Source organism: Myodes glareolus, chromosome 12, assembly GCF_982192425.1.
Source record: "Myodes glareolus chromosome 12, mMyoGla1.1, whole genome shotgun sequence".
Lineage (NCBI taxonomy): Eukaryota > Metazoa > Chordata > Mammalia > Rodentia > Cricetidae > Myodes > Myodes glareolus.
Window position 1 is genome coordinate 34112307 of NC_142037.1, and position 72089 is coordinate 34184395.

General features: G+C 39.3%; 2 protein-coding genes across 3 annotated transcripts in view; both read right to left on the minus strand.

Moving 5' to 3' along the window:
* Positions 1-10774: 10774 nt before the first annotated feature.
* Adam7 (ADAM metallopeptidase domain 7) lies at positions 10775-46464 on the minus strand. Of its 2 annotated transcripts, none has more exons than XM_048422142.3 (23): positions 46413-46464; positions 45346-45449; positions 41465-41541; positions 40142-40220; positions 38823-38899; positions 37625-37814; positions 36391-36444; positions 33675-33746; positions 32125-32294; positions 27464-27548; positions 25591-25721; positions 23705-23879; positions 22270-22359; positions 20931-21126; positions 20429-20531; positions 19291-19477; positions 17544-17624; positions 16853-16931; positions 16291-16396; positions 15825-15924; positions 13485-13547; positions 11802-11858; positions 10775-10819 (listed from the first exon to the last, which is right to left on the minus strand). In XM_048422142.3, the coding sequence occupies exons 1-23, from the start codon at positions 46462-46464 to the stop codon at positions 10775-10777; spliced, it is 2373 nt and encodes a 790-aa protein (XP_048278099.3). The 2 variants fall into 2 exon arrangements, with proteins under 2 accessions (XP_048278099.3, XP_085554229.2); XM_085698103.2 differs by having other exon boundaries at positions 45346-45445; positions 46409-46464.
* Positions 46465-69612: 23148 nt separating this feature from the next.
* Positions 69613-72089, minus strand: part of Adamdec1 (ADAM like decysin 1) — a 17819-nt gene continuing 15342 nt past the window's right edge. The window contains exons 13-14 of the mRNA XM_048422184.3: positions 71750-71835; positions 69613-70544 (exon numbers count right to left, since the gene is read on the minus strand). Of these exons, the coding sequence (XP_048278141.3) occupies positions 70538-70544; positions 71750-71835 (93 nt within the window). The 3' untranslated portion in view covers positions 69613-70537. The remainder of the gene's footprint in view (positions 70545-71749; positions 71836-72089) is intronic.

Genomic DNA, 72089 nt, shown 5'->3' on the forward strand with positions numbered 1-72089 from the left:
TCCGCCTCCTTTCTCCCAGCAATCGGTTTTGTTTTCCCTGCCTAGCTCTGTTCTACCCTATCAGGCCAAGCCAGTTTCTTTACTAACCAATGGTATTCACAGCATACAAAGGGGACTCCCACATCATCTATCCTTCTTTTTCTGGCCCCGTTAAACACCTTTTCTCTCCCCCCTCACCCCACACACCCAAAAGCTTTCGCTACTTCCCTTTCTAATAGCTTGTCAAACGCAGCCGCATTAAGAAATAATTTTATAGCTTTTGTAACCAAGGATAAAAAGTAACACATGTAGCATATTATTCTTGAGAAATTAGATTATGAACAAAGAGATTTTTAAGCAAATGAGAGCAAGAGTTAGATGTCATTAGCTTAGACTGTTTCCTACTTTGCATTTTAACATAATCATTCTAAAAAAAGCCTGACTTCTCTTATACATAACCACATCCTTAGAATCCACTAAAAATATTAAGGTATCAGCAAACAATGCAAAACTGCACAGTCATTGTCTAGTACTACGATGTAGTCCAAGATAAAAGACTAAGAACTGTGTCTAATTAAAAGAGTAACTCACATCGGAGAATCCTTGGGTTATCGTGGAAGCCTTGGCTCTGTTAGCTGATCAGTGCCCTCAATAGATTGAAGCTCTCCTGGACCCCATGTTCTAAAACTGGGTGGACTTACACTTGCAAATAAATATACAAGCAAGCAGACTTGGTGGCCACTGGCTCCTACCTCTGGGTCTACTCATTCCATCTGCTTTCGCTGATTCTTACCACGTCACCTACATGCCCAGTTCAAACTGGTTTCAGCTTTTGGGTCTTGATGCTCCCTAGTCACAGTTCTAAGGCATTATGCTGCCCTAGCTTCTCCCACTCAACCTCTGCTTTGTTTCTGTCACAATTTTCGATGGGCCTCTGGCACCACATAGTGTTGATCAAATCTGAGGGCCAGCAGGGACATCAGGGACACAGCCCCTCTCCTGCGTTCTCCACTAGGGAAAGTCAACTTTAAATAATGGGGAAACAATTTTTTTTTATTGATGAATAGAAATATTGCCTCTTTTGGTGTTTCAATCAGGAAGTAAAGACATCAAGTTTATATCAAATTTATCATTACTTACTCATTTGTGTGAACGAGGACTGTAATTCCTTAAATAACTTATTGGGTCTCATTACTTACCCCCTTCAAAATGTTTGATATAATTACACATAATTTCACATAGCAAATAATGGTAAAGCATGTCTAAGGAAACACAGAAACCTCTGCCCTTGATGTTCCCAGTCCTGATTCCCTTTGTTACATTGTGCACAAAATAACACAAAACTGTTAAGTTTTTTTTCTCTTTCATCTGAGCCCATATGTACTTTTTGTGGGCTTGTTGCTGCTGCCTGTTGTGCGGTTAGGGTTAGGGTTAGGGCTAGGAATTTACACAGAGACATGGAAGAGTTACACGCTATTCAGGCTTTGCATTAGATCAGTGACTCCAGACTGAGGACAAGGAAAACTTTGTTGGACAGAGATAGATGGGAGTGCCATTGCCTCTTAAAATAAAACATCTTTGTCCCTTCAGTGACATTTATGGGGCTCAGAGTAAGAGTTATAGTGGGGCCTAATGGAGGAGAGAAACTGGCTCGGGAACATTGCTGGAACGACATTGTTAGTCTGCTCTGTTCTGGCAGTTCTTTGAGGATGAGCAGGGAACGTGCACTGTCTGAGAAGTCGGGAACTAGACCCTGTTTCCAAGATTATGAATATTTAGCCATTTTCTACTTATTTATTCTCATTGTGCTTTGTTTTCATTGCTTATCAAAGCAACACATTTTTATTTACATCTAAATCAATATTAATACACCTACTCTGTGTTCCTGGAATAAGATTTTGGGTTGTCAGCTATTAACATAGCATATGAGTAAAACTACATACATACATATATATATATATATATATATTCACACACATATATAATGTGTATTTGTATACATTAGATTTTAAGAAATGTAACATATACTTTTTCTTAACAAATATGCATATGTATATGTACTAAATTTTCCTTTTATTTTTAATTATGTTTGCCTGTGTGTCTGAGACAGGGAGAGAGGGGATTGTTCCTATGTGTGCAGTGCCCAAGGTGGCCAGAACAGAGGTGGGTGACAGATTTCCTGGACCTGGAGGTCCAGTTGCCTTCTGGTACCTGAAGCAGAGCTCTCTGTCAGAGAAGTAGAAGCTATTTACTGCTGAGCTGTATCCCAGCTCTTGAGTTAATATTTAAAGCAATATTATTTTTACATGAAATGTTTGGTGATGTATATTTATTATCAGTTATCATATTGGTTCACTACAATTATGTAAAGACTTGTTTTAAATACCTCAGACTTAATCTGCATTTTCACCACTATTTCAACTTGCTTGTCATTCAACATTTTTTTTCTCAGTGAAGTGACTTGTGAAGCTGCAGGGATGCTTGTCAGTTTAAAAGGCAGGTGAGCTTCCCACTCTCCCTCTCCCCTCTCCACCCTCTTCTCTCTGTTTCTGTCATTTTTGACTCTGTAAAGCCTGGCACCTTTTTACTAGAGTGGTCATTCCCCCCAACACTGTCCCTTTTTTTCTCAAATACGAATTAAGCCATGTTTTCATTTGCCTGTGAGACAACCACAAAAAATATCCCACAAAAGCCACCTTCAGTCTGCCGCGGTATCTACTCTCCTATAAGCAGTGTTTCATACATCAGTGCATCTTCGTGTCCTTGAAATAAAAGGTCAAATACAATAGCAGGCGCAGCAGGAACACAGGTGCAACCTCACAAGTTTACAATGAGTATGGGCTGAATGGTGAGAACTAATGTAAATGGAAACCAGCTGGAGATAGTGCATTTCATCACGCATTTTAATTACTTTTAATCTCATATTTTCTTACAGAAATCTACATTCACTCTGGAACTGTGACTCCCTTTTTGTTTGGCTGTTTTAGAAGAGAAGCAGCCTTTGGTGGCCTGGTAAAGAAGATGGTAATTTTGGCTATTGAGATGCGGGAAAGGGCTCCATGTAACTTTAGCACATTACCATCTCTCTGAGTGCATGTGTTCTCCTACTTGTTGGGTTAGGTTTCAAGACAGGTGACTTCCGGAGCAGAGCCCTCCTGCTAGCATTTGGTTAAGTCTTGGTGTTAGTGGAAGCGTTATGGTTAGGGTTAAAAGCAAGGACAAGGTTAGGGTTAGTTTTAGGGTTAGGGTTGGAGTTAAGGTTGAGGTTCAGTTATTTCCAGAATTTGTCAATGTCTTCTTCATAATAAACACCAGAGACATTTCAGAAGATTGTATTAATCTCCAGTACCTTTTTCTGTTGAACCTGACGTTCTCAGACCTGAGTCAGGACATCCAAGGGGAAGCAACACCAAACTCAGGATGTAACCTGCATGTTTCTTTCTCATCCTTAGCGTTGACATCAGGATGCTGGTGCTGATGATGCAAGGAAAGTTCTCTAAATACAGATGACAGCAGAACTCATCTCAGTTCATTGATGATTTTTTTTTTCAAGAGGTGAATAATGACTTTTTTTTTTCTGTATCCCTGCCAGAATGACAATTGACCTTTGAAGTTTATCTTCCTTCTAGGCTTGACTAGTGGAAATTTGAAGATGAAATTAATACCTTGCTGCTTTGTGGAGAGACCAGGAAGGGGAAGGGAAAGCTGTTGTCTGATGTCTTCCCAATGGCTCCTGAAGGATCAAGTCTCTTCCCAAGGCGCTGCTCCTAGGGCATTTCATTGCCTGGATGAATCTATGGTCACACCAATCAGCTCAGGACTGGGGCGGGAAATGGTTGCAATCATGACTTTGGCTTGAGTTCTGTTCGGATTCTTGCTTTCCCACTTGTCAGCTGTGAGCTGGCATTTCACACCTGGAATCTCGGTGGTGGGAAAGTTTCACAAAGGCCTGCCCCCCCCCCCCCCCCGCACCCCTGAGAGGCCAGGCAGACTCCCTCTTTTGTCTGTCTTATCCAAGTGATCCTTCATCTGGCACATTTTTGTTTTACTAAAGTAAGGCAGACTCTATCAGAAGCCTCTGTCTTTTTGCTGAGCACTGTCACCCTGAAGTCACCGGCCTCTACTGCAGCATCAATTCTGTCGCCCTTTTTCTTTGCGTAGTGACAGTGGCAGCAGCCATGGAGGACTTTCCAGGCACGCAATGCTGAACTAAGAGACCACACAGGGAGGGTCCGTTCTGTGGGAAAACATGTTCCAGAATGTGAGTTCTTTGAAGATAGAAGGGTCTTCAGAATCACAAAAGATCTGCTAAGGAGTGACCCTAGAAAATAGTAAAAACTATTATGGTTACAGATGGAGTGCTACCTTGAACATGAGCATCTCAGCTAGGGTCTGCTGCTTAACTCTGCTCTTTCCTTCTCCAGACGTGAACCCACATATCCTCACTGATGTGGTTCCGAGAGCTGGCGAGTTTGGTGGATGGAAAATAAGTTTGAGAATGATACATATTAATTTCATTTGCACAAGTCTGAATGTGTGTGTGTGTGTGTGTGTGTGTGTGTGTTTGCACACTGTGGTTTTCTGGTTTTTGTTTTTATTTTTGTTTTTTGCTCTTTTGAGACAGGGTTTCTCTGAAGCTTTGGAGCCTGTCCTGGAAGTAGCTTGGAGAACAAGCTGGCCTCGAGCTCACATTGATCCCCCTGCCTCTGCCTCCCAAGTGCTGGGATTCAAGGCACCATCACGGCCCAACACGCACTGTGAGATCAAAATTGTATCTCACCATGATAGGATGGAGAAAAAGCATGCTCCTTAGAATTAGAGAAACTAAGAGAGCAAAGCATGCTGTCTGAATTTGAGACGTCATTTGGCCTGTTTAGATGTCAATTTTCTTAAGGTATCACTTGAAATTAATAGTTAACTCATAGAGTTGTTTTATATCACACAAAATAATGCAAATGAAGTGTTTAGAGCAATATTCCTCACATTGCATGTGCTCAATAAAAGTGTTTGTTCTCAAGGCAAATATCTGATATCCTTCAGTAGGCAGCCCTGCCTCTGAATTCACTTGTTTACGAGTCTCTGAGACAGTTCTTCCACCATTTCTTCCTAGCTAGCATCCCTGTGTTCCCCTTCTATACCATTTGTCCCCGAAGACCCCTGAAGCCTGCAAGCTATCTCTATCTTCTTTTCTTAGCAATCAATACCCATTACACATAGCCTGGGATTATAGACGTCCTGGTGAAAGACGTTAATGGAGCCTGTCAAGCCACAGCACCACCACTTCCTTATAGAGAGGCACTTGAGTCTTCTAAAAGCCTGACCTTCAGTTAGAAAGTGATCAGGAAGCTTCAAATAAGCCCGAGAATCTGATCGATATTTTTCACTCTTTGGCTGTGATTAGCAGAAGGACATCAGTTGTCACCAATCGTCTACCGCAAAGCCAGATACATCAACCAAGTGTCCAGCATTTCTTCACATTGACCATCCATTGCATATCCTTGGGATGAGGGACAAGGGCTCTTCAGGTTTCCGTGGCAGCAGAGGGCCTCTTGCTGACCTTCACAGAAACAAATGACTGGACAGTACATACTGAAAACAAATAAAGTCCACCCCCCTTTAGCTTTCAGAAGTCTGGATTATTGCTGTGTTAGTGTCAAGAACATCAGAGCTGAAAGTAAAGCCATGTGTTTTTCTGGCTGGAAGTCTCCAATCAAAGGTGTCAGATTGCCGTTCATCTCCCATTCTGTTTTATTTCGGTGTATGTCTTCCCTTTGACCCATAATCTTGGCAGAGTGAGAAATGAGAGCAGGAAAATTTCACACCAATTTCCATTTCTGAGAATTGAGAATGAAGATAGTAAATTTCTTAGTAAGTTTATTTCAAGTCATCTCTTTGAAAAATCCAGGATCTCTGGGTAGACTCATTCACCTGAAATATAGCTAGCTATGTCGCCACCTTGTGCTCCTTCTGTGAACTGCATTGCCTGGAAACAGTTTTCCTATTGAGAACGCTGGGATGGGAGCACTCCAGTTTCAGCACTTTGAAAGTTGAGTTTTCAATTCTGCAGTCATTGACAGAATAGATCGCTTGAGAAAACGGAAGCGAAGTCCATAAAGACAGATATGTTTAATATGTGTGTGGGATCCTGGCGGGGACCATAAAAAGTGAGTTTTTGTTGTGCTTTGAGTCATCGAGACTGTCTTGCGGAGCATTTCTATAGCTCATTTTGCGGCACCATAGCTTCATTCCTGACAAAACCGACCTGAAAATATATCGAGATTCCTTGGCATCACAACCTTTGGAAAATATCGCAAATGTCGATTCTGTCTTATATGTTGAGTGTTGAAAGGTGACTCCACTCCTCACAAACCTCTCTGTGACCACATGGCCCTTCAGTGTGCAGTCACTGATGCGTCTGATCGTGTTTCAACCACCATATTCTAGGTGTTTCTATGAGTTGCTTATGTCTGCATAGTTTAGAGTTCAGCGACTTGGGTAGTAGTTTCACCTAAACCCTAGGAACCAAAGATCTGTGTGTAGGCTGCAGAGCATGGTCACTGGTCAGCTGGTCTTCAATCATTCTCTATGTTCTGGCTCTGGTTCCTAACCCCACACTGAGGGATACATGGGTGGACGATGGAGACATGGACGCTTGGGCTCATTCTTAAAGCTCCTCTCCATCCAGTGATCAGGTTGGTCCTCTCCCAGTCTCAGCTGCCACTAGCTGGCTCAGTTTCATCAAAGTACATCTCCGTTCTGTTTTCCTACTACAGGCTTTGACAGTTGTGCACATGAAGATCTTGCTTTTCTCCTACAGTCCATTGAAGGCCAATTAAAAGCCGCAGGGCTAGCGGTGAAGCTTGATAATAGGATGTGTGTTTTGTGTGCCCCAAGACCTGCGTTTGATGCCCAGTTGAGAGGAAAAGATAGCAATAAACATAGAGGCAAAATGAGCTGAAAGATACTGGGACATTACAAGAAGTTGTGCTTATGAAATGTAACATGACGGCCGGCTTGTTGGGGTATCTGTTCCACCCGGTACCCCACAATCGGCAACTCCCAAGGAAAATCACACACATTACTCCATAAGATTATAAACTGATTGGTCCATTAGGTCAGGCTACTTATTAGCTCTTATAACTTATGTTACCCCATTATCCTTATCTACGTTAGCCACATGGCTCAGTACCTTTCTCAGCTGGGCAGGTTACATCCTGCCTTTTCAGTGGTCTGCGCAGGAGTCGCGGAGGGAGCGTCCTGCTTTCCAGACTATTCCTGTTCTCATCGCCCCGCCTCTACTTCCTGTCTGGTTGACCCACCTATACTTCCTGCCTGGCCAATCAGCGTTTTGTTAAAATACATGATTGACAGAATACAGATAATTCTCCCGCACCAATGAAAGATCCAGAAGTTTCAGCTTCCTCTACTTCCTGATACATATGCCTCATCTAAGGACAAATGGGATATGATTTATCAGCAGATTAGCTTGGGCAAGCTTGGAGAACTCTAGGTAACACCTAAGGGACTAGCCTGTGAGAAGGCTCTGGAATTACCTGAAGAAAGCATAAGCAGGTTAGAACTCTAGAGAGATTGCCTAGTGGGGAGTCAGGAGGATGGAGCTTGGGGAAAGGCCAGACATAGTTATGGTGAGAGAAAGAAGATGTTTGGAGAACAATAACCAGAAGTTAGCAGTCAACTGAATGTGGAGACCAAGACGAGATAAGAAACAATTGGGCTAAACTTTTTTTTTTAAAGAGATGTTGGATAGACACCATTGAAAAATAGAAAAAGTCAAGAGGGCGATCCTTTAATAAGGGATTTGAATGACACCACAATGTGTGTGTTCTTCACCAACACATGACATATTCAGGAGATTCTGGAAGTGAGGCTTTCCCTTACGTTTGTGTACTATGTTATTGTCGGTTCAGCGGGACTGAGGAGAACAAGCTTGGCGTATCCTGAGTTTCTGTGTGCTGTGTGAGATATCAGCTCACACATCCTTGGTTGTGCCCAGGCTGAATTACTCGATTTTATAAACCCACAGTCTTTACCAGAGTTAACCCAGTTTTAGTGTAAGAAAGAGCCAAGAAAGTGAGTCTACATTTTGCTTTTAGATGTAATAACCACACTAGAAGACACAGACTGATCATTTGTAGCAAGTATTAAGAACACCTAAAAATGTCTGATATTATGATAAACACTGGACCATGCACTGACCAATCACACCAGATTGAAGTCCTCCCCCTTATCTCATAACATTAACAGAGGACCCCAAGACCGAAGCACAGAAGCCAAGTTGACTGCTTACCCTGTTGCTTGTCCTCATCCTCATTCAGGTGAAACCAAAGAGGACCCTTGCCTCAGCCCCAAAGCTTGAGTTCAGCTTCTTCTGTCCATTTGGACCATTTCAAGCTGACCCTTGTCACCTTCTGTCAGCACCTGCATTTGACTTCTGACCTGAACAGCTCTGCACCTGGGCTTGGTAAGACTTCTCATTTGGTCTCTAAAGACAGTTTTTAGACCCCTGCATCAGCTCTCCCCTATGAACCGTCCCAGATACCTGCATCATCTCTTACCTATGAACCATTCCTGGACACCTCATTAGCTCTCCCCTATGGACCATTCCTGGACCCCTGCATCAGCTCTCTCCCTCTGTTAGGACAGCACCTCTCTCCTCGGCAACCTCATTATTTCATTCTTTCTTAGTCATTCTGCAAAATACATGGCAGTATATTATTGTGTATAAACTATAAGTTAGTATTAGTAGTTAAGATAGAATGATAGAACCCGTGACTGTCGATGGCCAGGCCAGCTATCAAGCAAAATCACAGCCAGTGGAATTAAAGCATCACCTGAAGTTGCCATTGATTGATGCATTCTGACCTTGTAGGAAGACACAAATATGTTTATACTTCTCACACAGCACGTTCAAAGAAGGACTTCTCACTGAATAATGGAATTTCTTTTTTAGTCCTCATAGATTTACATAGAATATTTTAGTGTCTTCAGGCATAAAAATGTTACCCATGTACCATTCTTTTCTCTTTTGGTGCAGAGATTGACCTAGAAGTTTTAGCTGTGAACTCTACCACTGAGCTATATCAACAGGGCACAGTTTTTCAATACAAAGTCTTGCTGTGTAGCTGAGACTGCCTTGAGCTCACTACACAGCCTAGGCTAGCTTCAAACTTTGTAGTTCTTTGCCTATTTCTTTCAGGTACTAGAATCTCCTCTTCCTCTTTTCCCTTCTCCTCTTTTTCCCCCTCTTCTTTCTCCTCTCCTCTTTTCCCTCCTTCTTTTACTCCTCTTCCTCCTCCTTTCTCCTCTTTTCCTTCTCCTCCCCTACCACCTCCTCCCCCTCTCTTCTTCCCTGCCCCTCCTCTTATTCTCCCTGACCTGACCTGACTCTCCCTCATCTAGCCCCCCCCCGCCCAACCATAAGCTATATTTCTAGCCCAATAATTTTTCTTAAAGAAGCAACTTCGGTTAAATCAATTGATGAGACGCTGTGGGAAACTGATGTGTGTGATGTGCTGAGTCACCAGGGCTCTCAGGGATGCTTCCAGGAGGATAAACTGTAAGGGCGCAGCAACAGAAACAAAACCAAGGACAGTACACTCCGTTCTTCTCTTGTTTTTATTTCATTGAATCACAAACATTTCGTTCAGCGTTTGAGATCTTTATTTCAGTATAGGGGAAAAATAGCAATAGCTTCAGCAGGCTTAGCGGTCCCCAACAAGAAAACAGACACTGTGCGAGCCAGAGTGCTCCCACCCACAGACATCTGTATAAGGAAACCACCCCACACAAGGCAGCAAGCTCACAGGCCTGCAGGGACCTGCAGGACAGGCACTGAACACTGCTTACTCATCCAGGTATCCTGGGACTTCAGGGGTCTAGCAGGCACATAAGGAGGTGGAGGGAACTTTAAAAGTCCCTGACATCTACAGAGCTTCTTACAGAACTCTAGAAAGGCGGACCTAGGAAACCAGAGTTTCTAGTAGCCCTGTGCTTTCTGGCTATTCTGTAATCAATGAGGATGTTCTGTAGTTCTCTGCACTTTTAGTCTACTGGTGTAAGTCACTACCCTGCACTTACCTCCCTGACGTGTCTAAGGGAGACAATTAAACCAGATTTCAATGATGTAACTTGAAAATCAAAATAGGCACTCTGTTTGTTTTGATCTTTCTGGGGTTTTGTTTTGCTTTGGTTTGGTTTGGTTTTAGTTCTGGGGGTTGAAACTAGGGTATCTCCCACCATGCTATACCACTGAGCTCATTTCTAATGTCCCCAGTCCATTTTCAAATGTTATGCTTTTGTTAAAAAGTTCTCATCAATTCTTGACCTGATCTCTCTTTGCAGCCCACACAGACCCTGAACCTGAGATCATCCAGCCTCAACCTCCATGGATCACAGGCCTGGGTCATACACCAGGCCTGAAAGTAAGTGCTATTATGACTTTAACAGAATAATCATTCAATCAATAGCCTTGTTAATTCCTTTTATGTGAGGGTCTTAAATGATCATTGTCCAATTTAGTTCTTAGAAAAGCAACAAGACTAACATCATGTAGGAGATTACTAGAGGAGAGAGACTTCCTATTTGGACATTCAATTAAAGTCCATTGGAAAATTCATACATAATTAGTCTGGAGCTTACAATCTGTGCTCATATGGCTAAATATTAAAGAAACTGTTTCTTTTGAGAATTTTCTAGCCAGTTAGAGACTATTTGGAAAAACAGCCAAGATCTGTTTAGCAGACATCAAGGCTGGGGCGAGCTGCACGGAGGTTCTTCATCCCAGTCTTGCGCAGTCATTCTGGATATCCAGTTTCAAGCTCTGAACAGAAGCAGATGGTTAAGAATGAGTTGTTTTCTGTAAAATCTATAAACATGTATTTCAGTCCTTCCTTCATGGATTCTGCTTTACTAACTTAAAATTATTTACTTTTGTGTGTGTGTGTGAAAGAGAGAGAGAGGGAGGGAGGGGGAAGAGGGAGAGGGGGAAGGGAAGAGGGAGAGGGAGAGCGGGGAAGAAGGAGAGGGGGAGGGGGAGAGCACCACACTATAGGTGCGGAAACTAGAGGACAACTTTAGGGAGCTGGCTTCCTCCTTCCACCATGGGGTCCTGAGATGGAACTCAGGTGGTCGGGCTTGCACCTGCTGGACCCTCTCACTGGCCTATTGATCTGCTTTTATTCACACCCCTGAGATAGTGAGATTGTAGTCATGGTGACTTGTGTTCTAAAATGAATGGGCCAATCACAACAGAAAGACGGTGAAAGAGAAAAGGCAGAAGTTCAGAAATACAGACTGGCAATAGTCGTTCTGTTTCTTTGACCAAACTAATTTTTCAATAATTGTTTCCAATAGAGATACAGTGATTCAAATGGGACAGCGCCGCTCACCCACAGTCGTCGGTTGACTCGGTAAGAAAAATCTTTAGTCGTGGAGCAGTTTAGTAAACAGTGTTCCCCTGCCATGGTAACCAGTCCATCATGCCTCTAAAGTATATCAAGGAACCCCAGCTTGTGGGGATGGCCAATACACTCTGAGAGAAAATTCTCATTTTTGTTATTTCTAGCACATCTTGTGAGTCTGACACTGTTAAATTTTAGCTTGCTCCTTCCACAAAGCTTAAAAAAGCATTATAGTGTATTCCATAGAAATCTCCGAGTGTCTGTGAACACAATTTCAATTATCCTGTCATCCGGTAAGAGCGGACGATAGCTCAAGTTAGTGAATGGGTAGGTAAGGGACACTGAAGAATGCGAACATTTGAAAATTCGAATAGGGATGTGCTCAGTGTCACAGGAACCTACCATGTCGTCACTTTGCTTGGGATCTGCCATGCCTCTTGAGTCCTTGCTGACAGATTTCTATAACATATAACATATACTCTATCAGGCCCTGAACCAGCTACTGTGAGCAGGATACTTATATGCACACATGCACATGAGCCCCACCCCACCCCTCAGGACAGAGTACTTCTTGCTAAGAGCACACACATGCACACACATACTCATGAGCACAGACACAGGTCACACTGCTTTTTGTTCCATGAAAAAAAAACACATCTAAGGTAGTTCATAAATCATAAATGGACAGGGAAGCTGAGGAATTTCTGCTTAGGGAAGGTCCCATGAGAAATCATGCAGTTCTAGCAAAGTGTGTGAATCTCTAAGAATATGTTATATATAAAGAACTATTCAAACACATCTCCTGAAAGCCACTAGCGCCATCTTTGATATGGACCACACAGGTTCTGCAGGATATACAGTTGCAAAGCCACATGCACAGCTTCTGGTAAACACAATTCGAGATCCTTTCTGTGATACTGAAGGAGCCCAGACAGAAGTGCTCTGACCACGGACAGCTTCTTGCTCATCCATGTAGGGAGAACAGCTGATTTGAAGCTGCAGGATGGAGAATCTTGATGTACATACATCTCCTAGCTCCAAGTGTGAGGTGCCTTCCTGTGAGACTTTGAAGATGCGCAAGGATCTGGGTCATACTGGAGAATCTATAATAAGTTTCTATTTTCACCATCTTGGCAAACTGAGAGTCCAGAGCCCTGGAGCTAATCAGGGCACCAGTGAAAACTATCACTGTGTTTCTCCCCTCAAACCTGGGGCCAGAATTGGGGTGATGAATAAGGCATTCATTTAAAAAAAACCAGAATTTAAATAATAAAGGTAAACTCAGTAATTACAGTGACTCATACCAGCTAGACCACTTCTGGACATACACCCAGAGGACTCTAAACTCTGCCAGGGAGGTTCTCAGACTTTCATTGTAATGTTGTACTATTCACCATAAGAAAATGGAACCAGCCTATGTGTTCTTCAACAGATAAATGAGGTAAGATAAACATATCCACATACACAGCGGAACTGTACTGGCAGGAAGGCGGTTGGATCTGGAAATTACTCCAGTAAGTGAATTAACCCAGACTCAGAAGGACAAATATATCTCATGTGTCTCTCCTATGTGGCTTTTAACTTTGCATTTGCTTGTGGTTATAGATCACAAAACTAGAACGAGGGTTTGAGATGTGAAAAGTTGGCTTAAGGAAAGAGGTGGGAGGAGGTGGTAACAGAATACAAATGGCACAAAAGAAGAAAGGGGTGAAGGGGCGCAAGAGAAGTGGGGGGATGAGGGCAAGAAGCAGAGAAGGAAGACAAAACAAACTCTGTGTGGAAAATGCCATACTGTAACCTTAAAAAATAGTTTTTAAAAATCACAGAAAATCAACAAGAACTTATGGCCAATTATGAACATTTTAAACAAAGTGCGTCCCTGGGAGGGCAGGCTCATTTCCTCCTCTTCTGCTCAACCCCACCAGGATAAGCATGCTATGTATTAGAGTCAGTGAGTTAGTCATCTTTCAGCCCAAGATCTGGGTGTTGTTACTGGGTCTTTTCAAGGAACTAACGGCAGTTAAGTGACAACGAGGAGATGAGATGGACACAAATGGACACATCCCATCAAGGGAAGGGGCGTACCAGTGTGATGTAGTGAGGGCTTGAGAAGTTGGACGGAAGGCTCTCCAATGTCTCCGCAGCACTCTGTTGATGAAAAGACGCTATTAACCAGCGAGTAGTCCTCGAGAAAGGACCACTCTTTCCAAGACCACAGAATGTGTTTCCTGAGACACAGATCCAGAAAATGCACAAATAAGAATTGTGGAAACAGTAATCTTCCCTAGACTGCTGTCTTACATATAAGCATATCTAAGACCTGTTGTAAGCACCCATGGGAGAAAATGAGATCTTCTTAGTATGCTGTGGTGTGAGTAGCCTTGGAAGGGTCTACTAGTCTCCAGATCTCAAAAGTCCCGGTGGCATTGAGAGAGGTCACAGCCACTTACGTTGTTATGAACCTGGAAGCTCTTTGGGTGCACCCGAAACTGCCTATGAATATGTACGTGGCTGACGTGCCTTTCTATAATTTACTTTCTGTTAGCTCCTCAGGAAACAGTGAAATAATGGGAAAACATGAATCCACAGAAGCAAGACCTTGGAAGGAACTCCCAAAAAGAAAAAGTCTGGCATCATTATCAGGATCATACACACACACACACACACACACACACACACACACACGTGTGTGTGTGTGTGCGTGCGTGTACGTATATGTATGCATGCATGTATGTATTATGTATGTATAGCTGTATTCTCCATATCACCATGCATTTTCATGCCAGAAAATTCTCCATGTACATTTAGAAAATTATCACACAGTATTTTCTGTGTATAAAAACAATTAAGATTTGTATTTAACTATCTCAGCATTAAATATGACATAGTAAAAGGCACAAATTGATAAAGAAGATGATAAACTATCATATAGCAGGATTAATTATCTCTGCCTAATATTCCAGTGGAGTTCAGAAGAGTTTTGTTTGTTTATTTGTTTGTTTTGTCCCTCCATGGCCTCTGACATCATGAGGGTAGGGAGCTGATATTCTGCAACTATTAGACAAAGCCTAGAATTTCTAGAACTAAAGCATCTGGGCAAATGCTTCAAAATATCTAGAACTGTACCATCAGACTTGCACCGAAATCCTCAAAGTCCTGAATTTTGTAATACCTCAAAGGTAACATAGACTGAACAAGGACTCAGTGGTTAGACACACTTGCTGCTCTTGTGGGGACCTGTATTTGGTTCCTAGCAACCACATGGTCACCCACAACTGTATGTAACTCCAGTTTAAGGGATGTTAATACCTTCTTCTGACCTATGAGGCACCAGCACAGACATGAGACATATATATACCTGCAGGCAAAACACATTCACAAAACACAATCATCTTTAAGAAAGATCTATCCTATTTTTATTAGCAGTATGCCTAGAATCAGCTGACTGATAACAGAAACAGTTCGAGGCTCTCCATTCTTTGCTCAAGTCTTGGGTCCTAACAGGCACTTTACCATTTTGTTAGGGTAAACTTGTCAAGAATGGCATCGATTGCTTATATTAAAACACAGGATGCCTGGCAAGATGTAATGGTGGCACATGGGATAATTCCAGCACTCCGGAGCCTGAGGAAGGAGGACAGTCTTGCGTTTGAGTCTAGCCTGGGCTGTCTTTTATTTAATGGGGGAGTTTTTTTTAGAGTTTCTTACTAAAATTCCATTTGAGATTTTTTTCTAGTCTCTTTCTGCGTTTTATTACTAATAAAATACTATTTTGAGAGTAGAGTTTGTATGTGGTCTAAATTTTCCTGAATTTAATTCAATTTGTTTTATACCTTAGAATATGGTTTACAATTGTAAACTTTTCCACTAGTACAGAAGGTGATGTTTTATATAGTAAGTGCTTTCTGCTCGGAAATAAGTCTTGGTTATTGTATGATATCTGTTTGATTCTGCTGTCCTCCCTGCCCCCACTTAAACAGTGAAATCTTCACTTGTATAGCATGCCTCTAAGCATCTCCCACTTCACTTGGTTTAGGGTGAGTTCCACATTGAAAATATATACTTGCCAGAGAGACAGAGCCGGGAAGATGGCTCATCTTGCAAATCTTACACAGGCCTAAAGACTTAAGTTTGATCCCCAAAACCTACTTAAAGGTGGAAGGAAAGAATTGGCTCCATAAGGTTGTTCTCTGATCTCTGTCTACACAGACATATGACAGGCAGGCAGGCAGGCAGGTAGACAGGTAAACAGATAGACACACACACACAGCCAGGCAGACAGGTAGACACACACACACACATAGTCAGGCAGACAGGCAGACACACACACATATTATTAATAATAATAAATAGAACACTACAATAATAAAATATATGAACATACATGTGACAGTTCGTTAGCTGTCACAAGTAAAAATATCTCACATGTAGGGGGTGGATATCTGTCAGGACTGGGTCCCTCCTTGTAGGGTTCTCGTCTGGAAAGTATCCTTTATTCTCCACTCCCCGCATTTCTCTAGGAGAGCTGTGAAGAGAGAACATGGAACATTGACACAGGCTGCTGGAAAAGACAAGGAATTATAATTAAACCCCACAGGATATTTTTATGTCATGTGTAGCTTGTACCTTGTAAACCGCTCCACTGCAATAGCTCAGAAAGAAACCAACATTTGTATTGCATGAAAGAGCTAGAAAGGTTTTCAGCTTGTAAAGAAGTTTGGAAACCAAAAGGATAAGCATTTGGACATGAATAGGCATGGAAAAGGTTGATTTGGCATTCTTATCTGATCCTCAGTAGTAGACTCAGATCACCCCACACTGATACTTCTGTGGCCACGAAGTTAGCACGTATTTAGTGATGGCCTCTTTGACACAGAATATGTAGACATACTTTTGAACTGGATTCATCTTGATGCATTTCTGGTAGCGGACTAGTAAGATGACCAGTCCAACCCCAATGATGACCGTGACAAGCACAACGACCATGATAGAGACACCTACAACATAAAAACAGGGAAACCGAACTTCAGCGGGTCATCCACTTTAGGACAGTAGAATGTACAATCTCATTTCTTCCCAAAGGACTCTAGCTCCCTGTCCTCCAACATGACACAAATTATAGTCTCTACTCACAATTAGCAATCCACCCCAAGATTCCAGCATGCTTAAGCAAAGCCATAGTTAGCAAGAAAACTTTTGCTTGATAATTATTAACCAACTATAGAAAAGGCCCCATTGGATTTTGGGTTTCAGAAGTCACAAGTGACAGTTGGCTAGAAGATATATTAATTCTAAAAAGCAAATGTAGTAAATTTAGTTTGGGTCTCCAAATATGCAAAAATAGGAAGGCGGGGCCATAAAAACCCATGTGGAAACACAACAAATACATGGTAGATGAGACGAAACATTCATGGCAGAAGACTTTGAACATACATGAGAGTTATAGTCCTTACTGGTAAGGTTTAAAGTTTCTCCCCAGTCGGTAATTATTGCTCCATCCGCACACGGGCACTCATGCTCGCCGTCATCCACCTGGAAGAGCAGCCAATCATGTATTGCTACTGTTACTGAATGACTGAGAAAAGCTGTGCTTTGCAGCTCATTTCTGTTAATGTTAGTTTTACATCAGCCCCATCCATCTATCTATCTATAACTATAGATTTCTAGTACTTGAAAAAATATCTGATATATATCTTAATAGATTTTAAGTGATAGCTGGATTTCAGGATGATGTTCCATCCATATATAAACCATTAGCATTGAGCAGTGTTGAGCTAAAAACAAATTTAGAATGTGTGTTTTTACAAAATCAATCTTGATACTGGTGTAACTTAACCGTAAGTGACATTAGGAAAAATTAAAATTTAAACTTAATATTTAAGCTTTATATGTGCATACAAAAGTAGATTTCTAAATTATCAATATAGATAATAAATTATTTCCCTTTAACATTGGCAATTTCTGTGTTTAATAATATCCAGGCTGGCTCTTTGGACTGATCTTATTGATTATACATAAAATGTAAAGAAAATATATTGCTCTTTAAAAGAATAAGCTTACTTCCACACAGGCTCAAGAGTGAGGACTAAGGAAAGAGGAAACAAGGTTGGAAAGACACTGCTTTAAGAGGCAATGAAATCTTACAGCGTTTTTCTCACACTGGGAGGGGCAGCTGCTGGAGTTGTAGGCCTTTTCCATTTTAACACATTCACCATAGCTGCAGACCTAGAGAGGAAGCAGTCGGTAGGAATCACGCAACTTACGGGACACGTGATTTTACACACTGACAGATGAAATTGTGCATTCCTTTTTATGTGGCCTAGCTGCATGTTGGATGCAGCACCAGGGGAGGTTGCCTTCACACTTGTGACACCCATGTCAGTCTCCCTGAGGGGAATCACAAGCTCACTTGATATAATACTGAGAAATGTCTTGCTTTGGTTTACCAACTTTGGGTGTTTAGTCAAACAGATAACCCCAAAGACAGTTCGAATTCCTCTATGCCAATGGATAGCATCTCTTTCTCTCTCCCTCCCTCTCTCTTCATTTGATCTTCTTTCTTGTTCCTTTACTCTCCAATCTTTCGCTATTCTGCTCTTCCCTCCTCTTCCCTTGTGCCTCATTTTTTAGTACTGTACCCTAAACAAGCAGATGGGAGCCAAAGAGTCCCGTGTTGTGTCTATGCAGGAATTTCTTTCTAAAAAAGACTTTTCTGTACTCTCATGCTTTTTGAAGAATTATTCATGCTAAAGAAGATAGAGTCTCAACCTAAGCGTCCACCAATACATGGACATAAAAGTGTGCCAGACATGTAATGGAGTATAGCTTAGCTGCAGAATGAATAAAAAAACGTCATCGTGGCATCTTGAGTAAGTGTGGGAGGCAGATTACGTCATGTATGTCAGACACAGGTTGGGAATTTACACCTGAGACACATCAGGAATTCTCAATCGCACACAAAAGCTAAGAACATTGATCTTAAGAGCAGAGAACTGGATTGTGGTTTCCAGAGGCTGGTGGAGTGGCCAGGAAAAGGAAAAGGGAGACTCAAGATAATATGTTTTAATATTCAATTAACCAGGAATAATAATTTCTAGTGGATCTTATGGCAGAATGTTTGTAATTAATAAATCTCATTGTATGTTTTAACATAGTTAGAAGAGAGGGTTTCGGATGTTCACAACATGAGGAAAGGGTCAGCTGTTAAAGAGGTGTCTGTCCTAATTACTCAGATTTGGTTATTACTCATTCTACATATGTGCTGAAAGATGATACTGTACCCAACAGATATGCGTAATAATTAAGTATGGTCATAATAATTACTAAAGTCCAGAATATAGAGTAAAAAGTCTTCCTTGTTTTCTCTTTGTTAAAATTAACTGTAGTAAGTCAAGCTGAAACCTGAGTAGCCTCAATACTCTATGAGTAGCCAGCTCTCTTCCTTTAGATCCAGTATGCCCCGGTCTCCACAGCACCAGGAAAGCATTTCTGTGGCCAGGCTCTGTGTATGACCTTATCAAGTACACTGGTCTGCAGGCCATGGGAATCCAGCCTAATTACCGAAACCCTAGTACGTAGTTCGTCAATGTAGTGGAAGGAATAAAAGAAAGAGTGCTTGCTGGCATCAGTAACATTAATTGGAGTAAAAGTCATGCATAATTTCATTAAATGCCTATTTTAAGATACTAATTATGCATACTTATACCAATTGCATATAATTTAGTACAACTGCAATTATGCAAGAATAATATTACCATATTATCACTACCCTCTCCTTCAATAAGAAACGGGAAACGTGGCCATTGTTTTTCTCAATTTACCCACATAGAAACCCATCTGGAGTCAATCCCAGCAGCCATGATGTTTGTGAGCAGCTGTCCTCTCCTCTTACCATTCCGTCCCCACATTTCGTTCCAGAATTAACCAGGCCCATGTCTCTAGAATTGTGGTTTAGAAACATGGTCTTGCATTTGATGGTCACATTCTGCTTCTGATTAGTTAGGCTGTATACTTTATTCTCTCCGAGGAGTGACAAGCGCTGCCCTCCAGCACAGAAGATCTTTCCACATTTGAGATCTCTGGAGGAAAAGAAGTAGAATGTTCTCAGTCTCCGAACCAGCAACCAACGTTTCAGAGATGAGACAACCAGCCCAGCTGTTTTGCTCTAAACCCCATTGGTTGGCAGTTTCCGTGACCCAGGGTAGTCCGAGAAAGCTCTCAGACATTTAAAGCCTGAACTCTAAGAACTGACCTGAATAGATAAAGTGTGCGAAATAATCACTGAAAGAATTTTCAGTTCTTAAAACGCAATGTTTATTAAAACTCTCAAAGGATATTTGTTAGTGATTTTGATTAGCATAACTTTAATGGGAATGCTAAGAGCTGTTCTTCCTCTCTTGATATTAACTAATTCTAGCAAGCCTGGGGGCCGCTTCTCTTCAACACCGGATGTACAGAGGGTTCGCCACTGAAAGTAAGTGGCCAAGAGGGAAGTGAGGGGCACTCCATTTCCACATGGTGTATATAGAAGCCACAAGGAGCTTGATTGCAGGATTCTGGGATTGCTCCTTTCAGCCCAGTCCCTATTTTGTCACACATGAAAGGCCACACAGAACCACAGCCTACAGACCCGGAAGGAAGTTAAACTCATGGAGATCAGTCCCACTTCTAGCTTTTTTAGAGGCCTCTGCTGCTTTCCTTCACTCTTTTATTTACCCCCCTTAAAACATGGTTTCCATTCTCATTTTCCCTGCTTTGGTAGCATTCTTTTCCTCCCTTTCTTTCCACCTGCCTTACCCCTTCATTATTCTTTCTATTCCAGGACCCCAACTAGTAAGCTCGGAGAGCAAATTCAACTAATGAAGCCAGGGGTGTGGGCTCTCCATTCTCCTTCTAATTCTCAGCAATTAGAAGCTTTCATAGCTATAATTAGAAGAAGAATTATATTTTCAAAATAACAGCTTTCAAAATGGAGTCTTTATGAGTTCTCAATACACTTTCCTGTTCATCTATTTCCATGGGGCACTTACTTCTCTTCACAGGGAGCAAATGTGTTTTCCTTTTTCTTGCAGTATCCAAATCTGTTTCCTTTTTTATTTATCTTATAGCAAAGACCGTGACTCTCTTGTGCTCCTGGGGTTCAAAATTGCATGATGAAAAGAAAAAAAAATGAACACTGAGAATCCTAAAGCACTTCATTTCCTAATGCAATTAAGCTTGTCAAACCATGCCGCAGAATGGTACGGTGAAAGAAAGTCAATAAATCTTTGAGAAATATTCCATTGAGTCAGGAAAGGTTTTGAAGCAGGAATAGAGAGATGTGTAGCAGGGACAGGTGCAGAGCACCTCTGATGCAGAGCCAATCAATTGGGAAGTAAAGTCAGCAAGAGCGGTGGCAGCCAGCGTTGTGCTAGATGAGACCTTGAAACTATATCACAAATTATATCATCTCCAATTATATCCCAGATTCTTAAATAGTAACAGAAATGCAGACTATTGTTTTGATCATTCATCCCCGTGACTGTCTCTCACCATCGCTGAACAATTCTGAGCACTGATCATCGGGAGTGGGACACTGCCCCATGAAACAGTAGCCTTCGCCATTCTTGCAAGGAAACCCGTTGACCTGGAACTGGTCCTTAGGACACTCAGGGGAGTGGCCAGTACACATTTCAGGAAAGTCACATTCATTTTTCGCTGGCCTACATACGGTCCCTTCCTTCTTAATCTGTTGAAGAGAAACAGGTATTGGAATCTGTGATGTGTAAGTTCATGAAACTGAGTACAGGCAGAAAGTTGACGTCCTTAATTGATCAGTGAGAGAAAGGCTCACAGCTTCCTTCTTCTTGATGCTAAGGATTATTATCATTGGTAGAGATCATGCTTTTTATGTGATTTTAAGAATGAGAAGACAGGGAGGTATTTTTAAAGGCTTTGTTTTAAGCGTCTGAGTGTTTTGCCTGCATGAATTCATGTCTGGTGCCCGCAGAGGCCAGAAGAGAGCACCAGATCCCTGGATCTAGAGTTACACCTGCCATCTGGGTACTGGGAACCTAACCTGGGTCCTCTGCAAAAACAGTCAGAGCATTTAACTACTGAGCAAATTCTCCAGTCCAAGATGATTGTTTTGAAATTTGGTATTACAAAAGTCTAGCCTTAGGCAGAGCTGAGATAGACAAAAATGGTTAAATGGACAGATGTTTTCATTTACCTTATATTTTCTGCCTTCCTTGCTTGGTATATCACTCCAATGAATCCCTACCCATCTAGTGCATAGCACAGAATCTCTGTCACCAACAGATATTATTCTGCCACATAAACTGTAACAATACCCTGCCCCTCATTGTTCAGGGAAGTGCACAAAGGCATTCTCTTAAATGTGTGGGGCTCCTAGGAAGAGTTGATTATTTCCTTTGTGAGCTTACAATCGCTATTCAGTGGAGTCAAACAAGGGTAAGAAAATTCCTTGGAGCTATTTGAATTTCTGGCTATTTTTTTTTTCTAAATTCTATCCCTAGGCATCTAATGTCTACGTATACTCAGCTCTCCTTTAAATGAACTGTTGCTGGGATATCAATTTCCGTCCTACTTGAGTTTAGACTGATACTGATCTACACATGGGTAAGGATACTGTTGGTCACATGATATAACTCCTAAAAACACGAAGATGCTAACCATCTTCTCTATTACCCGGACCAGAGCACCATCTGTTCAGACATCAGACTCTTTCAGACTAAATACTCCTGGGTGTTCACAAGGGACACTCCATTCTGGAATTATAACTGCAGGGCCAGCCGGGGCCAGAGAGCACTTTGTTATTGCACACCCCTGAACTGAGAACACAGCAGTCCTGGGGAGCCCAGGGTCTCACCTGACATGATTTGCAGCACTCTCCTTCCACACAGGTGAACCCTGGCTTCAGGACACATTTGTGTGCATCGCAGCAAGGGTTGGTGCACTCCTGGTAAGAGGAAAACAGAGACACCATCGCAAATGGGTTCGTATGTTGGTTCCTATTTGATGATCTAATTACTTGCACCCCTTCGAGAGCTCCATAGAAATGCAGGACCCTTGACTTTGGGATGGGAATCAGATTACTGGTGCAGCTTGCGCTGGGGGCTTCCACTTTGCTGCCTTCTCTCATGTCCCTGCAGTAATTCCCAGTTTATGAACTTTCATTGGTGGGAAGAGTCCAAAGGCAGTGACCTCCCAGTTGCCGTTGTTTCCAGATGCTAAAGTCTGGTGTGAGATAATATAGTGTCTAAAGATCTTTCCTCTGGCTTGAGATGCCATGGATTTCAACCTGAACTCTCTCTCTCTTTTTCTCAATGCATTATTATATTATAACAATAAAATAGTCACACTTAGGTGTCCTGTCTTCTTGAACAAAACTGAAACTTCTGAGGCAGTTGTCTGTTTATGTCTGATCAGTTAAAGCCTCCAAACATTAAAACAGATCTCTGGGATATTCCCAAATATGCACGGGGCAAATGGATCCACGTCCAAAGCCAGCAACTTTTGTTTGGTTTCATCTGAGACATTGAAGATCAGTTTTCAAGTTCTCTGGGCAGGTCCGCCCCACCCTCATTATAGTGTTTCTTGTTTGCTGTCCTGTTATGGCACTTTGAACTGGGAAGTGCCTAGAACTAACACAGAAAACGTTGTCTTCAGAGTGCAGTCTCAGGAGATTGGTGAGGCCGTCAACTGAAGCTACACTGTAGGACTACTAGCTTGATATTTTAACACATCTCCAGAGGGTTGCACAGCCTTGTTCGTTTGAGGCAAAAGTAGTGGAGGACACACATTTATTGGGTGAGTTTCTAGAAGAAACAGATTCTAAAAGCAGACTAAGAATTACCTGGAAATAAATACATGATATATTTGGAGGCCTTTTGTCTTTCTACTAAAAGAGACTTTCCTATAATTACAACTGCCCAGCTATGATATAGACAAGCTATATCATAAGCTAGCATATATCCTAGGCTCTAAGTAAACCTTGACTGACTAGGCTGTTTTATAGAATGACCACCACCTACTATGCGAGCCTGAGAAATCTGGCTTAAGGGTACTTCCCACAGGACAAGGCAGTTAACAGGTAAGCTAGGCAAATGGAATGCTGCTGGTCTCCAGCAAGGTCATCACATATGACCTGAGATTTCCTAAGAAGGCTCGAAATGAGGCTGCGTCAACAGCCGGGCTCTAAGTGGACAAGAGGAACAGCTTCCTAAGGCTTTCACCGGGAACATTGTCTACCGAGATTCCAGCTGAGCCCCAACCTTATTAAAGATGACGTCATTTGCAAATACCTGAACTGATCCACAGTCACACTCTTCTCCTTCGTCCACTTTCTTGTTCCCGCAAAATGGATACTCAATTAAATCAGCAGGAAGTGGATTGTTAAGTATGCACGCTGGCTTCTGATCATTCAGATATTGTTGGTATTGGGTTTTGCTGCATTTACTGAATTTTATCGCAGGGATGCTAGAGACAAGGTAAAAGTGAAAGTTTATCACATGAAGGAAGCTGCAAAAAAATTACTGAGGGACTGGAAAAGAAATACAACAGCTACCTATGAGAGCAGAGTCACGTCACAGCTTCTTATTATTACTAGTTATGCTCCCGAAACACAACTATCAAATGCCATTTAAGTGAAAAACTCGGGTGATGTGTCTTCTGACAAACCCTTCCTGATGTCAATGGTTAGTTTATTATCTGCGCTCCCAGATCCTACATACCCTCTAATGTATCCCTCTTATTTAAAAAAAAAACCAAAACATTATTTTTCTTTTATGTCATGAGAGTTTATCATATATTTATATCTATGACTATGTGTATAGTACCTGCAGAGGTTAGGAAGGGGTGTTGGATCCCCTGGAACTAGAGCTAAGGATGGTTTTAAGTCTTCGTATAGATGGTGACAAATGAACCCCAATCCTCTGTAATAGCAGCAAGTAGTCTTAAAGACTGAGCTATCTCTCCAGCCTCTAATGTGCCCCTTGGAATACAACCACATAACAATATAAATCTGATTCACCATCTCTGAAAGATCACAAACTTCTCCACCAAGTCAAGGAGGGCATCAAGTTCATTTCCTTAAAAATAATCATAAGTTAACACGGTGCCTGGGATGGAGTAGTTCTCTATTATACTTGTGTACATAAACTACTTAATAATATTAGAAAGATTCTTATGACTTCTAAATGCCCCTCATTAGACAACACTTCACTCATTCTTTATTTGGTTTGATTACTTTCAGTGATTGAATACAGAAATACTTTTACAGACTTGAATCCATTAAATGGGGTTGCTATGACCTTGATAATATTATTAGTTTGATATCAGTTACTGAGGTCTACTCTGTGACAGCCACTGAATTTTGAGTTTTAACTATTTTTCATCATTTTAAAAATATTTATTTGTTTGAAAATTATATGTATTTGTGTGTCTGTCGATGTGGGGGTATGGGTACCCACCTCCACTGAGGCCAGAAGAGGGAAACAGAATCCCTGGAGCTGGAGTTACAGGTAGTGGTGAGCTTCCCAATGTGGATGCTACTAAAAGTAGGTCCTCTGCAAGAACAATATGTGCCCTGAATCACTGAGCCATCTCTCCATCCCCAACATTGTATCATTTAATCAATCATTTTTCTGCCTCAAGGGAGTCCCAAAATGCACAGGACCAAGGCCTGACAACAAGGTAAGTCACTCACTGTATATTGTAGAACAATCTCTTACTGACAACTACTTGAAAAAAAAAAAGAGTTTTCTCCAAAAGAGTCTCAAAGAGTACTTAAGGGTACCCTGCCCAGCAGTAAATGGCCATCAGAAAACAAACTAAATTGTAGTTTTGCAGACTCTTATTGTCTCATATGGCTTTGCTTGAACATTTGTTTTACTGGTCTTTTGTTTTATCCTATGGTTTTCAATTTTGTGTTTGTATGGGCTTGGGGATTTTGGTTTGTTTGTGTTTGTATTTCTTACGTTTTTGCTTGTTTTGTTAGTCTGTTTTATTTGGGTATTTTTTGGGTTTTGCCTGTTTATCTTTTAAAGAGGGGGTAAAGTTGAGAGGGTGGGGAGGAAGTGGGAGAAGTTGGGGTTTGAGGAAAGGAAAGTGTGATCAGAACATATTTTATGATTTTTTTTCAAAAATAAAATATAAGGTAAATTTATTATGTGCATTACTAGAGGCTCACCTTCCAGTACCGCCCATCACACATTTCCCCACAGGACAGGTACATGGAAACTCATCATGTTGCATGCCCAGGCTATGCCCCAGCTGATGCGCCATTCTGTTCCCGATTATATTTACATCTGGTAGAAGATCCTGATTGGAAAAAAAAGCCACAACCATAAGAGATGTCTGTAAGAGACCCCGAAGTAGTACATAGGTATCACTTTAAATTAGTGTTTGAAAGACTCAATTTCTAAATCTTAGTTAGTCAGTATGGATTTGGGAAGGGATGGGCCATAACTATAATTTATAATTGAAATTGGGCAAATGACCTTTTACATACTTCTAACTCGAACTTTTTGATGCACAGCATACTGCCATTTGTTGTGTTGGCAGAGACTCAGTTTTCCAAACAGCTAAAATCTATTAACTAATGCCCTGTCCTTCCCAAACTTACATTCTGAAACCTTAAGCTCGAAGTTCTGTAGTGTTTAAGGCCAAGACGGCAAGTTCCTCTACTGTGGTAATAATGTCCTAACCAAATAGGCTCTGGAGAAACATTTCTCTCTACTCTACCATGGGAGACATGATGAGAAGGCATCAACCTTCAGCCATGAGGTGGACCCTTGCCAGTTACAAAGGGATTAGATCCTTGCCTTGGACTTCTCAGACTTCAGAATTGTGAGAAACACATTTCCATGGCTTACAACCTACTCAGTTTCTGGTATTTTGTTACTGAAGCCCATGGGAACTTAAGACAAATGTCCTACACAATTTTATGGGTGATGTTGGTGTCTTTCTGTACTAGATATTCCAAGGTTTCAACTGAGATGTTTGGTGTTCTTGTCTTTGATCTGTCTTGATCTGTATTGAGCAACACATCTATAGAATCCTGTAAAGGGAGTTTCTGTTATGAGAAACCTCTGGGAGTCAGAACTTAAAATCCAAGGCAGAACTGATTGTTGCCTGGCCTCATAGACCTTGTTCATGCTCTAACCTATATATTCATTAAAAAAAATTCAAAGAGACATAGGCTATCCAGTTATGACAAAGTTAATAGGTCACCTTTAATTTGTTCATTTCATCTTTGCTCATGTGAAGTTTCAAAGGTTTCTTGGTTTGGCTAAAATAAGATAATTGAAAAAGTAATAGCTTCATTTGGGGTAAATTGACTTCATAGGTAGACCGTATCGCATTCAGATACTAAAGACAAATCTATACTCATGAAAGTGATTATAAAATAACCAGTGGGTGAGGTTGTTTGAATAAATACTAGTTATTTTAAGCTTGGCTCTCAGCAAGACTAAGCTGGAGAAATAAGTGCTGAAAAGGAAATAAATACAAACCTTCATGTTTTCAACTATGTCTCTAATAGAGCATATGGACACCAATTACTGGAAGCTTTGAGCCTTGGAAAAAGGTCACACAGGCAAGGAGAGATAATAGCTCATAGGTCCTCTACTTGCTGAACATGATTTTCAAGGTTGTCTTGATATGACAAATTAAGTGACCTTTGTACTTGTTTATTTCAGTTTAAAAGCAATTCTGATGATTTCATCACCCTAAGTGGCACGGACCTTACTTGTCCTTATAAGTATATAAGTAGTTACGTTTAATACATGGAAGAGTTTTGCAGTTATAGAATATGCTGTGCTGGTTTTCATACCTGTCTTTCTGAGCTTTGAACTGTGTTTTACCTTCATTCTTCTGCTACATTTTTTTTATAAGACATAGTTGTTATTCTCACTAAAGAGAAGATAGGTCTCTTCATGACATCCCTTGGAAAAGAGAGGTCAAATATAAATCGCACATAGCTTTCCAATGTGTTTCAGATATAGAAAATTCACTCAAATATTTGGGTAAATGGTACAATGTTAGAAGTGTTTTAGACCCACCTTAACAATGCTGCAGGAACGCAAGGTTTGGCACATTCCTCTTGGGTAAGCAATTCCTTGCAGAGGTGTGTAGAGCCACTTCCCACTATCAACAAAATACAAGAATACTTATTTTTAATCTGATGGAACAGTTTCATCAACACCAAATTCAAACTGCACCATAGGGGTCACCCTTTGCTCTGGAAACAGTCTTTTCATTTCTGAAGTTAATGGACACCAAGGATGACCTGAGTTGATACAGGGCTCAGTCAAACCTATAGACACTGAAAAAACTAAAAGGGTTCTTAGGATAAAATTGGAAAACAAAAACAATGTAACATTTTCTAAGAAAAACAAAATAAAAGAAAAAGAATCTCATTTTTCTCGATTGTATACCTTGTATTCAACTCTGGATAGAACAATTTAAATGACAAACACAAAGAAACAAGCAAAAAACTACAATAAGCTAATCAATTAAATTTTGAAGTGTTTGGGAGGGAACTATGTTATAGTGGATGCTCTCAGAATCAAAATTATTTTTTATGGTTGATAACATTTAAAATTGTTTATCAATTATAGAAACACAAAGGGGCAATGATAGGTCTAATCCAACATTTAAATACCCCATTGTATAAAAATAAGGCCATTTCCATAATTTCTAAAGTGATTGATGTCAACATTGTAGGGATCTAATTTTCACTTGACTTGAGAACAGTGCTTAGATTTGGGCCTTTGTAAACAGAGCTATCATTACCTGGAAGACAACACTTAGAAAATCAGGAAATTCAAATACAAGAACAAAGGTGAGATGAAGGACCTGGTTTCAGCCTTTTATTGTTTTAATTAAGAAGATGTACTCTATTTCTATCCCTGTGTTAAATGTGTCAAAGTTTGGCTGTGCTTCTTAGAGGAACATAGTATTCTGGGCTTGTCAGTCTTTGGAGATCTTGGAAGAGCATGGGAAATGTGAAGGACAGGCCAGAGGCTGACATCTCTCAAAGTCATCTGAATTTAAACATAAATATTTATAATGTCACATGCATTGTCTTTCCTTCTATATCTATGTGACTATAGGTAGAAAATAATCAATAACTCAGTGCATAAGAAGTCCCAGATACAATGTACAGGTGAATAGTGACCAGTCCACTTTCAGGTCCTGTTTCAAATAACTTATTGATCTGAAAAGTTACCTGTGAAATAAGCAAAATTATTTTATTAAAATAAAATAGTCTTCTCCATTACACCTATTTAGATAATGTTATGTGTCCTAAAAATTGACATGTGGCTTTGTAAGATTAAGTCAGTAGGCAAAGGCAGTAGCCTCTAAGCCTGACAACCTGAGTTCAATACCCAGGATCCGCTGACTCTTGAAAATATGCTCTCTCTCTCTCTCTCTCTCTCTCTCTCTCTCTCTCTCTCTCTCTCTCTCTCTCACACACACACACACACACACACACACACCATAAATAATAAATACATATTTAAGCATTCATGTATGGATTTGAGCCCCATTCTGCTCACCTGAAGTTTATGATGATGTTTTATTGTGCTTCATCCCCTATCATTTTTGGTCATGACAGTGTATGAGTGTCTACACCCAAGGTACATTCCTGAAGAGACGTGCTGTGGACCCATCAGATGAGTGCTGACGTCTGGCTCATTCTCATTAATCTACTAGATGACTGGACTGGACATCTCATGACAGTCATTAGAACTGCTTGCTTCTGAGCTTGGCCTGAAAGTCCAGCTCTAGTTAACCCTGGAGAGAGGCTTCGCAGACTAGATTTGAGGACTTTGGAGATATTGGCATTATAGGCAGAGAAACAGGTAGGTAGAGTGGGTGTTTCTCTAACACGTGACTTTAGCATCAGTGACAAGCTGGAAGCTACTACTGCTCTCAGGTAGCTCTCCCAGAGTGTGATATCGCTTAATATTACAAAGGTGCTTATTATTACAGAGCCTATGAATTTCATTCCTGTACTCATCATTTTCCTCTAGGATAAGTGTAATGCTAGATATACTGATCAGAGAAATTAATAATTAAGTAGATCCTCTCAAGCTTGTATGTAGGGATATTGAAACTATAGCAAAATAAATATCAGATCAGATCAGATCAGATAGTCCAGAAAGCCAGATTGAGTGGAATATTAGAGAGAAGCTGGCTTTGGAAGGTGATAGAAAATTGCTAAGGAACCCCAACTTATCCTTGCTTTGGCTCATTTTCAACTATACTTAAGAATATATTTTTTCTGTTGAGAATTCTCTGTTCAGTTCAGTACCCCATTTTTTAATTGGGTTAATTAGAGTTTTAGTGTCTAGTTTCTTGAGTTCTTTGTACACTTTGGAGATCAGACCTTTGTCTGATGAGGGGCTGGTAAAGATCTTCTCCCAGTCAGAAGGTAGCCTTTTTGACTTACTGACAGTGTCCTTTGCTTTACAGAAGCTTCTCAGTTTCAGGAGGTCCCATTTATTCATTGTTTCTCTTATTGTCTGTGCTACTGGGGTTCTACCTAGGAAGTGGTCTCCTTTGCCCATGTCTTGTAGACTACTTCCCACCTTCGAATGGCCAAAAGACACTTAAGGTCATGCTCAACCTCCTTAGCGATCAGGGAAATGAAAATCAAAACAACTTTGAGATACCATCTTACCCCTGTCAGAATAGCTAAACTCAAAAACACCAATGATAGCCTATGCTGGAGAGGATGTGGAGTAAGGGAAACACTCATTTATTGTTAGTGGGAATGCAAACTTGTGCAGCCACTGTGGAAATCAGTGTGGCAGTTTCTCAGGAAACTGGGAGTCAACCTACCTCAGGACCCAGCAATTCCACTCTTGGGAATATTCCCAAGAGATACCCTATCATACTACAAAAGCATTTGTTCAACTATGTTCATAGCAGCACTATTTGTAATAGCCAGAACCTGGAAACAACCTAGATGCCCCTCAATAGAAGAGTGGTTAAAGAAGGTGTGGAACACATTAGAGTTTTACTCAGCAGTAAAAAACAATGACATCTTGAATTTTGCATGCAAATGGATGGAAATAGAAAATGCTTTACTGAGTGAGGTAACCCAGTCCCCAAAAGAGGAATATGGTATGTACTCACTCATAAGTGGATTCTAGCCATAATTAAAGGTCTTTGAGCCTATAATTCGTGATCCTAGAGAAGCTAAATAAGAAAGTGAACCTGAAGAAAATCATATAGTTATCCTCCTGGATATTGGAAGTAGACAAGACTGCCAGGCAAACTTGGGGGCACGGGGGTGGGGTAGGGGGTTGGGGTTAAAGGTGAATGTAAGGGGAGTTGGGTAGAGAGAAGGGAGAAGGGGAGGATTCGGGATAGTTTGGAGGAATGGGATGGGTGGGATGGAAGAAAGATGGATATGGGAGCATGGAAGTATATATCTCAACTAAGGGAGCCATTTTAGGGTTTGTAAGAGACTTGATTCTAGAGGGGGTCCCAGGTCCAAGGAGAGATCCCCAGATTGTTCCCTGGGAAGCAGAGGAGAGTGTGCATGAACTGGCCTCATCCCATAACCATACTGATGAATATTTTGCATATCACCATAGAACCTTCATCTGGCAATGGATGGAGATAGAGACAGAGTCTCACATTGCAGCACTGGACTTAGCTCTCTAGGTCCAAGTAAGGAGCAGAAGGAGGGAGAATGTGAGCAAGGAAGTCAGGATCACAAGGGGTGCGTCCACCCACTGAGATGGTGGGACTGATCGAATGGGAGCTCACCAAGGCCAGCTGGACTGGGAGCGATGTGGCATGTGATCAAAATGGACACTCTGAACGTGGCTGGCAATGAAGGCTGACTGAGAAGCCAAGGACAATGGCATTGGGATTTAATTCTACTGCATGGTCTAACTTTGTGGGAGCCTGGTTTGTTTGGATGGTCACCTTTAAAGACCTGTATGGATGGGGGAGGACCTTGGACTTTCCACGGGGCAGGGAACCCTGACTGCTCTTAAGACTAGGGAGGAAGGGGGAGGTGGGGAGAGGAAGGTGAGAAGGGGGAGGTGGGGAGGAGGAGGGAAAAGGGAGGCGGGGAAGAGGTGGAAATTTTTAATAAATAAATAAAAAGAATATATTTTTTCTTTACAGTCTTAATTAGTATTAGCAAAAATTATTGCTAAATATTCTACTTATTTTAAATATTCTAAATATTTTTCTATACTCATAATTCTTTTCTTATATAATAAAATTCCCCCAAATAAATAATTTTGTGTTATTGTGAATTATTTATTTATTCTATTCTATTTTTTTCTTTTGTGTGTTCGAATGTGTGTGGTTTATTTGTACATGCATATACACATATACATGCCCATGTGTGGGCATGAGAGACCAAAAGAGGGTATCAAGTGTCCAGCACTATCAGGCTATGGCCTTACTTCCTCAAGACAGGTCTTCCACTGAGACTGGATTTAGGGTTGGTAGACAGCAAGCTCCCATGGTTCTCCTGTCTTTACCTAAGTCATAATGCTGGGGTCACAAGAGATTTTTTAAAAAGTGCATGGCTATACCTAATTCTTACATAGGGGCTTGGGTTCAAATTCAGGACCTCATATTTTTATGGTTAGTCCTCTGACCCACCAAGCCTTCTCCTGAACTCTGTTTTCTTTTTAAATAAAAATAATCACCCTAATATGTAAAGGAAAATAGAATAACTACATACCTCAGTAAAATCACATGATCAAAATCCTTCCTTTTTTTGAGAACTGTTTCTTGCCAAGTTGAAAAATGCAATAAAGCAGTTTCTAGATTTGACACGATTTCTATCTTGTCTCCAGCTGACCATACTTCAAGGCCAGCCAATGCCACATGGATGTTCAAGGTTTTATAAATCTGTTCAAAGAGGAATAATTTTCACAAAGCCACATTGTTAGAAGTTTCTTTCATTATTACCTGCATTCCCTTGTATTAAAAAAACAATTTCAACTTGTTTTGTACATTTTAAATAGTACAGCTCTTGTTTCATAAATTGATATACTGAACTTCAGAGCAGATTATTATATAAAATATTGGGTGAATTTCCATAAATTTCAATAAAGAAACTATGATAAAATTGTTTGAAAATACTCTAAGTATAGAGATAGAAATTATAAACATGAGTGAAAATGATAGAAAAAAATCATAGGCTTTTACGAGCACATTAGAAGGCTATAAACAGTCAGGGGAAGAACCTTGCTGGCTCAACAGGAATTACCCAGAATTATCCAGTAATGACAAAGCACTGAAAGAATGAACCAAACAAAAGACAGCGAGGGTCTAATGCTCTGGGAAAGAGCTAAAATATTAGGCACATTGCATATGACTCTAGTATTCCAACTTCTGAATCATTTATGTAAAACAAATGAATATTTATTTTTGTACCTCAGAGTGTGCATAGATGTTTAAGGTAGTCAGCAAAAATGCAAATAGAAAATGTCCTTCTGCTGTGAAATGAGGCACCACTACTCTAGATGGGCTAATCCTCCCAGCATCTTCCTCTGCATCTCCTTATCTGACACTTAGACCTAGGATGTGTTTGAATGATTCAGCAAAGGAAGATGAGTACAACTCATGGTTTGTTTTAGTCATGTTTCTCATTCATTAATATTGAAATCCACTAATAATCTTAATAGATGATAGCGAAGTTGTCCTAATTCCAATGATAAACCACAGTCAATAAACCACAGATATTCCTCATTCCCAAATTGTTGATACATTGCCTCATAATTTTGGTGTGAACAGAGATTTTAAAATTTTTATTACTTAGTATTATTTCTGTATGTGCATGCATGTGTGTGTGTGTGTGTGTGTGTGTGTGGTGGCAGCAGCTGCATATGGCAAGCACATATGTAGAAGTCTGAGGACAACTTAGTGGCACCTGTCCTTTCCTTCTACATTCCTGAAGATTCCAGGGGTGGAACTCATGTTCCACCTTCATGGTTTGTGTCAAACATCTTTCTTTATCCACAGAGGCATCTCACCAGTCTGCATCAGCGAGCAAGTTCTGGGATTAATTTAAATAATAAGCATAATTTACTTAGTAAACCCAAACTTCAGTGCTGTGGTTTGTTGCTGACTGTTTTGAAGCAATTTTTACTAACTAGTTGACCTAGTGGACCTGTGGTTTATGCTGGCTCAATGTCAAGGTTATTACTACAGCCATTTCAGAGATCTGCCATAAAAAGTCCGTTGCATTTATATGTTCAGATTGATTCAAATTATAGCAAAACTTACCATGTTGACAAAATTGACCATTCCCCAAATTCGTTTCCTTAGCTTGTTTTGGGGTCTGTTATTCCTGTGGTACTGTAAAAGCACAAATACAGTACTTGTTACTTACCAATATTGAGAAAAAGTCCAGAAAAATACTTTAGTTACTATTGAGATAGTGTAAAAACATAAAAAGAAAGGAAGAAAGAAAGAAAGAAAGAAAGAAAGAAAGAAAGAAAGAAAAAGTTAAAAAATGTAGCCTCGAGGACAATAGAAAATAGTTCTCTTTCCAGTGAAGTAAAAATTGAACAAATTATAAGGACATAATAGATTTTTAAATAAAATAACTAGACATAGTGGTTTCTGGAGAAGTACTATGGCTTAGCATTTTAAGGTCTTCTTTTGAATCTGGACATCTTTTCCAATTATATTTCATTGCATTTGATGATTTTTTAAAAGCAACTGTTTAGTATTCTTTAGAGCCCATTTTTATTCCCAAGCCACAACTATTAAAGTTACACAATGGCCAATGCATTGCAAGCATCAGCACGTTTACTCCCCCTGGCCCCTGAGAATCTGAACGTAAAAAAGTCACAAAAATCACACAGTCAAGACAGAGCCCACATTGAGCCGTGTACCAGAGAGGGACAGGAACCTGACCATTGCTTTTCTCCAGGACAAGGCTTGGGAGGCCAAGTCGATTTAACTGCCCTGACTTTGATTCTGTTCTTATAATCATATTTCTTTTACTAGTTATTAATGAAATGTATTGAATGACAGAGGAGGGTTTTCTGTGGGAGCACACATAGTCAGTTTTCTTTCCTGCTAAAAATCAGAGCCAAGGATGCCTTTCCTGAATCCTGCTGAAGTCTCTGAAATTCTTCTCTTGGTCCACATGTGTCTTCCTCTTAACTCTAGCGAGCAGCTGTTCTTCATCATTCTGGGTATCTTGGATGCAGTTTGCTGACCAGCTTCCTTTCAAGGCATTTCTTTATGTCTTCATTTCTACTACCATTTACCTGCTCACCACTGTTTCCTTTGTTCCCACACTATCCCTAAATTCTATGGGGTAAACGTGATTTCTAATAGTCGGGTGGGAAGGACTGCCTAAAATACACTGTAGAAAAAGAGTCTGAGGCTGTCTGAGAGACCACAGGGTTAAGGTTTGCAACTCAAGGAGAGTAGAGGGGAATGATGGGTAGGAGCCTTGTGCCATTACTTCCAACCCTTTATTCAGTGTTTAGTGTTGTCTGACAGTTAGACAAGTGTGTTCTTCTTTCTCCTTGAAGTTCTTACGTCAGTGGTACCAGCTGTGTTTTAAATGATGATCCCAATCCTTGTCCCTGCCAAAAACTTTGTGCTAAATTTGAGGATGATATTTTCACTGATGTTTTAAATGTATTATTCTTGAAACATACACGATCTCCTATTGCTTATAGCACATGCCATATAAATTTCACAGAGTTAATGTATCTCTTTGCTTCAGCTGGTCTGAAAACCATATCCCCTTCCCTTTGCTTCACAGTTTTCAATTTTCATACATTGCTATCTGATTTAACATTTCTATGTCTGGGAAACCCTTAAGGATTGCCTCTCAGATACCATGTGACATCAGGTTATGTGTACGCTCTCTCCCCTGCCTGTTCATCTGCTGTTCATGTCCATTACCTCTTTCATAGTTTGTCCTCTTTACTTCCCTGTGCTCTGTAAGTGATTTCCTTGATTCATCCTCTGCTTCACACACAGTCTCTCGTCACATGTGTTTAATCTCCATTTAATTCACTTGAAGATACACACTTTTCCCCCTTACAGATCCTAAAGTAGTTTTTCAGAAAGCCCACCACTTTAAGCAGTCTCTCTTTTACTATCCTATTTATTTTTGCTCTATCCATTTTTTTCATATTTTCAATGACTTTATCTACACCTCTATTATATGGTGTAAATGAAGTATCATTGGCCGATTGACAGCTCTTGAACAACCAACCCATCTCCTATTACGTTGGTTGACCTCAAGAGGTACATTTTATCTAGGGGTACTGAAGTGGCTTTGTGGGGAAATTTCTGCTTGTGCTTTCTCCCAACAGTTTTTGTTGAAAATTTTGCTTGGCATATCAGCAGCTGAACACCAAATGCTGTTGTGGAGCATGTTGTGGAGCATCTGCGCAAAGCACAGACCTGGGATCTGCCGTTCCATGTTTGCCATTTTCCCTGCCATGGCTACAGGCAGGCAAGACATGCTCTTTATCTTCTGAGGGCCTCGGGGAGATCTTCAGTGATAGAGCTGACCTCATGGCTAGAGGTACCACTGGGAAAATAAATCCTTCCTTTATTAGAATTTTCACATCTTTAATTATGTCTTCCTATATGATTTAAATACAGATACACAAACTTCGAAGTTTACTTCCCATTCTGATGAAGACTTTTCTCCTTAAGTTTTAGCATCTGAAAGTTTTCAATGTCTTCTGTTGAGTTCAAGTCTAGATTACTGATCTGATCTCAAGTTTTTATAAATTGTTCAAAACTTCTATTAGTCACAGTAGGAATGGGGAGTTCTAGTTTAGACTAATCTGCAAGACAGTGAAGACACTCAAGAGATTCTTATAATACATATGTTTTGAGGAATTGAAAGCAGACATGTGAATCCAGAAGGGAATTCAGTGGAATTTCCTCCTCTCTAAACGAGAACCACAGCTTGGTTTCATAGAGAAATAAAGAGTCTGCTGTCCCTCAGAGAACTCACCACATAGTCGTCAACAACAATGAACAGCTCAATAAATTTTTCTTTGTGGAAGCCCTGAAAACAGACAAAAAGTTATATGAAACCTACCACTAGTTCACTAGAAAGCACCAACTTCTCATGATAAGGAATCTTAATGCTATTGCATTTGAAGGTGAAGCAAATGAGTGCATCTAATCTGTCTATGACTTTTCTTATTAAAGCACCTGAACCTACACACTAGATTTTAATAATCCTTGAGTAACAACCCATTGTCTACTGTTTTGCCTTTTTTGTTTAGTCTTCCAGCTCAAAATAAGAGTTGTAAATTATTACAAATTAAGTAATTTTATATTCTAGGTTTCCTGTTTTCAAAACAGTTTGTAACTAAGTCCATGTGTCACTAGCCCATATATTTGTGTATTTATTTCTATATATGCAACCATAAAGTATATGCCTGCATCCATGTATATGTAACTGAGAAACAGTGAAGAATGCCCATATTTCTCCTCAGTGTTCCTCGCCCCTCTTCACTGTGTGCTATTCTCCACTCCAAAGGACACTTATAAGCACTACTAATTATAGACCTTTCCTTTATAGGAAACACAAATAGTAGGAACTTCTGAGTTTTTAGTTCTATGGGGCAAGTGCATTTTCTGAACAGTGTCCAGGGCTATGCTTCATGCTTTGACTAAGTCATTCTTTGATGAACTATGTGATTATTTATCCAATGAGGTACTCAACAAAGAAACACCTGTGAAGTATGTAATGTTTTAGACCCTCACTGCCTAGACCCTGAGCATGAGAAGGAAAGCAAGCCTACCAGCTAACATCTAGGGGAGAGTCAAGAAGACAATATCTGATTGTGGGGAAGCCTAAAAGCTTCTTGCCGTCAGTCATCCCACCAGAAACTAAACTTGTTATCATCCTTGGTTGTCTTTTATCAAAACATTGAGTCTGATATAAGAGGTAAGTTTGTCATCAACAACTTCTCCCGAAGTGGTAGAAAACAGTAGGCTAGGAAGCTTTTTTTTTTTTAATTGAAACTGATGGAACAAACTGGAATTTGCTGAAGAGGAAAAAATACTTTCTACATAGATATGAAGAAGTCTGAAGTTCAGCCTTTGGATCATGAGTTTCCAGTTTAGAAGAGGGCCTGTGTTCCACTACCTGTGTGCACAGACTTTTTCTTGAAGGATCATAAAGGAAATCTGAAGTAATTTTTTTTCTTAAAGTAAAGAGGATTTAGAATACTCACTTCCAGTTTGTGCTCGTTTATGTTTTTAACATCTATTGGAACAGACTTCTCGGTAAAATTGAGCCCCGCACAGGAGTAATTGGTAGCATAGGGTGCCTTAACGTTGTATTTGAACACCAAATGTTCTCCGTCATCTGAGTATTTCACTGGTTCAATGAGATACCGTTGGTCCTTCACTCTGAAGAAGCCCCTGTGGAAATGGCAACACAACATTTCAAATCTGTAGCTTTCCCATTCATTTTATTAACATTAGCATTCTCAGAAAGGGAAACTACTGGATCCAAACTTCCTGAGCTGGGTGATCTTGGTGGCAAACAAGTGACCCAGCGTGTGGCCTTTAACTGAGTCAGCTTAATCTTTGTCCTCAAAAGCTTGTCAGCACGATTTCTGCTTAGAGCATAGGTCAAAAACAGTTCTCATCCAAGGGAGAGCAATTCCCTCCCTCTTTCCTTTTAAGAGGCCAAGAGCAGCACCACCTCTATGGGGTCAGATAGTCCAAGGTCATGGGGGAGCAAATACCGACTACTGCAGTATCTGTTGCCTTAAAGTTTTTGCATACATTTGATAAATTTATCATGTGCTAATTGTAGAGTAAGTATCTAAAGGTACAGATACTACTGCCTGGTTGTTTTGTCATAAAAGAGGTTCTCACTCACGAGCACTCTGGGAGCTCCTTAAAGAAAGTCAAGAAAAATGAACCATCTCTCCTCACATTTTCCATTCTTATATTTAAGTCCAAAACTGACAGAAAAAAATTATAAGCTTTATTTCTAACTTTTTATTTTCTAAACCAGAATGAGCCTGGCATAGTATAAAGAAAAATGACCGGAGCACCCACAGACCCCAGATTCAGAAGACCTGTACTGGGGGATCAGCTGAATATCTGCAAGTTCTGTGCTCTTAAGCAGCTGCATGCTCTCGGCATCCTGACCTCTAATATGAGAGCACATGCCAGTGTTCTGGAATCTGCCAGCTCTGAATCCTTCCGTCCTGTGCTGGACTCACCTTCTTGAGGGCTGTGTTTCAGGCATCTTGCTATTGAGCATCAAGCACAGGCTGGAGTCCACATGCATGACTGAGAGCATGCGGCGCCCCCTTTTCACTACCTTTTAAGCTTACTAGACTAGTGAAAAGAAATCAGCCAAGTGGCTGCCATTGAAATCTCTAGGGCATGAGTTAGGAAGGTACTCTGTCTTACCTCAGACCGTTGCAAGTGTTGATGCTAGCCGCAGAATCGAATTCATGTATGATGGACCCTTGGTAAAAACAGTGGTCCTAAAACAGAAGAGTTGATTAAGGCAGGTATAAATACTGGGACTGGAAAAATATTAGTAGCTAAGAATTTCTGTTGAGAATAAACCAGTATTTCACAAGTGACATTTGCGTTGAATTTCTTCACAGTATTCATTTAAGACATTTTAACCTGATTTAGAGACCTTTAATTCTAATTGATTAACTACTTTGGATAAACCCATATCTAAATTATTTCCTCATACATTTACCTATTAGGTGATCAGACCAGTTTCATATATGACTCCTTCTCTTATAAATATGACTCCTTCTGTCATCCTCAAATCTTCTACAAAGTTCTGTTATTTCCCACGCTGCCTATTAAATCAAGCCAAACTTTCGATGGTTCTAAAATTAGATCTTGCTCTCCAGCCATTCCTCCCAAATGCCCTTCTCTCTTGTTTCTCTGTTTCAGTCCAGTTGGCATCTTCATTACTCCTGCTTGGTGCATTGCTCACGGTAATTCAATCAGGCAACGACTCTTTTCATCTCTTCTGTCTGCTCATTGGCCCATAGGTGACACTTTCTTTGGCCTTCCCAGTACCTTGAACTTGCTAGTCTGTATCCCTTTTGTCCTCTATTTTAAGCCGTCATGGTGATAGAGAACTTAAAGAAGTTTAAAGTTGATTTATATAGAGGAAATAGGGGTTTCAAAGGATACTTTTGGGCAGAGGAAGTCATTCTCTTGTTTAAGGGATATAGATAGAAATTTCTACAAAGGTGATGAGGAAAAGTGCAGATTCTCTATCTCTAGTAATGGTTGATGTGGAGCTTCCTCTGGAGAATGAAAAAGAGACCTTCATGATAATGCACCAACGGGCTGAACAGGTGTCACAGACCACGAAAGATCTAGTTCACTGTAGCTTTGGAGTGTTGTTTCATGTACTTAAGCTTTATCCCTTTTACTTAATTACATCCCATCTAGATATGTTATACTTATTTTGGCTCCTGCTTCAGCCTTCTTTCACTTATTACCATAGTGAATATTGAGAAACCTTAGCAAAGAATGATAGGAAACAATCTTTGCTCTGCTAGGAAGTAATCAGCTCCTTGAGGGGCTCAACAGGTCCTTTGTTCCATCCTATCACCATTTAGTAAAAGTCATCAACTCAGGGCTTGTTCCATTATAGAAGCTTTGAAATAGCCTGTACATCTGGCATTGCTGTTTAAAACCATACCAGGAAGTAACAGTTTCAGAGAGGAGTAGAGGGAAGTTTTACAAGATACCAAGATCGGTGGATGCTTGATGTGGATCTCTCCCTTTACATTGTAGTACGTCTCACTGTAATTTGAGGCGAGGAATTCCCTGAAAGAGAGAAAAGAAGTAATGAGATTTATTTATTCTAAAATCATTATACAAAAAACCAGTCATATGGTTTTAAAGCCTCAAAGATGCCTTAGAATCTCAAGAAGTCCTTTTCTGTACACACACACACACACACTTATAAACAATGTCAAGCATGTTGATGGGAAACCATTCGCAAATTGAATCTCATACTATTAGACAGGCTACAGAAAATTCGGGAAAAATTCTGACAATTTTACCAAAGCAGTATTCTTAAAACTTCAGAAAAATAATTTGTAAAGTGCAACTAGGTTTCAAACTTAGTCATAAGAGGATGGCTCAACATTTAAAACCAACGAATGTCAATCACACTATGATCATTGCTCAGAATGTGTGCTCCAGATACGACACTAGTGTGTATAAATGTGACTCCTTCCGTTTGTCTTCAGATCTTCGATACACCGATCCACTTGTGCTAAGACAAAGTAATCCCAAAACACTTCTCAGTGATCTTTCCTAATCTGATAAAGAAACCCAAAGACATATCTTTGGGTACTAAATAGACTGAGTCATGATAAGAAGCCCTTTGACAGGCCAACCAGATCTTTCTACATTGATTTATGGAGTCAGTAAAATCCCAACTCAAGTTTCAGGAGATGGTGTCTTGAATTGACAAGATGAACTTAAACTTACAAAGAAATGCATCACGACCTTCAGCATGTTTTTGTTTGTTTAAATGCATACCTTTTATATGGATATTTAGGAAAACAAGAAACAACAGTGAAGAAGGTCGCATAGAAATTTCTCTGTAATTACTAGCTTCCCTCATACTGAGAAAGAACAGTAACTCAAGTGTGTGTCAGTGTGCCGTCTTCTCCGACAGTCAAGATGGCACTCAAAACGCTCCCTAGCATCAAAATAGGAAGAGCAGATTAGTAAACAGAGAGCAGAATCTATAAGATTTTTGCTGCTAAGATATGACAGGTTTATATCTGAAGAGGAGGAATTCATGAAGATTTGAGGAATTCAAATTACTGGTAGTATGTACAAAAATGAGGCTACTATATTATCTACCCCTACAAGATATGCCACCGCATAGAACTTACCTTGACCTAAGCTGAGATGGTAGTGGACACCTATAATCCTAGCACTAGGGAGGCAGAGGCAGGAGGATAAGGAGTTTAAGGTCATCGCCATCTACATAGTAAATTTGAGGATAGTCTGGGCTATAAGAAACTCTGTAGAAAGAAAACAAGACAACTTACCTTGATTTCAGAAGGTGAAGGATTAAAGTTTTTCTGCCCAATTTTATTTCATACAACAATTCTTCTTCATATGCCTCCTGGAAAACAAGATTCTCCCTGTGACTTTGACATTTGCTTATGTAAGAGGGTGGGTAGAGCGTGGCTCTGGGGCCATAACCCACCTATAGCTCCCCACAGTAACTTCAGGGAAGAAACACTGGAAAGGTGAATTTAAAGAGAGACAGAATTATAAAGATGATTTTTACCAATTATATTTTAATTAAAAAGACATTTCTACTAAAAATATAAAATGGATAACCTATATCCACCCCTTATTCAGGAATGTATAAATCACTTTATAGTCAATTACTAATTCATATTAACTTGTCTTTATAAAAGACCTTCACTTTTTGTATTTTAAAAAAAGTTTTGTATGTATACTCTCTATATTCTTCTTCTTGTCATCATAATTCTTTATCACTTCCTCTTATAATTAGTCTCATATAGGTTTTTCATATCTGTCAGACATAAATATGAAAAGAACTTAATTTATTTACTCTGTATTAATTATCAGAAATTTAGTTTGGGATGTTTATTGAAGCTAGAGTTGTACTGTCTTCAACTTGGATAAAATAAGTAAGGCTTTTGATGCATGCTGGAAAGATGCTCTGAAGAAAAGGAACATAGATCTAGAAATTCTACCAGCACAGTCCGTTGCAGTCACGGCTGGGAATGCCAACAGAAGTATCTAGTTCTGACAGGTCAGCTTATTAGCTGTAGATGTTGTCAGTAATGAACGATGAAATTCTAGCTCTGTCTTGCCTTTGATGACTATTGGCATAGCTGTTTTCTCCTGGTATAGTTATTAGGAATTTGCTGAACTGTCAATTCATCGTGGTTTTATTTTAATATGTTGTGAGAATTCTTTATACTGCTAGTTTGTGGTTGTTGCTCATATGTGTTGTCCTTTCCTTAAATTAATTCTTAATTTGTTAGACAAAACTACTTCTTCAGGCACAGCAATTAATTGATGTGGGATTCCCCTTTGTATGCTGTGAATATCATTGATTGATAAAGGAACTGCTTTGGGCTTATAGCATGGCTATAGCGGAACAGAGCTAGGTGGGGAAAACTAAACTGAATGCTGGGAGGAAGAAGGCAGAGTCAGGGAGAAGCCATGTAGCACCGCTGGAGCCGGATAGAACTTTAGCCTACCAGTAAGCCACAGCCACGTGGAGATACACAGATTAATAGAAATGTGCTAAATTAATATGTAAGAGTTAGTCGATAAGAAGCTAGAGCTAACGGGCCAAGCAGTGATTTAATTAATACAGTTTCTGTGTGATTATTTCGCGGCTGAGCAGTCAGGAACCAACAAACAGCCTCCCTCCAACAAATAAAATCAATGGAGTAAGATTTCAAAACCACTTGAGAATATAACACTGAGTTCCCACCCAAACTTCCTATTACTAGCATATTATATCATTATAATTTTCACAACTCATGAACCAATACTCCATTATCCTTAAAGTTTATATGTATTCTTATGCTCTAAATTTTACTGGCTGTCTTTTTGGTTTTGGACAGTCCTAATCCCCATGCCCTGTTATGGTTGTCTGTCATATCCCCTTGGTTTCTCAAGCCATGAGTTTCACGGATTTTCTCTGGTTTTGATGACTTTAACATTTTTGTCTTGCATTCATCAGTTGCCTTATAGGATGTCTCTTGGGTTTTTGAATGCTTTATGAAGACTTGACTGCAATTTGTGGTTTCTCCAATGAAAGCCACTAAAGGCACTACCACAGTGTCACCTCAAGAGGTCGTACTGTCAACATGACTTCTTATGGGTGATGCTGGTCTTGGTCATCTGGCAGACATCTTACTTATTTACAATTTTCTCTTTATAAAGTGACTTTTCTTCTGCCCTATGCTTCACTTTTTGTAATGAAATTATAATGTAAAGCCCATGGTTAAGGGGTGGAGACCAACACTATACCTCCTGGAGAGGGGAGGATGGATAGAAATACTCAGTTCTTCTGTATGGAACATTGGCCTCTCCTCTGATGTGGGCTTATTTATTTTCTAATTTATTTGTATTAGTAAAGCCTCATGGATACTTCATAATTTATCTTGCAGCAAAAATAAACAACCATCATTTATCTTATTATTCATATTGTCCCATATTTTCTTTTAGGGGCTCTATAAGTTGGCTCTTGATTTCATTTGATATGTCCCCACCAATATAGATTTGGAGTTGGGGGCAGGTCTTTTGCTGCATGGGGGACACTTTTCAGTTCCAGGCTCACCCTATACATTTCCTCTATGAACCATGCTAATTTTACACAGTCAGAGTAAACCTTCTGATACAAAGCTTGGCTATCATAAGGCCACAGCTCGTGCACGGGGGACAATAGGAAGCAGGTTCCCCATTGGCTAGGTATTAGCCTTTTAGCTACATAAAGACCTGAAAAGATGAGGTAAGAGTTGAAGATCAGCAGGAAGAGCTCAGAGAGCTGCCTCATTGTTGCGTCAAGCCATGAGACCACGTGAAAAGCTGAAATATAGCTTTCAAATGACTGAGAAATCTACCAAGTGAGGGTAGGAAAAATGAGCTGCCACCATGGGAAAGGGAAGAAAGGTCATGGCACCAGGAGAAGTTTGTCTTCAGTCATTATCACGGCAGAGGACCTGTTAGTATTTTCTGTGAACCCAAGTTAGAATCTAGGATGTAGCATGCAAGTATCTAATTATAACTTTCTGAGGACACACATCTAAAATCTTTATAATCTTGGATATTGAATAAATTATAATGTTTGTTCCATCATATATATATTGTCTTATATAGTAAATATTCTTTTGAAAGTAATCTTTTAGGTATTTTTAAATGTTAATACTCAAATGAGGACATTTGCATGGCCAGGCATTTTTTGTTCCTGTGAAAGCTGTCCCTTGGGGATACAGAATCTGTACAGCAAACGTGTCTGCCACTGAAAATCCAGAAAAGCAAAATCCACAAAATAAAGGCTGGAGAGTGTATGCCAAGGTCACCAGCTCAGAAAAATTGATGGTGCATTCCACAAGTCTGCAAAGAAAAATAGAAAATAGTTTCCCCAAAGCCTGAGCAGTCCTCTCTTTTGTTTGCTAACCCACTGAGGGTCAGTTACTCCCAAACATATGCTGTAAATCAACTGGAGGTCCTCTACAGAACTGAAACCCATATTTGCTTCACAGAAACTCCTGCTCAGAGGCAGAGGCAGCTTTCTGCACTGTCAGAACATGAACAAAAGAATGACAGGGTAAACAATGCCTTGGGGACAGTAAGAGAGGCTCCAGGAAAAAGGCAGAGGGCACTTTACCTCAGGTGCATTTTGCTTCCTGGATTGTTCGTGGACATGCATTCATGCCTCCTGTGTTAAACATTTACATTCAGTTTGTAAGACATGCTTATTCTTGTTGGGTGTCAGAACATAGCTATAGAACCCAACCTGGTGAAAGTGTACCCTGAATCTGGAGATGGCCTTCTGCCTTCCTTCCAAGCTTTCCCAGACATAATCTACAAAGTATGTGCCAGGCAATTGTGTTTACATTGATCTGTCTTAAGAAAGTTCTGGGAAAGGTCTATGCTGTCAATAATTAACATGTGCTCACTGCCATTTATTAACATGTTTTTCTAATCATATTTTTCTAAACTCAAACAACCTTACTTGGATCATCATCCCTTTCTTTGTTACATTTGTGTATAAAAGTGCAGTAAGATGGAACTAAGATTGTCTACTGTATGAGAATGTAATCCACCGTGTTCTTTAAGGTCCTCAAAGACAGATCTGCATAGGCTGGTGAAAAGTCACTACCGCACAGCTGTGAAAGCCATTAAGTCGTATTTACTCAGTCAAAACACATACCGGCATGCCAGAGTCATGGGCGTGCTCAAGATCCCGCTTCCGTATCGGGGGAAGCCTTTTAGGATGAACCAGCTGTTGACCCTCTACTCCAACAATCCCCCTTTCTGGAAGGAAGCATAAAGAAGGGAAAATCCATGTATGATTACAACCCACCCTCCAGTGACTAACAAATGGATTGATGCTCTTCTAGCTCAGGTGTTTCCAATTGCCAGTCATGCAGTCACATCATCCTTGGCTGGTGATGGGAGAAAGTTGAGATGGCTGTTTACAGAGGAGGGAGACATGAACAACACTAGCAGAAGGACAAAGATACAGTGTCCTATGGCTATTTTCGCCTTTGTTATTTTTATTTTCTACATCTCTCTCCAGATGCTGCTTCCTGTCAAAGCCTGTACCAGAATGACCTATTTCAACATTAAATAACTCTTTTTTTCCCCCCTCAGTGAACTTCGCATTAGAAGTCTTAACTCTCACAGGTAAAGGTCAAAGCTTCCACTGCTGAGATAATCTTAGATAGCCCTGCGACCATGCTAAACATTCTCTTTTGTCATGGACTATCACATTGGCAGTCGGATGTGAGTTTATTCTGAATTGTGTATAGCAATAAATAGGGAATAATATGGATTTCTGGAATGTTACTCAGATTTGAATCAAGGGTTCACCAGTTTATGAGCTGTATGATCACTAGTATTTTGTCGAATCTCAACTGTCAACAAACAGTATTTTCATATTCTTTATCACTAAAAGGGAAAATAGTATAGCATTTTAAACCTTTGCCATGACATAAAAGGTAGCTAAGGACCAGCACAGTGTCTGTTCTTCTACAGGTGTTTTGCCAATACTCATTCCTGTCCCTGTCTCCTTGTCAGTGTTTAAGAGTGATAAGGGCTTTCACAGACTCATTAAATCTCATGACCAGCGGTAGCCCAATCTAAGCCCGACACAATAGCCTCAGACAAGTCACTAATGCAGTTAGAGCTTTTATAACTTACAGTTTAAATATTGTAGGTAAAGAGATCATGGATAAAGTGTAATAAATAAACCTTGCAGAAAGGAGTAACACGTACCTTCAATCTGAGAAATAAGTACAGTCATCCAAAATATACATATGGGGACCATTCTGAGTGGTTATCTGAGAAAGGCTGCACCCTACTCCTTGTTCCTGCTTCCACTGCAAGGATGCCCAGTCTAGAAGGGAGATGGGCAGTTTTGATCTTCCACAGGAAACCCTCCTCGACCCAGTTAGCTCATGAACAGCTTGAGGCTAAAACTCAGGGGTGGACAGAATGTACTAATTAAAGGCAACATTTGAGATACTGGGGGTGGAAGTGGACTTGGCACAGATGCTGCTTCATGTCTAATAGGATCATAGATGTCTTAAGACTTTTGAGGTTAAAAGAGTCAAGAATGTTTTAGGAAAAGAAATCATTGAAGTTTATTTATATATACTTTGGTTGAGGTAGGTGAAGTAGAGGACCAAATATAAAAACCACTTGAGAACACTGAACAGCAACAACAAAAAAACTAACAACAACAATAAATAAAATCCCCCAAAATAGAAAAGTCAAAATTTTATACATGTTATAAATCATATATTAATTAAAAACAAAAGGCATATTGAAAGGGAGATATAAGTAACATTATAGTGTAACACTGTTTCCTAACTAACACAAAGAAAGAAAACACAGACAGGTGTGCAAAGGGTCAATGACAAGCCTTTTCACACGTTTGTGTTATCTTCTAATGTCAGCGCACCCACTGTGTTTCCATTTGGGTTGCATCCCGTCTCCTCCTCCAGTTCTCATCGTCTTGCCCAATTCACCCCAGATAATCAGCTTCCTTCCATTTAAACAGACTCACCATACTCCCAGAAAGTCCTCCACTCTCTGATTGAGAGTTTAGTCACTCTCTGTTTCTGAACCATCCTCTTTTCAGCTCAACTCTCTCCAAGACGTCCTTCAACTTCTGGGAGTCATTTTCCTCTGTCTCATTTGTCTGTCTTAACTGACATCTGAAATTAAGACCCTTAGGGGAAATTTTCTTCACTTGAATGTCTCTCTCAAATGTTAGCATGAAGCTGGTCATCTAATATCACCCTTCCGACTTGGAGTCATTGTAGTCTCTTCATAGTTTCTTCATAGACTCTCTTGTTTTGAATACGGCAGCTGCATCTTTTCATCCACTCCAGACACACCTTCCAGTCTCTTCTGATAATGTGTATCTCCTCCATCAGCAAAGCCAGTTTGTCCTGAAGAGACAACTGATACTCTCTCCCGTGTCCTTCTCCTGTGCTGTTCCAAGACATCATTACCTCTACCCTAGTTACGGGTATATTTACGGAAATAACGTGTTAATTTATCTCACTATTTTTTTCTTGGTCCTTTGTCACACATTATGTACACATATAGGATGAGTTTATCAATGCACATCATATCTAACCACTTCTTTTCAATAAGTTTTCATCTCAGAGTCAAAGTCTGTGACAACCTCAGTCTCCCCATGATTGCTGCTTGACACTTTGTCTTCACATTTTATTCTTTATTTTCTCTGAATCAACTGTTGTGTGCTTCTGAGTGTTCCTGGAACACACCACATACATTCTACTTCAAGGGTATTACCTGGTTCTTTCTCTGCCTGGAATGTTCTCTTCAAAAATAGTCACATGACTTGCTCCCCCTCTCTTTTCAGTTCTCTATATAAATATCCTATTAGTGAGATCTTATCTAAATATTTTATGCAAAATGAGCCTCTGTGGCCCTGAATTAATCACCACTTCAAAGCATGCATTTTGCTAATCTATTTTATTTTCCAATTACCCGACTTCTCTTCTTAAAATGAAACTTTCTAAAGAAAAAAAAATCATCTGTTTTATAAGTTAATCTTCAGTACTTTGAGTAGTATGTAAACAAAACATATTTATTGAGTTAACACCTTATTAAACTTGGAGTAATATCAGTTTCAGAATAAATATTTATTAAAAAGTAAATTGTTGGGGCCTGGATATGTGGTTCAGCAGTTAAAAGTGCATATTGTTTTCATAGAAGACCTGAGTTTGGTTCCCAGCACCCAAGTTGAATGGTTCATAGCTGCCTATAACTCCAACTCTGGGAATCAGATGCCCTCTTCTGGCTTCCATGTGCACTGCACTCACAGGCACAGACATTCCTCCAGACATACACACTGGTACATGTAATTTAAAAATGAATATAGAAATTTTAAAGTAGGCTATAATTATTTCAGTATTTGATCATTAGGAAGTTCAACAGTGAAGTAAATAAATACATCCTCAGAGTCTGGGATTAATTTTCAGCACTTAAATTTTCAGCGTCATGTTTGGCCATCCTCTTCTCTCTCCAAGTTCCAGGTTCTCTTACTGTCTTTCTTCACCTGAAAAACCTCTGGTTATAGTTGTCTTTCTATCTCCACCATGTAATTAGAAAGTATGCAGTGCTTTTATTGATTAATTATGATACTAGTATAAAAGGAGATCACTAGACCAATGAAATGAATCAGTACATCTATAGACAAATACAAATATTTATAGCTAAGATCACAGGAACATGAACTGGGAAAGACATTTATTTCAGTAAATACTGCCAAGAAAATTGGTCTTCTATAAACAGAAGAATGAAAGCTGGCTACTAGCTCTCATGATTTAGAAAAATCTACCTCAATTGGATCAAGACTTAAATCTGTGACCTGGAAACATGAAGTTATAGAAGTAAACAAACAAAAAGATTCCAGAGGATTGAAATGAAAAGAATGCTTCATGGGTAAGTACCAACAAACACTAGAGGTAAAGGGAGGTTGGGAAAAACAGGATTCTGTGAAGTGATGAAGGTCTACACCAATAAGGAAACCAATATCAGAATGAAGTGATAACTTCCAGAATTGGAGAAAGCATTGGCAATCTAACAATGGGTTAAAAAGAACTCTATCTGACTTGAAAGTAAATAAACTAGCCCAAAGTCTCACTAATGACAGTCTGCTTGTAATTTTCTTTGCAGAACAGGAGCCAATTTCAGCCCATTAATTATGTTTTCAGTGCACTGAAAAGGACATCACATTCAGAATTGGGAGCTGTGTGTTCTCCATTAACTGATTCATCTACCCTTAGAAAGTCATTTATTTCTCTGGACATCAATGTCTGATTTATAAATAGGGAGTATTATCATGTTTAACCTTGAAGAGGTTTTCAACACCAAGATGCCACATTTCCATACTCTGATTCTGTGTTAGTTTTACTAAGGTCTACTTTGAGTAGAAAGTGTCATTGAAAAAGAATGAAAAGTAAAATACAACCATGAAAAATTAAACATTTTGACAACCATTTTCCATTTCACAAATGAGACAAAGCACAGATTTTTCCTATTTATATGCATAGAAAGTATCTCAGAATGAATACAACAAAATATATAAATATTAACACATTCTGATGTCTTAAGGGTAGAAGGGTACATAGAAGGCTCAGAGCACATAAATGTACGGTATCATCTCTAATCTAGTGATCTCATTAGTCATCTATTGTCACTTCAGATGATTTCCTTTATCTTTAAACACATTTTAGTAATTCTCCTGAGCATGTATTCTCTTCTATAAATCTCACTAGTTTTCAAAAACACTCAGAAAGAATTTTCAACTATAACTGTCCCAGGTTCTTGAATTTTCTCCTGAAGACAATCTCTCAAATCTTTGTCCTCAGTGCTCTGCACAGCCTTCTCATCAAGCCATCAGTGACCTTCAGATTTTAAATGCAATTACCTTTCTCAGTATTTATGCTCGATTTACTGACCATTTCTCTTTCCAAGCTTTAGAAGATATTTTCTTTTCTTGATCAATAGCTTAGGGTTTTCTCCCACATGGTTGCTTTTTTTAACTCTCCCAAATATTTCTCTTCATAATTCAGATTTTGAATATTAAAGAGGATCCAAGGTTCACTTATTTCACTTACTGTGTCTTCTGTCTACAAAAACTCAGTGAAACTCAAAAATATTCACATGAATTTGCTTTTGTCTTCTGCATTTTAATGTGTCATAGATAATACACAAACTAAATGATGATCTTGATCTCCAAAACTCTTCCTCCAATTATTTTCCTTGTCTCAGAGAAATGAACACTGCCACTATGACTGCACAAGCCAAAGACACTGAAGTCATCTGGAACACTTGGCTTTCTCTCTGTCCCTTTCAGTGTGACCACCCTGAGTAAACCCACAATCAGCTCACACTTGAATTTCTACAACTTCTTTACTTATTCTAGGATTGACACATCGAGAAATCAGTAAGAGACTGAATCGTATCTGACTCTAACGAAGCTAAAAAGTTCCCCATCACCAAGAGATATTACAGCTGGCTGAACCATGGTAATATCTTAGCACATTCCTTGTGTATTTGTGATGATGCTACTCCTAGGTTACTACACAGTCACTCATAAAAATAATGCTTGGTATTAAGAATAAGCATCTGATATCAGGCTTTATAATAAAGAGAAAAAATATTTTTAATGTATTGTTTTGATAAGACTTGTAGTTTTATCATTATTTTAAAGTGTGCTCCTGTTTACAAAAGAAAGATGCTTATACTAGAATAGTATTCCATGTTAAGCCAGCAGCATGCTTGCATGTGTGTGTGTGTGTGTGTGTGTGTGAGAGAGAGAGAGAGAGAGAGAGAGAGAGAGAGAGAGAGATGCTGATGTTTGCACAATAACCACAATGACAAAAATAAACTTGAGATGCATCTCTTGGGCGTCACCTCATTAAAAGATGTATGAGTATTTGTTTTACATCCAGTTCCCTGAATTATGATGCAATATAGATTAGTGTCAGTTGTTACATCTCTAACATCCATAATAGTCTTTTGTATGCAGTGGGCTCTCACTAAATGCTTCTAGTAAATTCCCCATTTGCTTAAGGATCGTTGTTATAGTTTGTGTTTTGTTGTCAAGAACCAAAGTATCAATAGAGATTTACTGAGACCCCAGATTCTTTACCTTATTGCCTAGTCATTCCTAGTTGTCATGGATTGCCTAATATAAGAAAACTTAGGGTATCATGACCAGGCACTACTTGAAAAATATTTTATAGTCACTATCAACAACAAATTAAGGGTTTTATTTTTAACAGAATTCTTTGAGTGGCCTACTCATTTCTTAGTACCCCTATCTCTTTCATTGTCTCACCTGTGTGAATTCTCCTACAAAGTTGTCCTTCCTTTCATCTTCCTACAGCTTAGTTCCAAGAACCTTTCAAGGTTGACTAGACAGAACTGAAAGCACCAGTTAGCCTTTGGTGGTTAAATCATACTCTTTACTTGATGCCAATTTTCTCCTTCAGCTTGGCAATGTGATAAGTAACTTTAGGACATGGGCTTCTCCACTGTCCACTTCCCAAACCCACACATCTGGCACCACATTAATGGTAATTCTGGCTTTCTCTGACTTCCAAAACCCTGAATACCTCTGCCTTCCTGTCTATGAGGATGTGAATACCTTTGAGTGAATTTTGATGCTTTTCTTTTATTGGGGGAACTTGTGATGGTAAGACCTATAGTGTTTAGTAAGTTTCTGCATTGGTGTAGACTTGAGACCTAGACATAGTGTTATGTCTGAAGGTATATATAAGTCATTCCTCCATGATTGCAATCAACAACTGGGAATTTCAGGATTATTTTTTTTCTCCTCCTTTAATTTTGTCTTTGGAAACAAACAAGTGACAGCACCCTTGATTAATATTTATCCATTTCTTGAAGATTCTCCTAACCACAGGCAGATTATTGTTGAGGCTCAGTAAATAATAGTTTAAGAATTTGATTAGTAAGAGGATGCCATGATGAAACCCATTGATTTGTATGCCCATAGAAATTATTTCAAAAAGAAATTAAGAGTTAAAAAGAATTAAATCAATTTATTGGAATGCTTCTGTTGTACTTGTTTCATGGAATAGTTGGCAAGTATGTTTTTCACCTTAACCAAAGACATTTCTACAATGTTCAGTTTTCTAGATTTTAGGTTTTGTACAGAGCCACAAGCTTGTTTAAGGGCCTTGAACTGCCTCTGGATAAGAACCTTTCATAAACTATCAAATGCTCCATGCATGGCTCTATGATTTTTAATAACTTGGGTATCCATCATACTCCAGGACAGAGCATGGAGATGATGCCACAATAGTAGGTAGCAGGTGGGTGATGAAGAGCTCAGGCTCCATGGAAAAAAAAAAACATGAAATGTATTCTGAAAATATTCTGATCAATATTTTAATCACAAAAATAGTGTCATGACCAGTGTTTTCTGGCTAAGAACACAGAAATAATGGGGTTTGAAGGTGTAGGTAACCATTTTGGTTGAGACAAACTGATAGCCATAAAGAATAATTTGATTTTAATTTAGTTTTTATTCATGCCAATATATTTTATTTTTATTCATATGTTTATAGAATTTTATCCCTGGTCCCTTTTCTTACATAGGAAAAATATCCAAATTGTATTTAGTATGGGACAGAGTAAGATATCATGATTTCTTGCTGGTTTTAGAGGGGTAGCTTTTCTCTGTGATTTGAAAAACCTGTGATTTTTCTGAATTTTAAGAAATATAGTGAGGGGCTGGAGAGATGACTCAGTGGTTAAGATCATATAGTCTTCTTTCATAGTACCTGGGTTTGATTCCAGTGCCCACATGGCAACTTACAACCATCCATTACTTACAATTCTAGGGAATCTGACACTCTCTTGTGGCCTTCAAGGGTACCAGGCATGTACATGATGCACAGACATACATGAAGACAAAATATTCACATACATAAAATAAAATAAAAAATAATAAGCAACCATAGATCTTCCTCAGTAAGGAGAAAGAACAGCCTAAGGCACAAGCCACAATCAGGTTTATAAGTAAAACTTTATTTAAACATAGTCATGCCCGTGTATTTCTTACACATAAGGGCAGGCAAACCTTTGCTCAAGTCCTCCTCTCCTAACTGCCACATTGGGATATCAAACTTCCGGCACACTTACTAACTGGGAACAGGTACACTTAAGCCATGGTAGTCTTCCTGACTCTCCTGAGCAAGAAGTTTCCCATTAATGTCTTAAAATGTAATCAAATCAATTTATTTGTTTAAATCTTCTAATGAATTTTTATCAGCCTGAAACTAAAATTTAAGTCTCTAATGTGGGAGTCCCCTCTGTGTGCTGTGATTACCATTAGTAAATAAAGAAACTGCTTTGGACCTATAGCAAGGCAGAACTTAGGTAGACAGGAAAAGCTAGGCTGAATGCTGGGAAAAAGAAGGACGGAGTCAGAGAGAAGCCATGGAGCTGCAGAAGATAGACGCTGGGAACTTTAGTCCATAAGTCACAGCCATGTGGCTATACACAGATTAATATAAATGAGTTAAATTAAGATGTAAGGATTATCCAATAAGAAGATAGAGCTAATAGACTAAGCAGTGATTTAATTAATACAGTTTCTGTGTGATTATTTCAGGTCTAAGCCAAGTCTAAGCTAGCCAGGCAGGTAACCAATAAGTGGCCCTTTCTTACAAGTCTCGTCTTCCCCAACCCACAAATCCTACTTCCTTGGTCTCTTTCTGCCTAGACTTCTGTGTCTACACACAGATGATCCCCACTGCTCTCCTCTCAGTGCTTTGTATACTTTTTACATGTAGCATAAAACTTCAACACTTGCAGAATCTATGAAACTTCAAGATGACCGTGTAGAGCCATGAGATTGATACTGAGTGCACTGGGTTCCAAGTCTACATTCCAGTCCTCAGTCAATGCTACCCCTGCCTACACCTTGCTCTGGAGTAACCAGATAATGTTGGTCATGAGACAATAATGTAGTTTCTTTTTTTTTACTTTATACGTGTACACAATGAAATAGGATCACATCTATCCCCTATATTCCTCCTATAATTCTTCCCATAATCTGATGACACAGCCCCCTCTCAACTTCATGTATATGTTTTGTTTTGTATTTTGGATACTGCTAAGTTCACCTAGTGGTGTCTGCATTATAGTGACTGGACGGCATCTACAGGAGTATGGGGAATGTACCATAAGAAACACCCTTAAGAGGAATAATTGTTCCTCCATCAGCAGCTAGTAGCTCCTCAGCGAGAGGTGAGCCTTGAGATTTTAATCTATGCTCGAAATTTGCTGATTTGGTTTGCACCAGTAACCATGGGTACTGTGAACTCCTGAGTGCAAGAACTACAGATGTCATGTTCAAAAGACAGCATTTCACACATTCCTTGCCATCCTCAAGCCCTTAAATTCTTTCCACAACTCCTGTGATGTTCCCTGAGTCTTGCTGGTGGAAAGCTTCATTTCAATGTCTCATGTAGGACTGAGTCCTCAGTGTCTCACTCAATCTCAGCACTTCCACCAGTAACAGATCTCTGCATTAACTGCTGCCCACTGCAAAAAGAAACTTCTGTGACCAAGGTTGGGAGCAGCCCTGGTAAATGACTCTAAACACGAATAATTAGAAGGTGGTTTGACAGACTAAACATTTGTAATTTATAATCTTGGTTTCCAGCACAGCATTAGAAGTAAAAGGGCATTGAGACTGAATTGCTTTTATTAGACTGGCCCATGGGCATGCCTGTGGGCACTGAGGAGCAGATTCTTACTGGTGTCTGAAAAGTCTAGAAGAAAAAGTTGCAAGATACTTTACACTAACTGTGGGTATAGAAAATTCATCAAAACATCCACTTTAACTTTTTTTCTATGGACAATGATCTTTCTACTCAAAAAATATGAATATCAGGCAGGCTAAATTCTAAGGAAACAAAAATCAAGCATAAATAAGTAACCATGAAAGTCTTGCTTCAGTGTAACAACAACCCTTACAGCTTAAACTTTTGCAGTTACACAGTAGTTATAACCCAGGGTTTTTGTTCATTTGTTTGTTTTGTTTTTTTACATGGAGGCATAGTGTTTTCTCAAAGATGTATTTCCTTCTCAGGGAGTTTATTGTCTGTCCCTAAAAGTATCTGTAGTATATAGTTTACTGAGCAGAGATTAAGTGGGAATATGGAGAAGAGAATTAAATGAAAAGCCTCAAACAGCCAATAAAATAGAATATTGCATCATTGTGCAATACGTATGTGCACAGTGAGATAGAAGAAACCCTGCTGAACTATTTCCTACTAATAAATGTGGGGAAAGAGTTGTTATTGCCTTCAGTTGTGCACCCACAGCTTTTTTTTTAATTTAATTTTTTTTTTTTTTTTTTTTTGCCGTAGACCGTGCACCCACAGCTTTAAGAGGTAGTCAATACAATGGTCACACAGATGGCCCTGGTTAAATGAAATAGATCACAAAAGCAAACCAAAGTCACAGATCTCAAAAAGAGACTGTCGGGGAAAGAGAAGGTTTATGAGAGTGGGAGAAGGTAAGAGAAGGTTGGGGGAAAATAACCTGGAAGCACTATGTGTATGCATGAAATAGTCAAAGAATTGATGCCCTTAAAGCAAAAAGAGAGAAAACAAAAGAAAGAAGAGACAGAGACGAAAATCCTTGTACTATTCTTTGTGAAAGTTGATGCCATCATGTTCTCATTAATTAAACAGCTAATCTTCTCTCTTGAAATAATTGACTTCGTAATGATACGTCTAGTCGTCACTTTTCCTGGACACTGGAGCACAGTCCTCTGCTGAATGTTTGTGATTGATTGTGTGAGATTGTGTGGTGTAGCAGGGTACAGTATACAATAGACACATGGAAAGGTTCTCACCAAACAGATCTGGGTTATTCTCTCCTCAGTCAGAGAGATGACAATGCTTTGGAAGGTTTTGAAAAAAGAAAATCTAGATGTTAAAACTGAGGAGGAACAAAAAGAGAAACAATGTCTATACCAATGCTTGCAGACACTATGCTGTATTCATTAAATGCTTACTGTATCTGATGCATATAGCTAAACAATGATATCTATTCACATTGTTAAAAAGTGCACACCGTTGTGAGATGCTCATGCTGTGCCTTTGTCTATCCATGCAGTCAGTATTCATGCATTTGCGGGGTGGGGGGGGCGGAATCTGCAGATGAACAAACCTGCTTCACTTTCCATTTTTATACAGGTGAGACTCCATTTCAAGTCTTTCCCACAGAGCCAATGTCTTTCCTACTGATTCTATTAAAGGTATATGATCATTATTATTTTAATCCTGTCTCCTTCCCCTGCCAAGAATTCTCTCAAGCAGCTATAAATTCCACTGGAGTCATAGGAAAATTGAAAGTAACTAGGAATACATACTTCCCCAGAAACTCAAGCCATCACTGCTAGGAATCAATACACACCCTAGCCATGTCTTAGTCTAAAATTAGCTCACAATCCATTAAGGTTGTCGAGATTGAAGGCATCTTCTGACTCTTAAATGCTCTGCTCCTAATAAAGAAATCTGACCTCAGCTCCCGGCTCTGGGGGAAAGCACTTCATCTGAAAGGGTGGAATTACTGAGAGTGTTCTCAGACAGCCTTGAGCTCCCCTCTAATCCACAACAGCTATTTTGGTTTTCTAATTCTGTGGAGCTTATTTTAATTTCCCAAATGGGAGTCAAACAAAAAAGCAAAACAATGTAGATACAGGATTTTTTTTAAGAAAAAATAGATTTTCTTTTCTCATGTATTTTCTATGTGTTTCTGTAATAGACCTCTATTTAGTTCTATCTAACCCTGAAGAGAGTCCATTAATGAGGAACTACTTGACTTCTTGGATTTACTAAAAAACGAAAAGTTTAAGGACTTTACTAGAACTACTTGAGCCCAATATTGTTAGTATTAATGGTTCTTAGCCTTTTATTTGCATGTTTTTACTGTATTTTATTTATTTGGTGGGCATGTGTGGGATGTGGAGTGGAGAGTCACATGCCAGGGAACACAGGTGAGGTCACAGAGTTAGTCGCAGGAGTCAGCTTCCTCTTCCACCGTGTGGGCTCTAGAAAGCGCACTTAGGTCAGCAGGCCCGACAGCAGGCCCTCACCGTTTTATTTTTATGGAATGCAGAAAACGATTTCAGTGTCTAAATGTCTGTTCATTTTTTTTTTCTGAGGCAAATTTGCAACCATTTCATACCCTGGCTAAAATCAAAGTTTGGGATATTCATCCAGTAACAAAGAATAAATAGAAAGGATTCAGAGAATATGACTCAGTCTCGAAGGTGTCTGTTTATATCCTGAGGTAAAATGAGGCATAGGTCCCTGGGAAGACAGTCTGAGGACTTCTTGTTTTCTCTTTCACTCGAGAGAAATAACATCGATGTTTTACTCAATACATGAACAAAAGTCCTTTTCCTCCCTTCACTCAAATACGAGATAGTTTTACATTGGCTCTTTGTTGCTGTTTTCTATGGTAAGTACCAGAGAAGAGAAGAGAAGAGAAGGGTCATTATCATCGAAATACTAGTACCTAATTTGATCTAGGACACGTTCTATGCAGTCGGGGGCTCAAACTGATAATGATGACCACAGAAAACCCAAAGGTTCACCTTTCTTCATCGCAAATGTGTGCCTGCTTCTTACACAGTGTGTATCGCTGTGGTTCTCATAAAACCTCTGGTACACTGCAATGCAGAAGTAGGTAGGTTAGTCCAAATAAGAGACAGGCACACAGGAGAGGGTAGAGATTATAACGCACTTTCACTGGTAAATTCTTCCCCTTGAGCTCATTGAGAAGCTGGCTCTGGAAGCTGGGGTGCCCACACTCGGCACGCACACACTTCAGATCCAAATGTTTTGTCAAGTGTCCTCGGAAATCCCTTTTCATGGAGACAGACTGGCACCCCTCACTGTGACAGGGAGGGAAGAGAACAGAAAAACAGCCAGAGTTAAAATGTGCCATTGAGAAGAGCTAGAAGAATGAAGCCTTTTCAATGGATGTTAAAGTTGTTTACCCTGGTGGCATAAAGGTGCCTCCAATGGGACTGATAAGGTAGATGGCTGCTCAGGCATGGGAAGCTTGTCCAAGAGGAGTAAGCTCTCTATGGGCTCCAGCCGACTGCCTCAGTGAGGCTGCCCAGGGCATGTTCAAATGGATATTGGAAACCTTGATCTGTTAACACTGCCTTTCTGCCCTTATTCTTTTACTTGGAAGCCTGAGGGGACATTGTTCTGCCCAAGATTTTATCAGGAACTTCACTGGCATGTGTTCCTTACCTCTCCTCTTTGATGTGTGCTTGTGTGTGTTTAAGAAAAATTTATATATGTATATAAAACAAAGATATATATGTATATAAAACAAAGATATATCATAAGCTTATATATATATATATATAAGCTGTATGTGTGTGTGTGTGTGTGTGAAACTTTGTCTTGCTATTTGCTTAGTAAACTCACTCATTCTAAACCAAAATCGAGGCTCAGTCTCCAGACTGCAAGAAGAGGCCAAGAATCAGGCATGGACATTTACTAGTTCTTCACTGAAAGATTAGCTTAAGATAGAGATGTGATAGCAAAGCTAACTTAAAGTCTGTAGATGTCAAATTTAATGTTAGGCTAAATTAACTGGAGATCTCATTAACATGTTAGGGAAATGCAGCAAATATTCAAAACCACAATTGGATTGAAGTCAATTATTTTCAGAAGGAAATTATTTAACAAATCAACAGCTTAATGTAGTCTAATAGACAGTAAATAACATTTTTAAATATGCATTTGACCTGTACATAGCTCTGCACATTCCAAGTCTGTTCCTTCTGGGTTATTATGTATGACCCTTGTGACTGTCATTAGAAATTAGAAATTGTCTTTATGTCACAGGTTATGAGTAATGAAATTTAGAAAGAATAAATGACCAGGCTAGCATTTGGCTAAAATGTAAAAATCACCATTAGAAAAACAAACAAATATAAAAAGCAAACAAAACCATACTAAGTGAAGAAAAACAAGAAAAAAGAATAAAGAGAATAGTTCTAGTTTCCCTGAGGTCAAGGAATTGAGAACAGTTGTCTGTGAGCCACAAAGTCCAAGCACAGTGCTATCAAATAATGTTTTTCCCTTTCCCTAATCATGCAGAATGGCATGAACAAACTGATTTTTCTCAGTAGGGCAGACCCACATATTTATAAATCTTGACAGAGTTAAAGAGCTTCCTCCTGTTTGAAATAAGGATGTGGGGCTAGAGAGATGGTTCAGTAGGTAGGAAAGTGTGTTGCTCTTTAAGAAGATTCAAGCTTAGTTCTGAGCACACACGTAGGTGATGTGAAACTGCTTATAGCTAATTCTACGTCTGGGGATTCTTACTACTTTTCCTCGTCTCCTGGAACACCCTTACACATATGCATACACAGACACACACAAGCATACACACAAATAAATAATAAACTAAATAAGCAAAACTAAAAACAGGGAGGTTTGTTAAGATAACAAAAATAATGTATTCATGGGTGAAATTGTATCATTCATTTTTTTTCTGTTTATTTTGATTTTATTTTTGCAATGGAAACTTTCTATAAAGCCCTGGGTCGCCTAATAGTATGGAGCCACAGCTCGTCTTGAAATAGAGGTAATACTTCGGTCTCAGCCGTAAAACTTCACATACTCATAATAGCATAATGGCCCGAAACCACATGTAGTCACAGCACAGTGAATGGCACTATCAGGAGACAAGCCTGGAATGATGCAAACAGCAAGACAAAAGCAAGGTGTGGTACACGCTGGCTCCTCAGTGAGATAAACATATTTCATAGCGGAACTTTGTGGTCAAAAGAGAAAGACAAAGGTATTTAAGCACTAAAAGTATAGTGAGAATTCCATTTTAGGAAAAGACTGTGTTACAGAAGTGAGAGAGAAATTCATGTATAAACAAATGCTAATGACATTAATTCCCTCTCTTACAAGCCCTGACAATGTAAAATGAAGACACTAGAAGTTAACCAGATACAAACATGAAGTTCTTCAGCAAGGATGAGCATATGGATAGCTATATAAAAGGACAATTGCATTATTACCCACTACTCCATTTATTTTGTTTATAGTTTTTAAAGATAAAAGTATAAAATTTCTATTAATCTCTAGTGATTGGTGTTCAATGCATGAAGACATGGCATGTGACATTGGCTATATGCGGTGGGTTGGAGATGGAAATGGACAACATAGATGGAGACTGCTCTCTCATCCTGGCCACCCTGACCCGAGTAATCACACAGAAACTATATTAATTACAATACTGATTTGACAATAGCTTAGGTGTATTCCTACCTAGCTGTTACATCTTAGATTAATCCATTTCTATTAATCTGTGCATCACCATGAGGCTACCAGTGGCCTACCAGTAAGGTTCTGGTATCTTTGTCCTTCTGCAGCTACATGGCATCTGCTTAACTCTGACTTCTTTCTCCTTGCATTCAGTTTAGTTTTCCTGCCTAGCTCTACTGTGCCCTGCCATAGGCCAAAGCAACTTCTTTATTAACCAGTGATAATAAAACATATTCACAGCACACAGAGGGAAATCCCACATCATCTCTCCTTTTCTATCTAAATAAAAAGGAAAGTTTTAATTTTAACACAGTAAGATTATATATAATAAAACAAGTGTCAAGTAAGAATTATAGTTACAATATTTATTTGTGAGTCTAAAGTTTTTATCTAATTTATCTTTTGTCATAACTAAGGAAAATTGTAACTATTTGTCTTCAACCTCATCAAAGACCCCAGAAAGACATAATATTACCTAAGTAAACAAGAAGTGCATTGTAAGCAACTTCCAAAACTGTAGAATGGATAGAGACAGCTCACTACCTAGTCACCAAGAGCCCTTCTGTAACACTGGGGCACACATCTTTACCCTACAGGCCCATAGTATCTGGCATACTTTTCCGTGAAGCAGAAAATTTGAAAGACTGTTTTGCCTATATTGGCAATTTGTCAGTCACTTTCTTCTGTGTCCTGAAGAACTGTGCAGTTTCTTCTGTGAAGCAGGAACCCTGAAGGACCATGTCATCTTTTGGAAAGTTCTACAGTCATTTTTCTGTGGTTCCTGCGTATCCAGTTTATACAGCATACCATCAAGTAGTCCAAGAAAGAACAATTTCTTGCCCAAAGGGCTAGCCTTGTCACATTGAAAGCAAATTCCATAAGAAGTTTTTTCAATGTCTATCAACCTCTCTGAAGTAATTGGTACTGCCAGAAGTAGACATGTCTCATTGTTAAGAAAAATCTAAGTGCTTAAAACTTTTTAAATGTCATATTCTGTAGGTCTTTGAAGTGTTGGATATTATCTCTCTAACTGGAATATATCTCTGCATATCTAGAATACCTAACATAATTGAAAGTTTGATTATTATAAATGACTACCTATTAATCTATATTTCTTAACTATACATTACATTTTAAATGAACTGCACAAACACAATACCTTAAGCAAGAGCAGAAAAGCATATACACAGTATAACAAAATCAACCTTAAATTTGTATCAATAAACCAAGATCCATACCAATGCAAAATATTCATATCTTTATAATATCCCCCATTTAAATGAAAACAAACATTTATAAACAATCATTTTGGAAATTTGGGCATAGTTTTCTCCAAACTGTTTCCTGCTGTTTGTTGGGCAAAGTATTTTAAGGGTTCATGGAGACCTTTTGCAGGGTCTTGTTCCATCAAACTACGTTAACCTGGAAGGAATCCACAGGTTCCCATTCCCTGTAAAAACAAAAGCAGAATCTCTTTTCCAAAGACTCAAATTTTTCAGTCAAAATATCTTTAAAATATATATGTTGGTTTATCTTCACAGATCCTAGAATTAAATATCTCTCTGCTATCAAAAAATTCAAAGAAGATACAATAATATTAATGATCCAGAGCCTTTGTATATTTTCTATCTTTACATGACTTTTTTGCTCTATTACTTTTTAATATTTATTTTATTATCTTTACTCCTTTAATCTATGACTATCTATACTCTTCTATATTAATTTTACTGCCTCATTAAAGACTTTGTTTTATATGAAACTTTTTTCTTTCTATAACTGCCTACACCCATTTTCTTAATTCTATGTACATTTATCTTTTTAAACACACTGTGACTCATTCAGAGGTCTTTAATGTTTGAATTTTCCTATTGTCTATCTGTAATCCTTTTCAGACCAAGAGCATTTTTTAAAATGTTAAGCAGGCATGGCTAGACCTAATGCTGAGGCTTTTCCTGTTGGCTTTGCCCCCATCCAACATGCCAGAGGTATGTTCATCATCTCTACAAGCCATGCCTACCACTCCAGCTCCAGGCATGCAGTGGATCTATGTCACCATTAAGCAACTGATAGCACACTGCTCACAAACCCCATTTAAGTGCAGGACCTCCTGAAAGAGACAGAGCCGTTTGTGCTGCCAGCATGAACTAGGAAGCTGTCTCTTAAAGAGCTGTGCCTCTGCTCACCGCCAGCAAACCAAGCCTATCTGAAAATACCCAGCTACCACGAAGCTCCAATTGACTCCCATTTTGTGTGTGTCTAGAAGCCATTTATTTCTAAACTTTTTTTGGCTTTATGTGGATGTGCATTGCTGAATGTTTGGCCCCATTTTGTAAATTGAAACTACTCTTTCATTCCTGTCCACCCTGACCCCAATTATCACACAGAAACTATATTAATCATAACACAGTTTAACCAATAGCTTAGGCATATTCCTAGCTAACTCTTACCTCTTAAATTAACCCATTTATACTAATCTATGTATCACTACGAGGCTGTGGTCTACCAGTAATGTTCCAGAGTCCTTAAGCAGCTACATGGCACCTGCTTGACTCCACCTTCTTTCTCCCTGCATCCTGTTTAGTTTTCCTGCCTATCTCTTTTCTGCCTTGCCATAGATCAAAGCAGCTTTTTTTATTAACTGATGGCAATAAAAAATATTCACAGCAAACAGAGGAGAACCCAACATCAGTGATGTTCACAGTAGCTTAAATTAGAAAGATGTGTGTGTGTGTGTGTGTGTGTATGTGTGTGTGTGTGTGTTCTCCATAGTAATCACATAAAAAAAAATCCAAAAGACCACCCAGGTTCAGTTCTCCAGCATGCACATAATAACTCAGAACCATCTGTAATTACAGTTCCTGACACCTTCCTCTAGCATCTGTGACTACAACATGATCACAGTGCACATATAGAGAAGCAGGTGCAAATATACATACGCATGAACTCAAAATAATTCAAATAATTCACTATCAAATTAGCATAAGGGAAAATAAGAACAGAAATTATGCACAAAATCTAATAAAAAGTGGCCATAAGCACATTTCTATTAGTAATTAGTTGTGAGTGAATATATTCTTTAACCAGAAAATATTCATGGTTGAGAGAACAAATAAATTAAAAGCAAGATCCAACTCTATGTGTTCAATGCACAGATCTACTATTCCTGTAAATCAAGAGGAAGGGTAGTTTAACTATAATGAAGAGAGACTGTTCACTGGAGTTCCACCAGAAAACTCAATCCAATTGCAATAGAATATGCATTTTCTGGATGGACCATGTACCCATCAAATCCTAGTAAATTTGAAAATGCTGAAATTATAGCCAATACCTTTTCTCATCATGATATGCAAATCCAAATTTACATAGAAATGAAAATGTATTCTGAACCAATAATCAAAGAGAAAATGAGAGAATAAACTGAGAGAAATGACAAGAAAGCGTAAAGCCTCAAAATTTAAGAGAGTTCTAACGTGCAAAGACGGAGCTTCAAAGAAGATCCAAAAATCAGCAAAATAACTCTCGACCTGAATAACTAGATAAAGAAAAATAACTTAAGTTGTAAGTAGGCAGACTAAAGGGGTCTGCAGCACTCTGCTCCCTTCATTTTTCACAGTAAGTTAGTGGTTTCCCCACATAAGCCATATACTTTTATTTTGATGTACTACCTCAGATCTAAAATCAAGAAGGCTAGCCAATCAGGGACTGAAATCTCCAAAATACATTCAAAATTGGACACTCCCCTCCTTAAAACAGTGCAATCACCTTAGACATTTGTTGTAGTAGCAGAACACTGACCAATACACTATGTTAAGTTTTGTAGTAATGCATTATGCAGCAATAACTGGATCTATTAGCCGATGTAGCTCAACTATGCTGAGAAACATACGTTTGACACAGTGCACATATTCTGTATGATTTTCTTTGCTTGAAACTGGAAAAAATAGACTTAATTTACAGCGATAGAAAGAAGGTCAGTGCTTTTCTTGGGCGTGGTTGAAAAGATCTAAGGGGAAAGATCATTACAGTGGTCCATGTGCTGATTAGGAGAGTAGGAAAATTTTTGTAGATGATCACAAAATGAAGTTCTAATTATTAATTTATCTGTGTATATCTATCTGTCATCTATCTACTATCTATCATCTATCAAATATCTCTATCATATAGATGTCTACCAACTATTTTTTCTATCATCTTTTTATCTATTTTGTCTACAATCTATCTCATTCATCTACTATCTATATTTATCACCTATTTATAACTATCGTTTATCGATCTGTGAATCATATCTATCTATCTATCTATCTATCTATCTATCTATCTATCTATCTATCTATCTATGTCACAAAAACACACCGAGGGAGCTAGAAAGTAAGAGACAGTGCTTTCTAAGAAGCCCCAAAATGTGTGAAGATCTTCAACTTTTTGTCTACCTAGTGGTCGTTAAATTGTTCACTATTTCATCCTGAAAATGATATCAAGAGACAGGAAAGAGACATCCCTGGGGCTGCCTGCAATACTTCAGCACAAAGCTCTACCTGATAAAAACTAGACTTTCAATAAGGAAAAAAAGCTGACTGTTCCCTGCTCACCTGTCCCTAGAAGTCCACATTTTGACCGCATATCTGCCTTTTCAGCAATAGCCTGCTTTGGAGTGGAGTTCAGTACTTTACTTCTGACAGCAGGTGTCACTATTGCCTAACAAAAGGGAAGCATGACACTTGCTTCTTCATGAAAAAGAAAGGCACTGCCAACTACAGCTTTAAAGCACACCCACCTACACCACTAACACATGTACATTGCAGTGTATAGGATGCCTGTCCAGTATGCACACGGACCTGGGTTTGATATTTAGTGAATGTTCTTTCATGGGACAGTAGCTCTACATCCATTTTGTACAAGTAGCTGGGCCAGGAAAGTGCTCTGGTATATCCCACACATATTTGCTATCTATCCTATACCTCAGTTTATCCAGTGAAAACCTGAAATATTTAACCCCAAATTAATAATAAACAGTAGTTTAAGGATAGAAAAATTATTTTCTCTGTCCACTAGCAATAGATATGAGGCACCCCCACAAAACACACACCCACTCTCTAGATTAAAAAGTAGAAGGAAGCCGGGCAGTGGTGGTGCACACCTTTAATACCCAGCACTCGGGAGGCAGAGGTAGGTGGATCTCTATTAGTTCTAGGCCAGCCTGGTCTACAGAGAGAAATCCTGTCTTGAAAAACAAAACAAACAAAGCAATAGCATAAAGCCCCAGCAACAATGAAAAGCAGAAAAATCTATATTATGCATTGAAATAGTGAGATGAAATTAAAGATCAGGCAACATTCGGACAGTGAAGCAGAGGGGATGATGCTCATGAAAATCTGTAGCTGGAAGGAAGGTGTCATGTGAGCCCAGATGGTCACCGCATAGCAGGACTTGGGGAAGACAGAGCATCAGGATACGAACAAGGCTCCTTTGCCTGATCAGGATGGACAGGTTCGGCATGGCTACACTGCCAAGAGATGCTTTAAAAAGTCTTGGTGTTCAAGCAATATGACCAATCTCCAGAAAGACTGGAGTTACTAATAAGGTCACGAGATAGACATGTGAATGAGCAGAAGAGTCAAGCGGGGCCAGAAATGGATTCGTACACACGTTTTGATCATACACCAAGAGGATTCAAGGGAAACAGACTACTTATTCTTTCAACAATGCTGTTAGAAAGCTGGCTATGTGTGTGGAAAAAAATGAGCATTGGACTTTCACGGACACCACACATGGCCATTTATTTGAAATGTGTCACAGACATCAGTATAAAATGAAAAGAATGTGATTTCTGAAAGAGCAAAAGAAAGTCTTTCCAAGTGAAGGAAGCAAAGCAGATTTGGTTCAGAACAAACACACATAAAAAGAGGAAACAACAAATCAAATTTCTGTAATGTCACAATCTGTGAACCTCGGAAAGATGGCCTTAAGAAAATGGAAAGGCTAGTCTCTGCCTGGTGGAAATCACTTACGCACAAATATCTGATTTGTCTGAGATACTAGAGGTCTGTACTGGAGGCAGAGGACTTGTGTCTAGAACACCAACCAACAAATGGCCAATCGGCAATAAGTTAGTGGGTGGGAAGGAAGGTCATAATCAAAGACACTGTCTACAGAAGAGAAGTGAGACAAAGAAAAAAGCCACCCCCCCTTCCTGTTTCTCTTGCCCCCTCTTGCCCTTCTCACTTAAAAAGTCTTTAGTTTTACTTTATGAGTATTGTGCCTGCATCTATGTAAGTGCATCACATGCGTATCTGGTTTCCTATTGCCCACAAAAACCATAAGAGGGCATCAGACCTCTTGGAGCTGGCATTAATGGCCAATTGTGCTGTAGGAATTCCTACCACCAGTAGCCTTTAAGCTACTGGCCCACTTGGGTGTGGCCTCTTATACCATATATGCTGATGTAAAGCGCAAGTCCGGCCTCTCTTCTGGTGTCAGATTCAGTTCCTGTTCCACATTCATGTAGAAGACTGTAATCTCTGAATCTACACCTAAATAAATAACCATCTATTATACTCAGTTCTGAGCTAGTGTGGGATTTCTTTTAAGTGTCCGTCTTCACAGTTGAAAACCACTATGTGGGTGCTGGGAACCTAATCTGGGTACTCAACGAAAACTGCAAATGCTCTTAATCACAGCTGTCTCTCCATCCACCCCAGTCCCTACCCCAAATTCTGCTTGCTTTTTGAGACAGTTGTTTAGAGTATCCTGGAAAGTGTTATGCAAAGCCCAGGGTGCTTTGAACCCATGGTCCTCATATCTTATCCTTATCCTGAATTGTTTGGCTTCAAACTGAGGTTGGAGAAATATGTACAAATTAATGAGTTGCTTTCCATTTGAATGAAAACCAGGAGAAGAAGGTGAACAGACCTGATTAGTCCCTGGTTAGACTCATTTTAATTCCCAGAGGAGACAACAGTGACATTTTGACAGTGCTTGACTGATAAGTGAATCAGTATTTCCCATGAGGTAGAAATCCCCCTTACACAGTTCAATGGATTTTCCTGCATCTGCTGGCTGGTTTGATCAGGAGAAATGCAAAGGCCTGATATTTTGGGGAGGAATTCTGGTTCCTTTCAGTCTCTCCACAGGAACTGATTTGTTCTCCAAACATTTCTTCAGGTGCTCAGTTTCTCTCATCCACTTCTTTTAACTCCTTTAATATTCACATTCAGTATTTGACCCTTTCCTTTCACACTCTGGACTTAGAACAAAAAAAAATACAAAAAACTATCTTTTGTGTCTTCTGTGCTCAGCTCACCTACTTTCTGCTATCCAACTATGTCAGTTCATAGAGTAAGGGATCAGATTCTTTCTTATGAACACATCCCTAGGAAAATCTAAATAAAGGGCTATTTTAGAAAAATGAACACTTTACTCTCTACTTAATCATAGCTATAAATATAAACCATTACCAAATGAAGACCTGCACTTTACAGTTTATGTGTAGCCTCTCCGTGGCAACCTGTAGAAGGCATGGGTATCCAGTGAGAGTGGGCATGCCTAAGTGTACAATGTATGTATGTGTGTATGTATGTATGTATGTATGAGGTGTGTGTGTGTGTGTGTGTGTGTGTGTGTGTCTTCATGAGTGTGAGCCTTTGTAAGTGTCTGTGTATGAATGTTTTAAGACTATCTGTGGATATTTCTGCTTCGAGCCCCTGGACACTTCGTAGTTCCACCTGGTACTCTTAGAATTCACCACACGTTGTCAGCATCAGTAGTTAATTACTTTCCAAATACTGTAGTTTGGGCAGTCTATCCATCTCTAGGAAGAACTCTATCAGATGGAAATTAGACAGTGGCCATCTTAGCATCAGTGTTTAGGGAATGAAGTTTTGCTCTGTGTTTGCTCTAGGTTTTTGATGACCTTAGACAGGTCACTTGATCTTTTTGATCACAGAGCCTCCTGTAGAATATTTCTGCATAACTTATTTATTTGATTAAGTATCAAACTAGGCAAAAATATAAAAAATACTGTGGAAAATTTCCGCATTTTACAGATGTTTGACAGTGGTTTATGTGTTTTGGGGGGAAAGAGTGTGGGAATAGACTTGTGCTCACGAAAAGTAGTTTCTAGACATTAAAAATGCATCACATACAATCATGAGATTGCAAGCTACTGCCAAACATCAAAAGTAAATCCTGCAGATGTTTCGTCTTGCAACCCGTCAAGCACTCAGAGAACGTAATTCCTAGTCTCAGCAATGACTCTTGGAACAATTTTATGACCTAGCAATGATTGCCTTTCCTATGTAATTCCATAAATATTGCATTATTAGTTTGGTGATGTGTCAACTGTGTGCTTTCTTTATGCTGTCCGAATACCTAAGCTCCCTTCCTGTAAAAGTGGATGGGGGAAAGTCTCAGAGGCCTCAGTCCTACACAAAATAGTACAGGCAACCGAGTAAAGTTGGGAGTAGGATAGGTGGCCCTGCCCGGGGACGAGCACACTAATTGGTGGTGTAGCGCAAAACAGCTTGCTTTGCAAACATACATAGAATTAGCATAATACAGACTCAACAGGCTGTATTTAGTAATGTATTTGGATATGCAAATACACAGATGCATGCCATAGCAATTGATTAAAAAAAAAAAGAGAGACCCCAAATTTGAAAGAGAGTGGTGAAGGGTACAGGGAAGTTTTGATGGGAGGAAAGGAAAGGGAGAAATGTTGTAATTAATTAATCTTAAATGTTGTAATTAATATAATCTCAAAAATAAACAAAAGCAAAACCGGATCTTTTCACGATAAGACTTATTTAATAGGACATTTTAATTCATCACGTTTTTAGGACTTAGATTTTTAGAACATTTGGGGCTAAATGTGACCATTTTATGCAAATATTTCATCTTGAGTTGCATGTTAGTAAGTAGAATTAGTAAGGAGATTCCTCCCACACCTCTGCCTTGCTTCCCCCCTTCTATATTGGGTGTGAAATAATTGAGGCAGATTGTTTTTAAGGTGAACAATAATCAGGATCTTGATTCACGTAAATAAATTGGAAATATTCATTTTTGAAAATGACCACAACAGATTCACTGTTTTTATTGATAGCACAGTTTATTACATCAACCAGTAAATGAAGTCTTATCTTTCCATTTCCACTAAGTTGCAAATAACAGACTTCTTAAAATAAATCTAACACATGACAGTGAGAGAAACGTGAGAAACTCTATTTGATCACATGGAAAGTGTTTGGATATAATCAATATTTCATGAGCTAGCAAATCGGGGACATGACAGGAATTTGATGAAGTGAGGACAGCAAGGGACTGGGGCTCTGCTTTTCCTATACTAGTAAAGAGATTTGGTGTTGAATCACTTGTCCTTTTGCAGTTTGGGATCAACTCAACCATTCACTGGAGTGTATTGAGGTTTCAGAAAAGGTTCATTTCTTCAGTCCAAAGACTGAAACGAAAACTACACCTTCAGGGTTCTTGCATTCACACCATAGATAAAACCTGCACATATAGGCAACTTCTCACATCTGTTTACCTGTTGTCTGGAATGCAGAAAGTAGGATGGAAAGAGAAAAGCAAAGGTCTTTCTTCAGTGTCTAGTAGGGATTGGCTCCAGGAACACACAGATACCTAAATCTTTGGACTGGAGGTCCCTTATAAGAACTGGAGTGTATTTGTTTACAACTATTGAAATTCCACTAAATGTTTTGTCATCTCAAGACTACTTCTAACACCTAATAACTTCGACAATGAAAATGCTATGCAAATAGTTGTCACACTGTATTATTTAGGAGAAATTGAGAAACTGTCTGCACAGTCACTAGAAACACAAGTGTGTTTGCGGATATTACTAACCAGTGACTAAATCTATGGATTCACACGTGGCATTACAGGCCAATCTACATACAAGCACAAAGTGAAACTAGGCAAGACTCCTGGTGTATCAGGTTCTAGACTTTCGTCCTGGTAGAGCAGCTTCTCAATGAAGGAGACACTGGATCATTCTCTAATTAAAGAAAAACAAAACACAGAGGTAACGGTTATTATCTAATAAAATATTCTGTACTGACACAAATGGACATTTATAGACTTTAAACAAGGCCAGCAACCTCACTGGGTGAACACATCAGTAGTTTCACGGTGCAAGAAGGGAAGAAGTTCAGTAACTTGTCTTCAATCCCACAGTGTTTTGGCAGAATTAAGACTGAAATTTAAATATCTAGATTCCAAGCTCAATGTTCTTCCATCAATACTGAACTTCCTATTTTACGTAGAAAGGAGCATAGGTGTCTGTGCTCCTCGAAGGAACTAAGGTTTTTGTTTGGTTGCTTGCTCTGCATTTTGCTTTTATATACACCTGCTTCTGGTCTTGGCATGATTTCCAGAATTCTCTGCCAAGTGGGCCCACAAGACAGTTCACTGAAGTATTCAACAATGCTTAGTAAATAGAAAAGGAACCTTCATTTTCCTTTGACCTTGTTCCTTTCCTGAGGAAGTGATACCAAATGGTGTTGGAGTTGGCTGTTTTTACTGTCCCTGCACTTTTCATTCCTGAAAATGTCTGAGAAAAGGTCACAGAACAACCCTTCCCCAATCGTGTCTCCTGAATCCCAGCTTTCTGATACCCACTGTTGCTATAGCCTTCATGTACAGAGACTATTAAATACCCAAGCAAAAACCTAACGCCATATGCCAAGCCATTGGTTTCTCTACCCCATATCACACAGATCTTCAGGCCATCCCAAAACAACACCTGGATTGTAATCCATCGAAACACTACAAAAGGAATAAAACTGTCAAAGCTTACATTGAGTTGTTAAAGATTATTGATTTCTGACAGCCTTGTAAACAATCTCTATCATCTTCGATGGAGAGTAAATTGTGCTCATCAATCAAGTCTTCTTAGAAGCACACTTTAATTCTTTTCATGCTAACATGTTAACTATAGGAAATGAAACCAATTTCAGCATAAGTCCCTGGAACTCTAATCTCATAAATGTCAGAGTAACCCATTTTCTCATACATGTATGACCAACCACACAGCCTCGATTTTGTGTGTACTGCTTTCTTTCTTCTCTACAAAATTAAGTCATTTAAAAAGTGCAGGGGAACTTTGTTTTTAGTGTGTTATTGAGCCCAGTAGGAAACCTTTTTGAAATCTGAAAGAAAAGCAGCAAGACATTTGGGGAATGTGGACAAGACAGTACTCACGTGACATGGTTGGATGCTTCTTCTGGACAGTCAGGTTGGGATTTCAACCTACATGTGAGGGGCTCACAGCAGAGATTGGTACATTCCTACAAAGAACAAACAAAACAGTCCCCAAGTTTACTACAAGGCAATAGTAAAGAAAATTTCACTTTTTAAAGTATCATACTTTATTATTTGAGAATTTAATAGAATATATTATGATCATATTTAGCCCTGCTATGCCCCTCGTTTCTTCCAGATCCACCCTGTTCCTTTTCATTCACTCTCAACTTTGTGTCCTTTTTTTTTCTTTTGAGATGTCTCTCTATGTAGCCCAGACTGTCCTAGAACTTCCTATGTA

What these genes read in the sequence shown, in the direction of transcription:
- Adam7 (XM_048422142.3), bottom strand. Translation starts at nt 46,464, where the DNA reads ATGGTCCCCATATGTATATTTTGGATGACTGTACTTATTTCTCAGATT. An exon ending in CAGATATCCACCCCCTACAT is followed by an intron (nt 13,548 to 15,824) that starts GTGAGATATTTT and finishes TTTCATCAACAG; the next exon opens with AGTGCTGCGGAGACATTGGA. An exon ending in GCCCTCACTACATCACACTG is followed by an intron (nt 11,859 to 13,484) that starts GTACGCCCCTTC and finishes TATATGTTATAG; the next exon opens with AAATCTGTCAGCAAGGACTC.